The sequence below is a fragment of the Eucyclogobius newberryi genome, unplaced genomic scaffold (genome assembly GCF_026437365.1).
Source record: "Eucyclogobius newberryi isolate DKJ021-1_F unplaced genomic scaffold, fEucNew1.0.hap1 SCAF_13, whole genome shotgun sequence".
NCBI lineage: Eukaryota > Metazoa > Chordata > Actinopteri > Gobiiformes > Gobiidae > Eucyclogobius > Eucyclogobius newberryi.
The window spans coordinates 12,310,400-12,374,764 of record NW_027315757.1 but is presented as its reverse complement, the minus strand read 5'-3'; the positions used below and the strand labels follow the sequence as shown (position 1 = coordinate 12,374,764).

Genomic DNA, 64,365 nt, shown 5'->3' with positions numbered 1-64,365 from the left:
AAACAGAGGGAAGGGCATAGACCATGATCCTTTGCTCCAATTCAATGCAGAAACATGAAAACATAACTTGTTATTAAGCACTTTTCTATCTTAAGTCTTTGGAATATGACAGTAATTATCTGCACCAAAGGACTCATTTTAACAGGACAAAAAGGATAATTTCTACAATTGCGTTTCTCTCCATAACATCATATTAAAAATCAAAGCATGAAATTAATATTGTGATAATACTGTAGCATATTATTACATCCCTAATAAATCATGTACTGATGAACTGTATGATGAAAGTTACACAAGACAAACCATGAGTCAGATGTAAAGTGAGGTCCATAAACAGACACCACGTATTAATATAGGGCACAGGGCTTAGGCGGGGCACTATGTTATGTGTGAAAAGAGGACGAATCGTGACAAAGCTCAGGTGAAAGATGGCGCGTGAGAGGCCCCCCGAGAGATTAAACGGTGCTATTAGATAGATGTTCCCCATCAATCTGCTCCGTCCAGCGCTTCATAAACTCAATTAAAGTGCAGGCCTCCTGAGGACAACTCTCCCTTGCTCCAACTATCTGTCTAAATCTCACGCCGTGGCTCTCCTCTTATCTGATGTCAAATCTCCTGCTCTGAGACAAAAATGTGGTGCCCTCCTCCACACGGCAGATTTATTGAAACAGAGGAGGTAAAGACAGCCACTTAACTTTGTGACACACGCAATAAGCATTTTTACTGGCTGTATATTGAATAAAAAGAAAGTACTGTAACTACTATCCCATTGCAATATGCAACATGTGCACACCTTTTTAGACCATAAACTAACATAATTATAATGAATATATTTTTCTAACAATCTTGCCTATTTTTTCCTTTTTTAGTTTTGGTGAAGTTTGCTGTTACTTCCTGGTTGGTCTAAATTGTAGTTATGATTTGCCTAATAAAAAGGTTGTGGCTGCTCAAGCTTCACTATCTGAGGGGAAAAAACTGCACATGCACAATTAATAAAAATCCTTAATAGTTGTTGAATATATTATTTGACAAAATAAATGAAAATATTGTAATGATGGTAGGTGTTGATTAAACTCCAGTAGAAGTGTCAGCATTGAAAAAAGCCACCATTATTTTTCCGAGGAATGCATAAATTCCCCAATTGGAACTTTTCTCCACTTGATAACACTACTTACACAACTAATACAAACGTATTTACTGTTGGAACTGATCCCGTAGATCTTGCAGCAACAAAGGTTTAAACTGTCTGAAAAATGTGTCCCTTTGAATTACCAACATTGGTTACATGTATAGAATTTTTTGTTTTAATTCATCACAATTTCCTGCATTTTTATACTTTTTTCACAATGTTTCTACAAATTGCTACTTGATTGATGTAAAACTACGATAAATATTTACCATTTACCATCCCACCAAAGGGATAATTATACAAACCTGACATATATACTTTATGTGATTTTCCCCTCTTTATTTACTTTGACATGATGTGTGTGTTTGCGCGCTGAAGGTTTTACTCTGATCATGTTAACAGCGTGGTCTCCAAACTGCTGGTGTGCACCTTTGTATCGTTTTAAACACAATCTGCAGAAGTACTGTACCTCACCGTGGCTGCATCCATCTTCTGTGTCGTCTGACCACAGCTCCGCCCGTCACAGTGCAGCAGATCACCTGGGACAACACAGGCAACGGTGAGCGAGTTGCTACCAACCCATTTGAGATTTGCGATAGTGACAAAATATTGAGTCAATGCAGAAACAGAAACGTGCTAAAACATGACTTTGAATACATTAGTTGAGGTTTAATAATCATACAAATGTGAAATGTCAGTTAAATGAATCACAAAAGTGCAGAAATATGATATATGTATTTAATCAGCTTTTGTAGCATTTTATTATAAATTATACCTGACAAATTCATCTACTGTAGATTTCAATATATTTCCCGCCTCTACTCCACTTGACTTTGGATTGCATATACACACAAAAAAGTAGTCCCATTAAACATGAAGTATTGTCTCTTTGCTGTAAATAAGCCCAGAATCTTAAATCTGCAGATTTAACATCCTAAAACAAGCACACAAATGCAGCTATTGTTCCACATCCTTCTTCCAGACATTTCCTGTTCACAGTAGCGTCGTACATTTTAATGGCATTGGAATTAACAAAGCACCTTTGTTGAGATTCGCTAGACAGGCTCCTCATTTTAATCAAGTTCACTGGGTAATACATCTGTCCCGCGTGAGCGCCTGAATGAATTTATTACTCCTGCTTATTTCACTTAGTCGGCTCGCCTGCCCCCTGTGAGCTGCAAAATTCGATCCCCATCGCTTTCGGTTTAAATCAGCTGTCTTTGTGATTTGCTGAAAGAGCAACAACAAAGCCAAGGCGCTCGAACAGATGATCAGCATAATTTAGAAACAAAGCGGGCAGATTTCAAGAGGCTGCATTCATTAAACGCTTCTGAAAATGTAACAAAAAACCAAGACATCATTCACTGCTAAATGTTGTCTCAGTGAAAGTCCAAAAGAATCATGATTGCACAAATAAGGATTAATAATTGCTTTGGAAAATACTTAGTCCATTATTTACATTTCTTTGAATTGATATCAGGTTCTGTTTTTGATTTTGGCCTCTGCGTGCTCTCTTACCCTGTTCCTCGGTTTGTGTGGGTGGTTTAGTGGGCGTAGCTGTTATTTTGAGGTCAGGTTGACTGCTGCTCTCAGCTTAGCTTGGCTCCAATTAAAAGAATACCACTTGACAGTAACAGAATACAAAGTCAAAGGATGAGCTAGTGCACCATTTCCCAGCCAAGCGCTGCACCCGTTTTGCGTCCAAGTGAGAGTGTGCACTTTTCAACGGTGAGAAAGAAAAACAGAAAGTAGGCAGTGTAATTAGTCAAATTTGAATCAACCCGAGATGACGTAGTTTCAAATCGTCACTGAGATCCAGTTCGGGAAATAAAAGCATGTGATTGGAGAGGAGTTTCAGACTTTGGAGGATACACTTTTGACGACTGACTAAACTATAAGTCTCCTTCAAAAAATACTGTTGAATCATAGTTTCTATTTTATTATTATTATTCATTGTTTTTTTTGTCGCCCAAGCAAGTTCCTCGTTTGTGAATTTTGTTCACAGACAAAGGCAATACATTTTTTTGAGTTCTCTCCTCAGGATTCCCGCAGAGGTGGAGGGCTGGTCTCTGTGTTTGGATCCAGCTTTCAGTGTCGCAAACCTTATATCGATGAGTTCCAGTTTTGAACTCCAACTGTTTGAATTGTGTCTGGATAGCCCCATTTCTGTGTGCGCATCGATACATCACCCACCTAGGACATTTCAATTTGAATACACTACAGTGTCATAAAGTGTCATAAAAACTTCATACAAGAATTCTGTGATCTTTTGCTCTGGATAACTTTCATTTAGGACTCTTTTTAATCTGTTGAGATTTTAACATTCACAGTTGTTGCACTTCCAAACCTTTAGCTTAAACACCGACTCTTTTAATCACATTCAATAGGTGTTCCCAGCATGAAAAGGGTCATATTTTGGACCTGGTTTTGTCTCATGGCTTGGACGTGTCCATAGATGAAATTGTGGACAGGCGTATCTCGGATCATCTTTCCATCGTGTTTACAATAACACCGCCTGGTCACGCACAGCCCTGCGCTGTCGCATGCACTTGGCGCGTAATGAACTCCTCAACCCTGGCTCAATGTTACTCATTGTTTGCTTACTCGGACTTGCTTTGGTCTTCTTGCACCATAGTACGTGCAATGGTATTTTGAACTCCATCGCGCCCTTTGGCACTAAGAAGCTGAAACGTGTCTGTGAGCCATAGTTGAATGAGACCACATGTGTACTCAGATGCCAGTGCAGATACAAGTTGCACATGTCTCTACAGATGCTCAGGACTTCTTTAGCTGCCAATCAGCTGGCTGTTAAAACGCCTAAATGGTATTATATGTCTAACCTTGTGTCCACACATAGCAATAAGCCCCAAGTGCTTTTCAATGTATTGAATAACACCATTAACCCATGTGTGAATGTAGGCATGAATTATTCCACAATGTAGGGATCAGGTCTACTTTCTCTTTGATCTGACCTTGCTGCTGTTGCCGTGTGTCATGGAGCCTTGGAACAGTTTGAGCCTATAGCCCTCAGTGAACTGGCAAAGATAGTTAAGACGCTTAGACCCTTTTACTGTCCCACAGATTGCCTTCCGTCTAAACTACTCATCAAAAGTCTCTGATGTCCAATTGTATTCACTCTGTTTTCAAACATGCTGTTGGAAAAGGTTTTCTATCACCAACTTGCCTGTAAAGACGTTTCTGAAAAATGTCAGTGTTTAAGCAACAACATAGCACAGAAACTGCACTTTTACATGTAATGATCTTGACTTTATTCTGAAAATCCTGCTTCTGCTTTTTCTGCCCTTCTGCTTCTGTCCTCAGCTTCTGACACAGATGACCGCAAGATTCTGTTGTGTTGGTGTTAAAGGCCAAGCACTGGTTCAGATCATACTTGTCAGTACAAACCTTCTCTGTTCACCTCGCCTTTTAAACACAAACTGAGCTGAGTCATTATTTGTATTAACTTTTTTTTATTTTAATTACTATTTTAATTGCTTGTATACATGTATTAGCACATTGCTGTACAGCACTTTGGGCTTTTTAAGTTGTAAGGGTGCTTTACAAATAAACCTTGATATTGGTATTTTCTTATTACTAAACTGTCCAAATATTGTCGCTGCCTTTCTTTCTTTCTCTTTCTCTCTAGTTCTCTCTCCATTTCTTTGGCTCTGTTTCTTTTGCTCACTGCACTGTCAGTAGGATTGCTCGAGGCTAAACTCAGCTCATCTGTAAAGTCACAGGGCTGGGCTCACTGTAACAGGCTGGACTGAAAAAACCTCTCCCTGCACGCTCACATGTATGCATCTGTGTACTTTGGTTAGGTTTAGTACATTTAGATAGAAAGGATTTGCAAAGAGCTGGTACTCCATTTCTGTGTTTCTCAAGTCAATTGGACAAACATATTTATGAGCAAATAATGACAATTTCCTTAACATTTCCTCTGCCATGGCTGTCATCACAAGTGGGCAAAATTAAACAGCAAAACACACAAGGCTCTTTTAAATTAGCCTTTGCATCATCTTCAGGGAATTAAAGTCTGTCCAAATCTGAAGCTTTCGTGCTTTGCTCTGTCCATGGAGCTGATCTGCTGAATGTCAACATATTGCTGTATTTCATGTCAAAATTACTAATTTACTTTAATAGTAATATTATTAACAAAACACAGTCTAATTAGCAAACATAGTCTTCAGGTCAAAGTGTATGGATAGTTTATGATTGAAAACAGAAGTTTTCATTGTACTAGACTTGGTACATTGGACTATTTCTGCAGCTATTTGGGAGCAGGACCAACCGAATAGACTGTGGCATTGTCTGTGCTCAGTCTATTATTGGTCCTTATTGTAAACTTGTCCCAGAGGAGACCCTGTGTGCAGTGCAGATTTTACCTTAATAAGAGGTGCCAGTTGGCGGGGGCTCCCTTCTCTCTCCAAAAGCAAACACAAACTTCTAATGACTGTATCTAGACAAATTCTGCAAAGAGAAAAACAAATCTATTACATGTATTTCTCCATTTACTATAATTACTCTATATAATTACTCAATATATAAACTCAATAAACAACTTTTTGAAAAAAAGTCAAAATGCTAACAAGCCATGTCCTTATATCTCCTTTGTTGTTTTGTCCCTTGGGCCACTCCTCATTACAGTGAGGGAGCACCGTTGTGACAGTTGAGTTGTTTTTCCTGAAGTGATACAAACAGGTTCGAAAAAGGAGACTGGACTTGTGCTCTGACTCTTTATTGAATAGGACCCCGGATCGATCAGACTTTAGAAGTTTGTGAACAAAAGCAATTTCCTCAAATACAATTGCCAGGGAGCGTACCTGTTCCAACTGAAAAAATCTCTCGTGTAATTAGTGCTGGTGGCTTCTGTACTCACTCTTGGATCTAGAAATAGAACAGAAAAGTAATCAATACGAGTTTATAAGCTCAAGGTAGTACAAACAATATAACACACCACACTATGTCCAGATGGCCGACCCAAGGGCATTCTGGGGAAAGGCCGTGGATGCTCACCAGGCTAACAGAAGGTCATATGTCTGCGAGTATTTATTCATCTATGGATTTATGCACGGCCATGACTGTTAGAGGGGTCTGAGCGCCCCATAGACAGGCAGCACAAAATAGTGACCCGGGCCAGCTGCTCAGTGCGCTCAGCTGGAGGCCTGAGGGTGCACTGACAAGCCACACAGAGACTGCTAAGGAGAGAGGTGGACAGGGCAATCGCAGGAGGCAGGATAGTATTGTGGTAGATTGTTTGAAAGGTACCGTAAAGAAAGTTTGATACGCTATTTTGTATGTACGCACATCTATTCCAATTAACTGTTTTAGTCACATGAATGCCATTCTCGGTCTGGAACTCCTAACAAGCCTGCTATGGTAGGGCCATATTTTGTCCCAAATGAATGTGTCACTGGAAATAGGGGACAACACAACACAACACAACAGCATTAAAAATGTATGATTTTGTTCAGTGTGTTCTCTCTTATTTGTTTTAAAATAACAAGCTATAAGCTAAATTTGGCAATAATATCTATGTATGTATTTCTTACCGGACACATCAGCACATTCTCAGGAACCAGGGATGAATTCACAAGGCACCAGTAGCAACCACTTTCCTTGACTTGAAGAGCATCAGCTCCTCCGGAGTATCTTTGTCTTCAGGGACCAGAAGCGTCATCTGTAAAAGACAAGAAAACAAATTATGAAAAGATTATTGAACCAATATATCACAAACATCCTAACCCTAACTCTAAAAATGTATACTTGAGAACAGAACAGGGGTGTGAGGAGGCCCATGGGCCAGAACAGGGCTGGGACCACCAAAAACATGAGCCATGAGCTTTGGAGGCATCACTCCAAAGGGAGGAACAGCAAGATCCAGCACATCCCCAAAGGCACCAGGCTGAGGAGCTGCGGCTTGCATAACGTGACTATTTGGCAGCACACAATCACCAGAGAGGAAAGAGAAGAGGCTAAATTACATACCACTAATACAGTCAGGGAGCTGGGGAAAGCTAAAAAACTAATGCTAACTCATTAGCAAGGACCACGCAACTGCAACATATGCAAATAATTATTCAATGATGTGAGATGGACACTGGTAGATCAAACTGCTGACCAATGGCAGGGACATGAGACTCAGGGTGGGGGTTCCATCTTGGTAATCTGTCCAGCTTGTTCGGGACCCCCCCCCCTCTTAGAAGAGTGGATCTGAAGAAAGCATATTACAAGGAAAGGGAGGGTGGGTCAGGAGAAATCTCAGTTAACATATTGACTCCATCTCATTCATGTGCTTTTATTACACAATATTAGAAATAGTTTTTATTGTTCTAGCGTAAATAACTAAACAGTTGAACTGATAAGCTGGTGTCTGAAGTTCCTAAGCAATTAAGTTCTGGATATATTTCTCGATAAATCCCTTAGTATGGGACAATAAATGGTTTTGTATTGACATTTCATAAAACTACTTTCTTATCGTACTCAACCTCCATTCTACAAAATATAACTTAATAAAATGATTTAATAAAGTTATAAAAACCTGCGCAAAAATGTGTTAAACTTGCTATTATTGGCTAAGGACGTATTATTAGACATAATATAATACCTGCAGCAGGTGCGGCCGAATTCAATGTTCCCCATTTCTACTAAATCTAAAATTCTAAAATATTCACCAAACCTTCAACCCGAAACATTAGTAAATGCCTCTGGTGTACTCTCCGGGGAGTGGGATGAAGATGTGTGCTAGTTTGAAGCTCCGTGGTTTATAAGTGTAGCTAAAGTTGTTGTCATGTGTGTCGCACGCGGCCTGACTGGTCTCGTCACGTGGGCGGAGCTTACACAGTTAACAATTAATTTGTTTTTTATCAGACAAATAAAAGTATCTACAAATTAAATGAAAAGTTGTGGTATATTTCCGTAGATTTGCAATATTTGGGCAATAGTGATGTCAAGATTATTAGATTAATCGATAATCGTGATTTTTCAGGTCACAATCGTCAGAACCCAAAAAATATAATCATGACAATTTTTGAAGCAAAACTATGTATTTTTACCTACATGTAAAGATGTTTTATTATCTGGCTGTTTTTGTCACATTTAACTGTATCCTTCAGAAAGTTAAATTTTGTAAAGCTAGTTACAAATCTGAGGAACAGTAACATGTTTGGATACAGTCTCAATAATCGTGAATAATAGTTGTATTCTCTCTCAATAAGCGTAGCACTAAAACTTGATATCATGACATCTCTACTGAGAAATCAACCTACTGTGAAAAATCTTTACCTGGCCCAATTTCTATTCCGTTATTTAAAGTACCCTACATTTATTTGTGCATAATAACAATTGACTCCAGGAACCAGGTGAGGAGTAAGAAAGGATTTTACTGAGCACATTAACAGGCTTTGCCCTGTAGTCTATCTACCCATCACTTATTTATCTATTCACTAAAGTTACTTTTTGGAGTAACATTAAATTTGCAGCACTTGAATGTGTGGATGACTAAAATGCCTCAAAATAGTCTCATGTTTTCATGGTCATTTAACAATGCATTTCACTAAACTAACAGTTCAAGCTTCTATTGCAATACTGCAGTGACCTCTTTCCAGTGTTTTGAAGAGAGGCTCCTCCAAGCAGCAGAGGATGACTGTTACCTCTGTGTGGTACAGGGGCCAGAGGAGCCATATCTAGTCTAATGGAAGCATTAAGTGAAGAAAAAGGTTAACGGTTGTCACATGTCACATTATTCTTACAGTAACTTAGCTGATTCAGCAAGTTGGTGGTGAAGGGCAAGGACCAACTGTGTGCATTTATTATGGGCTATGGCAGCAGATGGAAAGGACCGGGCCACACATGTTCTTGCTTCTGTGTAAGAAAAATGCAAGATGTGAAATAAAAAAATAAGTTGCTCAAGATTGTTCAAGGAATGAATGACTTTGACAAGAGCAAAAGAAGAAAACCCTGTCTGTGTGTGTGTGGTGGTCAAATGATCAAGAACATGCAGTAACTGGGAGCTGGTTCGAAAGGAAAGCTGATTCAGTGTTTGTAGCCTACCAAGAGACACACTGCATATTAGCACACATTAAAATAAAAACACCAATAACTGGTAAAGACACCAGCAAATGGAACAGGATTCACTTAAGCAGGTCTAATGTATCCCTTTTAACAAGGGCTATGGAACAGCAACAGTGCCTCTATGTGGACATTCAGAAAACTGCATTACTATAATATAATACATATTTGTTTGATTATATAATTGATTTATTTTTAATTAATTTGTTTTACAATTTGTTTCAATATTTGGTCTTGGTGGATTATTGTAAGAAGAAGAACTGTTGTCATTTATTTTTATCTGCTCATTTGTTTTCAGTGTTCTGCAGCGCATGCCAAATAGGTTTAGCTAAATTAAAATCAATACAATAAAACACTCAATAGTTTGCAGTCAATGGCTTTATAGAGTTTTACCAAAATAAAAACAATCACACAAAGATACAAACAATAAATAACATCTACGGTCAAATATATTACTAAAAGAATAGGAAAGGTTTAAATGGTTGTGCAGGTATACATTTCAGGGGTCAAGTAGGTTGTTAGCATGTGTGTTAACAGAACGGCAACATCACAAGGCAAATTTCACATCACCTGAGCTTTGACAATGTACTCAATGCAGTTTAGACACAATTGTACATTCATTGTTCTTGTGTGGATGATGGTGTGGTGCCAGGTGCAGTCATTGCAGGAGACTTACTGGCAAAAGGAAATGCTGGCTTTTATTACGCTGTAAGCTCTCGTTTGTCTTTTTACAATATGTATCCGGTAATCCCTCTCATTGTTTAAGCTGTAAAGGCTTTGGAGGTTGAGTGAAAAGTGTATTTAAATGTCAAATGCTTTTCATGGTGTGCTGTTTTTTGGAGTGTTAGAAAGGGGATTTTATAAACATATGATATTATATTCCAAAATGATGGTTAATAACATGTATGTGCACTGTAATTTGTGTGTGTGTGTGTGTGTGTGTGTGTGTGTGTGTGTGTGTGTGTGTGTGTGTGTGCGTGCGTGCGTGTGTGTGTGTGTTTAACATGCGCATTGTACTGTAAAAATAAGTTAATACATAAAAAATAATTTACATTTAAAACTGATACATTTTCATAGATTTGCATTGATAAATAGAAATAGCTTCATACACACTGATATATCTGTGTTGGCCAACTTCATAGCACTGTAGCCAAGAATGAAATGAAGGCACAGAAGAGTTTAGGTCTGGAACACACTCTGGTGGCTATTGGAAAACAAACAGTAATCGTTGTGCACCAATATTGACGACTTTTATTTAAGTCATTATTTAGATTATAAAATTGGCAAAAGTGGTCAGAATAAATTAGACAACAACAACAGAAAACATATTCTTACGCGATGTGAATATATTACAATATAATAATACATTATATTAATAGCATGCTGTGTGTCATGTGATTGGCTACCATACAGTGCTTTAAAGAACTGCACAAAAGTGCTAAAGTGTTGTAAAAGATGGGTTAGCAATAGAAGAAAATTCCCAATGGTCCCATCTCCCATTAATCTGCATCTTTGAAATGTTATACATCACATAGTTTTATGTTCATTTCCACTGTATTCAGCAGCACTATAGCTGGGTAGAAAATTAGACATTAAGATGTGAATTTGTAAAAGTCTTACAAACTTTTGGGTACACAAAATGGATGTGTGAATGTGAATGATTTGTGTGCCTAGTTGGCTGTTAACTGCTGATGAAAAAGTGATCAGCCGAACAGTAAAATACTACAATGAATTACTGTACATATACTAACTGGCTACACTGGAAGTAACCTTGAGAACTCTTGGCTCTGCTGCACCTGTCTTGTCAGACGTTTCTTCTTTCATTGATGACATTTCCTCCAGGAGGGGCAATATGAATGGAATCCAGAATAGGTCGCAGCATCTGGCCAAATGGTCTATGGAGAAATGAGATCAAAGAATGTATTAATATTTTATCTTCATCCAGTCTTTTTTAGGTCCTAGCCTGTTTTATTGCAGTGGAGGGTTTGGGGCGACTGGAGTAATAGTCATACAATAAAGCAGTCTATACTCACGTGGAAAGCACTTCTGATGGGAGGTCAGTGATGTAAGAGGGTATTGTCCTGCCTGTCAGGAACTGTGAAACTTCATTTGTAAAGGTGTTGCAGTTGTGCTCAAAAAGGCGATATTTGTCACCCCTAAAACACAAATTAGTAAAACAAATAAAAACAATAAAAGAAATGATTCGGTTTACTGACATCACAACTTTCTACAATGCCCATAATTCAAAACGGAGCTAGAACCTGGTCAGAATTCTATGGAGGAATTTGCTTTTTAACTGTCAGATTTCAGATGGATCCACCTGGTTTATGGTTCATATCTCTGCAATTAATGGGCCTATCCATATTAAACTCTATAAGCAGACTATGAAAACACGAGACAAAAAATCAAATTGAATCGAATCGAAATAATAATTTTACATTTTTTAATTTTTACATTTCTTAAATTGGGAAAACCTAATTATCTATTCAGTCTTAATTCTGGCCCCACCCCCATTGAACGAGTGTATACAATCAAACGGAAATACAAATACTCGAGCGTCGAGCAGAGGAGACCATTTAGAAAAACTTCATTTGGACAGTCTGCTTTTTCAGTCTGTGCCGCACACTCCTGGAATCTGGTCCCACAGAACTGAAGAACATGACATCATTCATAGCTTTAGCAGAAGTGTGAAACAGTGGCTCTTGGACAATCGGACATGTGAACATAACGTGAACATCTCTTACAGATGTCTTGTTGGGGAGATTGTGATTATTATTTGTCGATTGTCATGTCTCTCTTCATTCTTTTCTTCATATTCTGTTTATCTAAAGTATTGAATTTCACTGATCCTCATTGTAATTGAGTATTTTGTGCCTGTTACATGTTCTGTTTTCTGTCTCCATCAACCTGCCAATGGGACTACAGATGAACATAGCTTGCATGGCTAACTCAGGCACATTCACATGTTGAACTAACACATGTTCATTAATGTGCACTGCCCCATATTAAATAACATATACATAAATGAAAATAGGCACACATTTTAATGTCGGTGCATAAATAAACAAAAGTTAAATAATTATTCGCAATAGCCTCAAAGAGTGGTGTCGTTATTCATCTCCAAAGACCAGATATTGTTGTTAATTAGTTCACTATTAACTATGAATTAATAGTGAATTTCTATTTTTGAATATTTCTTTCAAAAACAGTGAATCTCTTAGGCCCTTGCCCATCATCTGAAATTATGACATGATCAAATTCTAAATCATGAATGCAACCTATAGAAAGGTAAATATTATAATAATAAACATAGCATAATAAAACACCTGTATGTGCCTTCTCCCAACGAGGAAAGATAATCCATGAAGATTTCCTCTGACACTTCTGTTTCTCCAAGCTCTACAATCGTATCCGGTGGACCCAACATGGTCCCACCCTGTACACACAAGCATAGAAATAAATAGTCCAGAAGTCTCTTTTTTGTATGTGTATATTGTGAACTGAATCATGATCAAATAGCTTCCACATGACTAGGATGTGGTAAGTATGTGTGCTAAATGGTCTATGTTCATGTGCAATTACTGTCGTGATCACATGCAATGGTATTTATTTATTTATTTTATCTTTATTATTTTTCCCCTCCATCCCTTGTTGGGAAATGGGAGGTTTTGTCTATTGGAGTTTTTGTTTATAAAAGATCTTCTATTGAGAGTGTTTTTCAAACTTCCTATAAGTGATCTGTTCTTTTCCTCTGTATCTACCTCTGTATCTACCTGCATTGCAACAATGAAATTTCCCCATGTGTGGACAATAAAGGATTATCTTATCTTATGAACCTTATTATTGAAAGCAACATTTTAATGTTATAGTAAGAAAAGGCCATATTGTGAAAACCTCTAAAACCTAAATTTCACCAATCATACCGGTGAGCAGCTGGAGATTCCCTCTCCACCATAGAAAAACTCATCACCATATGCCACTATAGCAGTATGCCTGGAAGACAAAAAATGTGCATTATTGATCCAAGCCAGTCAGAACACAACCAGCACCTTCTTTATGAGCCACAATACTGATGCTCACAGAGAAAACTACGTGAAAATGTCTAGAGAACTACTCACCATATACCATCGAGTTGCTTTCCTGAAATATACAGGAATACAAAGTTTAATTGTCTATTTTTTGGTAATTTTCTTGCAAATGAATAATGCTCAAGGAGGACACTCAAAACCGTAATTATTGAAACGCAACAACCCAATACACCCAGATCATCTAGAATGTACCAGGCTCAGCAGCTGTTATTGTCGTTATTACTTTCTTATCTCAGAGGCTACCGCATCGGAGAAATGAGCAACTCACCTAACATGATGGGACTCAGACTGCGAGCCATTCCCCGTGATAAATCATAAATATATAACTGGACATTGTATCTTGTCGGAGTTTTGTCCATGATGTGTAATAACTACTATATAGCGGGTTTTATCCGTGGTTAGCTTTAGTAGGACAGCTGACCGCTCGCTCTGATGATCGAATTCACAACACAGCGCATTTCCGGTATAAATCCTTCAAAATAATACACACAAACGCGCCACCGACATGACCATCGACGACACCATCCATTGAAATTCAACTTTTATTTTTTAGAATTTGGATATTTTCTTGTTTTTGGTACGCGGTATGATTTCGACTTGACAAACATAGAACCGTTATGTAGTACTCTGCTGCTCATGATAAGAGATTAGCGCACATGTAAATATATGATCTACATACATATACAAAAACAGCAAGCTGTAGGTCTATTTAAGATCCGTGTAACTTAATTCGAAAATAAAATCTACTTCAACAAACACCAAAGAGGAAGAAGAATCAAAATCAGAAAAGGTTTATTTATTTATTGTCAATAAACAGAATTCACAAACATAAGAACTTAATTTGGTGATATGGTGCAACATTAAAGGCGTAATGGACAATTTTTCGGCGATTTGAGAACTCAGGCGGAAGTGCCCATGCGCACTCCATCGTGCGGACTGATATAACACACACGTGCGTTTGTTTATTAGCACGACGGATCACATCGCATCACTCGTCTCCATAGATTTCCGTCTCTTATGAGTCACCTCGAACAGTCTTTCTTCGTCTTCATTTTGTCCCATACACTGAGGGAACTATATTATGATAGATCCATGCGCGTAGACACGCGGAAATGTGCTGCTCTCATGGGAACGAGCCGCACGCGGCTGCAGGTGAGCAGTAGGTGCGTTCTATGATTGATACGTGGCAGGACTAATCAGCAGTCCACGCCACGAAGAAATGAGACTCAGATTTGGGCCAAAAAAATTGTCCATTCAACCTTTAACGAACTCCTAGGGCGTTTTGCCCACAACCTCAAAATTGGTGTACATCCTCTAAACAAGTAGGGCATCTAAAGTTATTTAAATTTTTGGGATCACTTTTACGGTCTTCGTGCAGCGCAGCCGCAAAGTTGGACAACTTATTTTGGGATATTGCAAATCTAAAAATTGCTCCCATTTTAACAAAACGAGTCAGATTAGGACCAAATTTTAATAAGTTGTTAAACTTTCAAGTTTGAACCAGTTTATGGTGAAAACATTGAAACGGGCGCGATAGCGCCCTCTACAGTGACCTTTAAATAAAAATTTATGGACAAAGATTTGTTTTACCACAATGTTCAAAACTTTGCCCAAAATTCAATTTTGGCCTCCCGATCAAAAAGCCAATCAGACATAAGCACTATTTTTTACGGCGTAGCCGTAGCAATGACAGAAACCCCCCATGTTATCCCTATGGGAAAAACGCAAAATCTCTAAAATTACCACATTTTTACACTTCATTCTTTAACGAACTCCTCCGTGGGCAATAGCCCGATCAAGCTCATATTTGGGGAAAATCATCTACACAAGAGGGACATCAAAAGTTATTCAATTTTTTATTCCTTACTTATTAAGTGTTACGGTCTCTGTGCGGCGAAGCCACACACTTTTCCCAGAATTTGGACTATTTGGCCTTCAGAGTGGCCTATAAACAATAGAGTTTGTCCAAATTACATGACATTTTGCACAAAATTCTAATTTGCCATCCCGATCATAAAAGTATGGGAGCCAAAGTCATATTTTGTACGGCGTAGCCGTAGCGATGACAGAAACATCCTGTGTTATCCCTATGGGAAAATCGCAAAATCATCTACACAAGCGGGGCATCAAAAGTTATCCATAATTTTATTCTATGTGTTATGGCCTCTGTGTATATGCCGTCACAAATGGGAAAAACGCAAAATCTCTGAAATGTTCACATTTACGCTTCACACTTTAACGAACTCCTCCGTGGGCGATAGCCCGATCAAGCTTAACTTTGGGAAGTATCATCTACACAAGCGGGGCATCAAAAGTTATCCATATTTTTATTCTGTGTCACGGTCTCTGTGCGGCGGAACCGCAAATTTGACCGACAATTGTGTTAATTTGCATTGGCCATGTACAATAAGATAATATAAGACAATCCTTTAGTGTCCACACATGGGGAAATTTCGTACACATGGGGAATGTGTCGCTGTCTTAGTTCTTAGACACACACAATGAGGGCGCGTTAGCGCCATCTCTGTAAAATTCAGAGAGCAGAGTCGGAAGGCCGGCGGCCCCGTTGGACGCCGCTTGCGGCTTTAATTTTGCTATTGATTTAGATTTTCGGCTCAGGAAGAAGCCCTTTTCAAAGACCCTCAATTGTAAGATTTTATTTTTGGACTGAATAATGAACTTTTGGGTCCATAAAAAATGTTTCTAATCCAAAACACATTGGAGGATCATCAATGCAATTCTGTAGGAATGGGCCTTGACCTGGGAATATCTGAAATCAATATGTTTTTTTCTTTGAAATCACATTCTCCAGCATTCCACAGAATTGTTGTACATCACACTCACTGGTACGAACAGCTCAAGTCAAGGATTCAAGAGGGAGTAAACGGGACTAAACTAGGACTAAACCCGGGAGTAATACAGGACTAAAATCAGAACAAAATTACAGAAATTACAAAACAGTATAAGAAATAAAAGAGAGTAAATGAAATCCTTTCAGTCATGCACAGCTAAACAAAACTGTTTTTATCTTAGATTTGAACATTGTCAGAGTAGAACCTGTCTTACATCTTCAGCGCGTTTTTTTACCGTGATAATTTAAATGTGGAACTATATTCTCAGCCTGATAGCGCGATAAATCTACGCTTGAATCAGTCCGCCTCTGACTCAGCCAATCAGGTGAGACATTACAACAACAACAAACATGGCGGCTCCCTTGGAGCGCCATGTTGTCTCTCGAGCCGATAGAAAACGCAAGAAAAATACGTATTATACATTCATCACACACATATCATCGGTAGAAAAAGAACACACACAGCCACTGACTATTGTCCGTTGGAGGAAGCTGGTGACTTGTGCTCGTAAGTGGATAGAAATCGACGGAATAGACCGCGCGTTAGCGGCAGCTGTTTGTGTACACGTTTATTAGGGATCATCTCAAAATGGGTTGAAGCTGAAAAGACGTAATTTTTTTCGTCTCTCTCTGGACCCCCTCCCCCCCTCAAAAGACGAAAGACTGGCTTCACATAAAATGTTAACGCGTTGATAAAACGATAGTAGCTTGATACACCCTGCTCACCTTTAGTTTATATTTAGAAGTTATGAACTCTCCAAATAATGTCACCTGTTGCGCATGTTTGTTTACTCAATCCACATGGTCCAGGGCGCGCCAGCGCGGGGCGCGGGGAGCGGGGCGGGTGCTCTCTCGCGCTGGCCGGGGAGCGGGGCAGGTGCTCCCTCACACAGGCCACTGCGCGCCGTGATCACAACGCAACGCACGGGCCGCGGTGCGCCGTTCTCCCCCCTACGCACTCCCCGTGCTCCGCGCCTCTCCCGCTGGCCTAATGCTCGTTGCTGAGGGAGTTTTTTAGCATTTCAAAACAATTACTGCCACAACGATGTATTGAAGCTTCAAAGCAACAAAAAGATGAAATGTAGGTTCAATAAATTCAATAAATTCATAATTGGGCTTGTCCATCTCGTTGAATTGTAATTACTGCAAGATACTTTTAAAAACGGTTGAATCAAAGTAAATTTCTGTTTGTAGCCTGCTATTATATTAAAATCACTGCATTTACTTGCTTTATACAGGTTTCCTAAAGTCTGGGAGTATGAAGATGCATATACAGCATTCTGTGACACTGTCATCCAGGCACGACTGATTGAAAACCAAGAAATCCTCAGAATGAAGAAGCTCTTGTCCCTGTTCCAGAAGGCCGTGGCTGCAGAGCCGCTGCGCGGTCAAATGGCCCAGCAGTTTCAGGAACCGCGGCACTGCCATATAGCCTCATGGCTAACCCTAACCTTAACCCTAGACCTGACCCTAACCTTAATCCTAACCCTAACCTTAACCCGGCGCGGTCTAAAACGGCGCGGTCAAATAGCGCAGCAGTTTCAGGAGCCGCGGCACAAAATAACATGGCAGTTTCGGCCGCGCGCCGCGGCTCTGTAGACACTCCCGTTCCAGAAACTCATCAGAAAACACCCTGGTCGTGGAAGTTACCGGTAATTAAATTCTTCTTATTGTTTGTGAAAGAAATAAATAAAAGATCAGATAAACATCACAGCTCTGTTTATTCATGAAATGTCATTCAAGATGAAACCAATCCTGTTTCAGGAGTCCACATATATGTACGAGGCACTAGGGATCTCTTATTACTGATCAGTCATTGATCTGAGCCTGAGTGTTAGAGCAATAATGGAATTAATTAAGAAAAGTATTTTTGTTTAAGTATAAATAAGTATTAAATTAATGTAATTGCTAATTCCTAAATTCCTAATTTTCTAATTATTAACAAAGCCTAATTCTTAAGTTAAATGTATAATTTATGTCATGCTTCAGTATGGAGCGGGAGAGGGCGGGGCCAGAGAAGTAGGCCAAACTTAATTGGTAAAAGGGGAACAGGTGAGACGGGTCGAGATGGAAGTCAGAGGGTGACCGACACGGTCTTTGACCGCGCATATCCGGGCATATCCCGCACATCCCCGCACATCCGCACAGCGCAGAACATCGTGCATCTTTTTGATTGTGCAAAATAAAAGAAATAAACGCACCACGGACTACGTGAGTTTTTGTTCGTGAGGATTTTTGTGTGAGTCAAGAAACGGACACCCAAAGGATGGCTCCTAAGCAGTTTTTAGCGAAGATTGACTAGAAGCCAATATAAAGTCAAAGACCTGGTAAAGTCAAAGACACGGGAACGCTGGAATCCGGAGCAAAGACGCAACGGGGCGTGGCACACGTTTGGAATTATGAATGGATCAGAGACGCCGCTGGATGAGCGCGCGAGGCTCGCGCCGTGTGAGTATCAATAGCGCAATTGTGGCTTTGGACATTTGAACAATCTCGCGCTTTCTGACCAAAGGCACGGATTGTAAATGAAACGGAAAATATTCTTGGAAAAAGTTGGAACAATCACTAAAGTTGTGCAAACGGATCTGGACAAATGAATGAAACGGAGGAACGTGGAAATGAGGAGGAAATGGCTCAAAACAATAACGGAGAAATGGAAAATGACCTCAAAAGACTCAGTGCCAGTCGCAGAGGAAGGCTGGGCGCATGTACAAGACGAATGAATGAAATTAAAGCGCTTCTTTCTAATCCTCTCAATACAAACTATGTCACAAATATTTTTGAACATTTTAAAGTGGCATTGAGGGAGTTTAAAGCATGTCATGAAGCAGTGCAAAGACTATTACCTCCAGAAATACAAGAAAATGAAACAATTGATTGGTATGAGCCTAAAATTGAAATCTTTAATTCTTTTATGATGGAAGTTGACTCATGGATTATGAGTCCAGACCAACAAGTAGAACCAAAGGACAGTGCATCAAATGTGTCTTTTCGATCAAGAGGAAGCTCAAATTCTGGAAAATCACAGAGCTCCAGTGCCTCTAGAGAGCGCCTGAAACTAGCCTCTGAAAAGGCTGCTATGGAAGCTCGGTTGGCTGTGCTAACTGAAAAACATGCAATGGAAGCTGAGAAGGCCAAAATCAACGCTAAACTTGAGACAATGGAGCTGGCAGCTAATATCGCTGCATCTGATGCCATGTTAAAGGTTTTGGACAATTGCACTCAAGGTGCTGAAAATGCAATGTTACACAAAGCACTGAGTGAGAGCGAACGCAAACATGATCAATATATCACAAGCATCAAAGAACACAATGTGTCGATGGGCATTTCTGAGGGCTCATCTGTTAATTATCCTGACATTGCTACGATACCCAAAACTCCACTTCAACACGTTATAAATCAACTACCGGATGGAGGGAAATCTAGAAATCCCAAGTTCAACCCCACTCCACCTGTACATGTGAGAGCCACACCTGGGAGAGAAAGTGACTCTGAAAGTGACTCGAGCACAGGTTCTGAAGCATTACTTTCCAGAGAGCTGCTCTCTGTTATTCAAAAACAAAATGACATCACCAGTCTCCTAATGTCACAGCAGCAACAGTCCTCACTCCCCTCAAGACAAATTCAAGTGTTTGATGGAAATCCTTTGCATTTTCAAACATTTATAAGAGCATTTAAGTTTGGCATTGAGAATAAAACAAAAAATGATGATGACAGACTCTATTATTTGGAACAATATACAAGTGGCCAAGCAAAAGAGCTTGTAAGGAGCTGTTTTCATATGGATATAACGCTGGGATATAAAGAAGCACAAAAACTCTTTAAAAGACATTTTGGAGATGAAATCAAAATAGCAAATGCATACATGGAAAAGGCTCTTAACTGGAACAATATCAGACCAGAGGATGGAACTGCATTGCATGAATATGCACTTTATCTGAGAGGATGTTGTAACACAATGAAACAGTTGAAGGCAATTCAAGAATTGAATCTAACATCGAATCTCAAGCTGATTCTGTCAAAACTGCCATATAAACTCAAAGAAAAGTGGAGAACAGTGGCACATGAGCTCGTAGAGAAAAATAAAACCTGAGCAGGATTTTCTGACCTGGTGGCATTTATTGAAAAACAAGCTAGTATTTTACTAGACCCTCTCTTTGGTGAAATCCAGGATGTCTCCAGAAAAACCTATCAAAAACCCACTGTGGCAATAGACTCAAGACCTCAGCTGCGTCCACAGAGAAATAAGAGCAGCAGTTTTGTCATGACCATAAACGACTGTAAAGCTGTGTGTTGTATTTGTGGAAAAGCAAATCATTCTCTGGATCAGTGTGAAAACCTTAAAGCACAGAAACATGATGTAAAAGTACAACTGCTTAAAAACAATGGAATTTGCTTTGGTTGCTTAAACAAGGGACATGTGAGTAAATTATGTAAAAGAAGAATGACTTGTGAATACTGTCAAGGCAGACATCCAAGTGTGCTACATATACACCGCTCAATGGACAGTTCAAATCTGCAACAGAAACAATCGGTCAGTGGCACATTATTTTCAATGGAAAAGAGAAAGAGTTGTGATACTGGGGCTGGAAGTGACTAAACTGTCGATAGTGCCTGTACAGCTAAAAGCGGCAAAAGGAGACAAGACAATCGTGACATACGCTTTCCTTGACCCTGGAAGTACAGCCACATTCTGCACAGAAAACATCATGAGACAACTTAATATCAACGGGAAGAAGACACAAGTTTTGTTGCAAACAATGGGACAAAGAAAGCCAGTTGACAGCTATGAAATAAGTGGTTTACAAGTTAGTGATGTAGATGGAAATAACTTTATCGACCTGGAAAAAACGTACACTCAGACAAATATTCCAGTGACGAAACGAAACATATTCACGCAAACTGACATCGACAAATGGCCTTATCTGAAGGAAATACAAATCAAACAAATTGATGCGGACGTGGAACTCCTGATTGGAGTAGATGTGCCAAAGGCAATGGAACCATGGCAGATTATAAATAGTCATGGTAACGGCCCCTATGCTGTAAGAACTTTACTTGGATGGGTGGTGAATGGGCCACTCAATTCTGCAGCTGTGGACCGACATGGTAGACCTGTGGCATCAGTAAACCGCATTTCAATTGAAAACTTGGAGACTATTTTGAGGCAACAATATAGTCATGACTTTCCTGAAAAAGAATATGAAGAAAGGCCCCAAATGTCAGTGGAGGACACGAAGTTCATGAATATGATGACACAAGACGCCACATGGAAAGATGATCACTATTACTTACCATTGCCACTCCGCAACAGAGACACTGTCATGCCTAATAACTCTCATCTTGCTGAACAAAGAGCTCAATATCTGGCCAAAAAGTTCAAACACTAACAGTTTTGCAGAGGAATACATATAATTTATGGATGACATCATAACTAAAGGTTATGCTGAAAAGGTGCCATCAAAGGAGCTGCACATACAAAAGGGCAAAGTGTGGTACATCCCCCATCATGGTGTGTATCACAGGCGGAAAAAGACTCTCCGAGTTGTGTTTGATTGTACGTCATCGTTTCAAGGCACGTCCCTCAATAAAGAGCTGCTGCAGGGACCTGATTTGACAAACTCACTACTTGGTGTGCTGCTAAGATTCCGTCAAGAACAAGTCGCAGTAATGGCAGATATTGAAGGAATGTTTCACCAGGTGAGAGTGAATGAAGAGGATTCAAATTTTCTGAGATTTCTATGGTGGCCAAATGGAGATGTGAGCCAACCCTTGCAGCAATACAGAATGAAAGTTCATCTATTTGGCGCCATCTCTTCACCAAGCTGCGCCAATTTTGCACTGAAAAAGACAGCAGATGATAACAAGCAAAGTTTCACAGCTACAGCAGTTGACACAATCAAATCAAACTTCTATGTGGATGACTGCCTCAAATCTGTCCCAACAGAAAAGGAAGCCATTCATCTAGTCAAAGAGTTGAGTGAGCTATGCGCCAAAGGTGGATTCAAACTGACTAAATGGGTCAGCAATAGTCGTTCTGTTCTGTTTTCTATTCCAGAAGAAAATCAAGCTAAACAGATTAAAGCACTTGACTTGGACAGAGACAAACTACCAGTGGAAAGAGCCTTGGGCATGACATGGAATATAGAGAGTGACACCTTTTGGGTTTCAGATTTCAGTCAAAACTAAATCACTAACCAGAAGAGCAATTCTCTCTACTGTAAGTTCTGTCTATGATCCCTTGGGCCTGGTAGCACCATTCGTGTTGAAAGCAAAACTTATTCTACAAACACTCTGTCAGCTGAAATGTGGATGGGATACAATAATTCCCGATGAACTGTCACAACGTTATGAAAGATGGTTGTTTGAACTGGAACAACTAAAACATTTTCAAATAAATCGATGCCTAAACCCAGAAGACTTTGGCAAACCAGTGACCGCTCAATTACATCACTTCTCTGATGCAAGCGAACAAGGGTACGGCACTGCAAGCTACCTGAGAGTCACCAACAGCTCAGGACACCTTCATGTGGCTTTAATTTTGGGAAAAGCAAGAGTAACACCTCTAAAGAAAATTACTATCCCCAGACTGGAGCTCACAGCTGCCACTCTTGCTGTCCGTGTGGATCGCATGTTAAAAGCAGAGCTAAAAATGGACTTAAAAGAATCCGTTTACTGGACAGACAGTCAGTCTGTTTTGAAATACATTCGAAACCAGTCAAGAAGATTTCAAACTTTTGTTGCAAACCGTATTGCCGTTATCCAGGCATTGTCTTTTGTGGACCAGTGGAGATATGTGGATTCAAGGCAAAACCCTGCAGATGATGCCTCACGTGGTTTGAGCATTGAGGCTTTCCTAAAATCCAAAAGATGGATAAAAGGACCAGCTTTCTTAGAACAAAATGAAAAACAATGGCCACCTATTCCGGAGGCAATGAAATATCCTGTTTCAAATGAGGACCCCGAGGTCAAAAAGGATGTCTTTGTGAACACTGTCAATGTTGCACAAATAAGTCCCACCAGCAAACTAATGGAGTATTTTTCGGATTGGAATAAACTCAAAAGAAGTGTTGCATGGATCCTGAAGTTTAAGGGACTGTTACTGAAAAGGACAAAAAGAAAAAAGGAAAATTTGAAAGAAAATGAGAATAAGTTGACAGTGAAAGATGTTGAATATGCTGAACAATGTATTATTGCATATGAACAAAGACAACATTACAAACAGGAAATTGACCTTATTGAACGGAAAAAATACAGCCCTAAGAACAGTTCAATCTACAAGATGGACCCCAGGCTGGACCACGAGGGACTGTTGAGAGTTGGTGGCAGGATCAACAAACTGTCTATGCCCATAGAAATAAAAAATCCTATCATTTTGCCTAAAAGGTCCCACATCTCTAAACTGATCCTCAAAGCCATCCATGAGCAAATTGGTCATACCGGTCGAAACCATATGTTGTCAAAATTACATCAAAAATACTGGATGTCCTCTGCTAATGCTGCCGCACGCAACATCATCAGAACCTGTGTTTATTGCCGGCGAATGCAGTCTGCGGCTGGAGAGCAGAAGATGGCAGATCTTCCAGAAGATCGAGTATTGCCTAACATGCCACCATTCAGCACAGTTGGTGTGGACTATTTTGGACCATTTGAAACAAAACGGGGTCGAGCTACTGTGAAAAGATGGGGTGTAATCTTCACTTGTTTAAACACTCGAGCAGTGCATTTGGAAGTAGCCAGCAGCCTGGACACGAGCTCATGTATAAATGCAGTCCGAAGATTTATATGTCGCAGAGGAACTGTATCAAGTATCAGATCAGACCAAGGCACAAACCTCGTTGGTGCAGATAAAGAACTTAAAAGATCACTGGAAGAGTTAAATCACAACAAGATTAGTGAAACACTCCTAAACAAAGGCATAAACTGGATATTCAACCCTGCAGGAGGAGCCCACCATGGAGGTGTATGGGAGAGACTTATCCGAACTCTGAAAAGGATATTGTGCTCTATAATGAAGGAACAAGTCATTGATGATGAGGCCCTACAAACAATGCTCTGCGAGGTGGAAGCAATAATGAATGACAGGCCCATCACAACAGTAACAGATGACAAAAATGATGTGGAACCATTAACACCAAACCATCTCCTGCTGCTTAAAACAAAGCCCGTTCTGCCTCCAGGATTATTTGACAAAGATGACATATACTCTAGGAAAAGATGGAGACAAGTGCAGTACCTCGCTGACCTTTTTTGGAGAAGATGGGTCAGAGAATATCTCCCAATAATGCAACAAAGAAACAAATGGAACAAAGTCAAAAGAAATCTACAACCAGGTGATGTTGTTGTTATCGTGGATCACACGGCTCCCAGGAATTCATGGATCCTGGGACGGGTCCTGCAAACAACGCCTGGAAGTAAAGGATTAGTGCGAAATGCTCTTATTAAAACTAAGACTGGTATTCTGCAGTGTCCTGTGACCAAACTATGCTTGGTATTGGAGAATGAAGATTAATGAACATTGAACCTGCCTCAGAACTAACTGACTGGACCCAAACTTTCTTATTTAAAACAAAGGAAAACCTAAGTCTTAATTGAGTATTAGATTTAAATATTAGTATAACATTATGCATTGTTGTGTTATATTTGTAATTGCTAGGCCAGCAATTAGGGGCTGGAGATGTTAGAGCAATAATGGAATTAATTAAGAAAAGTATTTTTGTTTAAGTATAAATAAGTATTAAATTAATGTAATTGCTAATTCCTAAATTCCTAATTTTCTAATTATTAACAAAGCCTAATTCTTAAGTTAAATGTATAATTTATGTCATGCTTCAGTATGGAGCGGGAGAGGGCGGGGCCAGAGAAGTAGGCCAAACTTAATTGGTAAAAGGGGAACAGGTGAGACGGGTCGAGATGGAAGTCAGAGGGTGACCGACACGGTCTTTGACCGCGCATATCCGGGCATATCCCGCACATCCCCGCACATCCGCACAGCGCAGAACATCGTGCATCTTTTTGATTGTGCAAAATAAAAGAAATAAACGCACCACGGACTACGTGAGTTTTTGTTCGTGAGGATTTTTGTGTGAGTCAAGAAACGGACACCCAAAGGATGGCTCCTAAGCAGTTTTTAGCGAAGATTGACTAGAAGCCAATATAAAGTTATGAGTTATCCAATGTGGCTTGACATTTCTATCCACCGATACTTATGAATTTCTATTCCATGTCTAATTTTTACAGATCCGATCTTCTGAAGAAGAGATTACAGCGAGTCACGTTAATAAACAAACGCACGTGTGTGTTGAATCAGTCCGCACGGGGGAGTACACTTCCACCTGAGTTCTCAAATGGCCGAAAAATTGTCCGTTACGCCTTTAAGGCTCCATCTCCTGTAAATGTGTAGATTGTGAAAATGTGGATTCTACACCTGAATCTTCCCTCCAGTCCTCGGAAAACATTGACAAAATGCCAGACTCTGAATCAGATGAAAGTGATTTAGATTACTGATGTTGTTTCCCTGGTGCCTCAATGTAATGGCCTCATGTTAATGTTGTACGTTTAGTTATCAGTCATACTTATATCATTCCTCTGTTTATATGTATATCCTATTCTGCAGAAAGTTTGTCTTATACTCAGTATATTTCAGAGAGACTTTACTGAGATAGAAAGATACACTGTTAATTAGCCTCTTTATCACAATGTAAGTGCTGCTATTATGATTGTAGTTATTAATTATTGTTCATATTGTACATACATATAATGATTTCTTAAAATTATGATTTTGCTTGCTATTCACTTTTACCAATAGCCTCTTTAAATAGGTAACTGGTGTGGAAAGGGTTAAAATAGTACTTTTAGATTATGTTTTTATAGTGTAGTATGAATCAAGAATAGAGAATTTGTAATTGTTTTAATAGCATTCAGTTGAATACTGAATGTGGAGTAAGAGTTTTCAAGTGTGTAATGATAACATACAGATTTTTTTTTAAACTTACGTTTGCACATAAACTAAAGCACCCAGAGTCTCACCACTTTACAACCTCCAAGAAAGTAGTTATGTCTCTGAGAATCTGAATTTCTCAAGTAATCAATCAAAGAATGAAAAAATAAGAAGGTATGAAGATGGGTGTATGCCCCAATTTGTCACATATGGGTAAACTGGCTACTTTCAGGGCCGGCCCAGCCTATAAGCGAACTAAGCAGCCGCGTAGGGCCCCGAGGCGTTAATAGGGCCCCCAATCTGGCAACCCGTTTTATGCGAAGTGCAAGCGCAGCGTGCGCCACTAGTAGCGCTGCTGGCGCGGCAACGCACACAGCGGTAACATGACACACAAACTGCATTTATTTGTAATGACAATCTGGCAACCGAGACACCAAACCTGCGCTGATTGGGCGCGAGCAGAACGAGAGCAAAACATAAACACAACAGAACGTGGTCCCTGCGTGGTCCTCATGTCCAGAGGAATATATCCCCCCGATGCCGAAAAACGAAAGAAGAAACTTCTTGAAGATCTAAAGAAACTGCAAACTCAACAACACTCTCCAGGTATTGAACTTATCTTACAAAGAGACGGTTAATGCTGCTGTTTGAAACAACACGATTCTGTCACGTTAGTTCGCTCAGGCTGGAGGCGACGAGAGCTCTGCCCCGCGCATTATATGTGTCTGAATGAAAAGATAATAAGCTTCACATTTACACCAGCCCGGTAGTGTTAGCTGCAGGTGAGGCCGGTGAGGGGCGTCTATGCCCCGGGTCACTAAGAGGCGGAGATCCGGTCCGGACGAGCGCCGTCTCGTCCAAAACCTCTGATGTGAGACTTTGGAGTGAACAGTGTGCGGCTCCTGTCCCGGGCCCCGTGGGCCCCTGTCCCGGGCCCCTGTCCCGGGCCCCTGTGCAGCCTCAGTCAGAGATGAGCGGTTTGAGTTTCCGCTCTCTCTCTCACATCACCATGTGTGAGATCAATCGTGACTCGTGATGTCTGTTTTACTTTGACTTCTTAAAGTGTTGTTGTTGTTGTTGTTGTTGTTGTTGTTGTTGTTGTTTATGGCGGTTGGCATCCAAGTGTTGCATTACCGCCAGACTTTATTCCTCAGACTTTGTCGTAGTCCTCAGACTCTACTTTATTCCTCAGACTTTGTCGTAGTCCTCAGACTCTGTTCTTAAAGTGCAATGAGAGGAACGTAAAGGTTTATGCACGTGAGGTCCATCAGCCAATCACATCGCAGCATTGTTTCATGTCCAGTGTGTGATGTTCTGATCAGAACAAACATTTATATTGTAATTCACTTTTAATAGAGCAATAAAACATTTCAATTTATTTAAAAAGCATCATTAGACTATTTGTTATAAATTATAATAAACTGATAGTGAAAAATAACCAGACATATTATAATTACGTCTGTTAAAGAATAATACTATATATTTTTATATAAATGTGGCAAAGTTGCAGAAACACAGTCTCTTCACTATAGCGAGGTTTGGACCTTCACTTCTCGTTCTGTTCATTCTCTGGGAATAACATGTTTGCACTGTTTTATCAGTGTTAATTGTTAATCAAGCAATGCTTATGCCATTTGTTTAATTTAATATAACTTGTTTTGTCACTTTGGCAAGAAGGAACAGTTGGGAGCTGTAAAAGATAAATTAGTAAGGATAACTATTACTTTTACATTTTCAGTTAAAATGAATCAATTTGATCATAATTATTTTCATAGCCAATATTGTATTGAGTAATTAAGTACACTAATGTATTAATAACTGGCTTTGGTCATTTTCTCCTGGCACAGTTTCATCACATCATCATTTTATAGCATTACAACCTCAACATTTTACTCTTATTTTAGCCGGCTGGACCACATTAAAATGCAACAGAATACACGAAAAAGGTCTGAAAATCTCTGGGGGAGGGCCCCCAGACCCCCCCCTGTTCATTAAATTAAACTGCTAATGTGCTAATGTGGCTGTCGACCCTTAACGCCCACAAATACGCCCAAAAACATATCTGGGATGTGTGTTATTTGTACAGGGAGTAGAGGTGATGTCAGCGGAATACCAAGTTGCATTGTGGGATTTAAGTTAGCAATATTTGAGCTGTTGAGGTGCTGAGAATAAACTAACTGGCAAACGGATGCCCTGGAGTTTTGGTGCGCTTTGTTAGCGTTGAAGAAAGTTCCCATATGTGAATTGTTTACTGACAATGGCAAAAAACTGATTCTGATGACGTGGTGAGGGGCCCCCAATTTTTTTTTCGCTTAGGGCCCCCTGAAGGCTTGGAGGTATGAAGATGGGTGTATGCCCCAATTTGTCACATATTTGGGTAAACTGGCTACTTTGGCACCTATTTTCTCAAATACTGGAAGAAATCATGCAGAGAACTGTTTAACCCAGCTCAAGTATATATATTTGAGATTGGAAAACCACTTTTGAAAAGTAGTTCTGGTGTTGTGGAGCGAAATTCATAATGTAGCCACTTTCTGAGTCACAGCCTCTGGCCTATCTCCCTCCGTGGCCTTGTAAATGATACTTTCTTTTCAGGAAATGGGCAGCGAGTTCAGTTCGATTCAAGACGCATTTGATTCAACACCTCTCTTAAGTTCTTAACTTCTTTTAAATTCTAATCCGACAATTCGACTTTTTATTAGATTGATATATTATACTCCATGTCGACCGCGTGGGGCGCGTGGTGCGCTGTGAGCGCGTTCCTGTTCGTGTTCTTAAAGGTACGTGAAAGAACTCAATTCACAAACATGAAACTAAATGCGCCTTATAGACCTGGTTTAAACCCGGTTTAGACCTGGTTTAGACCCGGTTTAGACCTGGTTTAGACCCGCTTTGAACGGGTTTGGATAAGTTGACAGTTTAGAACTACATACAAGTTTGCATTAGATGTTTAAGTGTTTCCTGACCTTTAAAACGATGTATTCTGTGTGTGTTGATTACAAGACAAGACACTGCGGTTAGCAGAACCTTTGCTGTTTTTGCAAAAAGCGATATGTTTTACGCACACGCCATCATACTCACGAGCGCAGCTCCATCACACGCGCGGGTGAGGTGTGGGTGTCAATAGTCTGAAGGTTTATGTCCGCGCAGCGGGCACTCGCGTGCCTTTGTCCTGGCTTTTTGGCTTTTTAGACTTTTCTAGTGTTAAAGCACTTATTTAAGTATTTTCGGTAACCGACTTGTTTCTGTGCATAGCCTGAACTCCTTATCGTATTATTAATGCATTCATGTATATTGTTTTAGATGATAAATATGTGGATTAATGTTAGACCTGACTCCTTGTCCTTTTAAGAATTTCTGATGACAGCCTCAACTCAGGGGTCTCGCTACGTACATAACATGATACATGTAAAGACATGTGCACTTTGTTTTAGGCTCGACTAGATTCATAAGCTCATTTTTCCGTGATTATGTGTCAGATTGTAATAGTTTTGGTTTAGTCCTGGTTTAGTCCTGGTTTAGTCCTGGTTTAGACCTGGTTTAGACCTGGTGAAGTCCTGGTTTAGTCCTGGTTTAGACCTGCTTTAGTCCTGGTTTAGACCTGGTTTAGACCTGGTTTAGTACTGGTTTAGACCTGCTTTAGTCCTGGTTTAGACCTGGTTTAGTCCTGGTTTAGTCCTGGTTTCAGGGGTGCTACTGTGTCCAGTGCATGGATCTATTATATCTGGATAAGGTGTGGCTCGCCGCAGCATGTCGCCCCCCAGTGGCCACTCCTTGGTACTGCAGCCAAAGAAATCTCGCGGCCCAGAAAGCTTTTGTTCCCTAGAGCGCCATGTCACGACAAACTGCTTGTGTTCGGCTGAAAGAGCACCTAGAGCAATTCTTACCTATTTTTGGGTAATTGACTTTTTCTAATTTTAAGATTCTTCAGTTGTCTTTAAAACGCATTTTAAGCTGTTAGCTTCGGCTACGCTCTAGCGCGCCGCTCTAGCCCAGCTCGTGCGCTGATTGGTCAAAGTGGTGACCGTCTGGACCAATCAGTGCGTGTAGGTGACGTAAACAGGCCGAGATGCCTTGAAAGGCGTAAAACTATGGATCCATGAGTTTAATATTGAACAAATCATGGAACTAATGACCACCACGGATCTGAGGGCCGTGGGTCTGAGGGCCATGGGTCTGAGGGCCGTGGGTCTGAGGGCCGCGGGTCTGAGGGCCGCGGGTCTTAGGGCCATGGGTCTGAGGGCCGCGGGTCTGAGGGGCCGCGGATCTGAGGGCCGCAGATCTGAGGGCCCGTGGTTCTGAGGGCCGCAGATCTGAGGGCCGTGGGTCTGAGGCCCGCGGGTCTGAGGGCCGTGGGTCCGAGGGCCGTGGATCTACTACTCAGAAGCGATGTCTTGAAATTTGAAAAAACTAAAGAACGTAATAAATGCTATGGAAATGGAATGTTTTACCAGTTATAAACTAATCGATGTTACGTTTCGTGTCCATCAGTGTGTTATCTGTATTACACAGACAAGCACCAAAAATACTAACTTAATCATGACTTTCAGCATGTTTTGTGATTGATAAACATCTGAATACATTTGACTTGTTGTAGAATGATTGACATTTAGCAGGTAAAAAATCCATAATTAAAGAAATCATTTTTAGATCATACATTCCATGTTTGTAATAAGAATCAGAATTATTTCCATTGTCAGTGGAAAAGTTTACAAACTAGACATTTTTTATGGTTTTATAATAACACTAAAATATTCAGCCATGACAATAAATAGATTTTGGTAAATACATATACAAAATGTACAGTTTAGCACGTATATAACATAATATAATTAAATTGACCTATAAAAACAAAATTGCCATAATGAATAAATGTTCTGATGTAAAAGTAAAGAAGCAGCACAACAGCTTTCGACCATGAGCTGAGCTCATATTTTAATAGATCCATGAGTGAAAACGACTTGATTTTATGATGACGCAGTGGCAGTCGCTCTCTGCCCCTCCCGTGCTTCGCTCTCTCTCCTCCCCTCGTGTTCGGGTCGACTTTTTCCGGTTCAAAATCATTCCGTTTTCTTTAAACCAGTTGTTTAATATTTGGCTTTATCTTACACTGGTCTCTAGTAACTCTCTCTGATTGGTCAGCACGATCACATGGTACGCAAACCTACGTAACTTCCGGGCTGCGTTGCTGGAGAGCTAAAGGCTAACTGGCGACAGTTAGCCTTTAGCTCTTCGGACACCGCAGCCCAGAAGTGACGTAGGTCTGCGTCTGGTTAGCATACCATGTGATCGTACTGACCAATCAGAGAGAGTTACTAGAGCAGCGCAGAGCACAGTGTGAGATAAAGCGAAATATTAAACAACTGCTTTTAAGAAACTTTTTCACTGACAATGGAAATAATTCTGGTCCTTATTAAGTAAATGGATTAAGTCCGTATTTAGGTTTCTTGTCTGTGTAATACAGACAACACACTGATAGACACGAAACGTAACATCCATTAGTTTATACTTGGCAAAACATTCCATTTCCATAGCATTTATTACGTGATTTAGTTTTTCAGGCAGAAACATTTCAAGATATCGCTTCTGAGTCGTAGATCCGCGGCCCTCAGGTCCGTGGTGGTCATTAGTTCCATGATTTGTTCAGTTATTAAACTCATAGATTCATAGTTTTACGCCCGTAGCTTATTCGTGGCATTCGGGCTATTTCAAGGCATCTCGGCCCGTTTGCTTTACCTACACGCGCTCTGATTGGTCTAGATGGTCACGAGCTGGGCTAGAGCGGCGCGCTAGAGCGTAGACGAAGCTAACAGCTTCAAATGCATTTTAAAGACAACTGAAGAAAAAGTCCATGACCCATAAATAGGTAAGAATTGCCACTATATTCGACTTTTTTGAAAGCTCTAGGTGCTTTTTCAGCCGAACACGAGCAGTTTTTCGTGACAATGCACTCTAGGGAAAAAAAGCTTTCTGGGCGCACGATTTCTTTGGCTGCAGTACCAAGGAGTGGCCACTGGGGGAGTCTGCGACATGCTGCGGCGAGCCACACCATGTCCAGATTATAATAGATCCACGGCGCCACTGGGCAGCTCCCATTGACTTGAATGGGCGGCCATCTTGGCTGCTGGGGCTTGGGTTTGAGTTTCTTTCACGAGGTCAAAGGTCGGACTTCTGCCACCGGCGCCGCGGTTTCACTTTTCACACGTTTAAGTGAAATAATGCGACGTTTAAACAGGGATTTTACCTTTTACATTTAACAACACTAACTCTTTTGTATGAATGTCACAATATCAAATGTCAGTGTGATGAATTAACATCACAAAATGACCCTTATTCATGAAATATACTAAACGAAAATACAACAATATTGATGGACACTTAGACACAATGATTTCAGCTATATTCAACACATTTAATTTGTTGTGATTATGAAACTTGAACTTGAATCTAGTGCAGAATTTTGAAACATCCAAACATATTCATATTTCATTTTGGCCTAATATAGTAAACTAAAACTAACTATTATTAGTCTATATTGTAAAGCTGTGTCTCGTTTTGTCATAAAAACTGTACAAAAGTGTCTAAATGTGAATGGTCTTAAAGGCTATAGAAGAAAAGTGTGTTTTTGATGTTTTATTATGTTTTTATGATGGTGTTTTGTCCAGTAAAATCACACACAACATAAAATCATTTAGTGAAAAGATCCCGGCCTGTGTTGAGACCTGGTCTAGACCTCAGATGACCTTTAGTCATACTTTAGTTCTTAGTTTGACCCAGTTTCTCCTTTTACTTCAACACGTGAACATTCGTCAATCAAATGCATCACAATTGAAATATGCCGTTTGAAAATGGGTTTTCATGAATACTTGAATACTTTAAGAGTGATACTTTCTCTGATGACACGTCTCCCAAATCCAGGAACTTTAGAGCATTCGTGATGTTTGTAGCGACTCTTTCACATATTTCAGATATGACAAACACATTCAAGGCCAAACTCGGTAGGAACATGATCAGTTTCATACTTTGCATCATTTTGATCAGATAAAACTGAACATGAATTATTGTTTCAAAATGTGTTCGTCATCTCCAAAGGGCAAAACTCTGTATCTCAATCTCTCTATTTCACAAAACTAAAATAATAATGGTAAATTGCGGCTCTAGTTTTGTCCTTTGTGGCATTTAAACTGTAAAATATTGTTAAATGTAATGTTTGAAATGTGAAAAACATCAACTTTAAGACTTTTAACTGAGCATCATTTAAAAACACACAATTATGGACTGAAAGTGAACGTTCTGGACGAGCTGTTTTCTAACAAAGGACGAGCTGTTTTCACTGCAATTCAGCACAATTTTCCACTTTATTCACCGATTATTCTAAATAGATACATTTTCTGAAAAGACGTACTGAACAAAAATATAAAACACTGACAGAAGATTAAAAAGAGCTAAAATGATGATTAAAATCGACTGAAAGTCGAGTCACGTCAGGTTTGTTTGAATCAAAGCTCCTGAGACAAAAGGCTAAATAAGGATTTATCAGTCGATGGAGTCTTCAAACTTTTATCAGTCCAATTATTATTTTAATTAGGATCATAACTTATCAATAAAATGACACAAATGTCCTTTTTTATTATTTTCACTTCAGGTGAATCCGCCCCAAACTGCACTCTAAAACTAAACTCCAAACGCACTGGAATTCATGAAAAAATACAACATTTTATGTTAGAGATATAAAAGTTCAATTCGCTCCATCTCGTCTCTTTTCTGCTCTTGTCCCGCCCTTAAATCTAAATAAAATAGTCGACTTATACTTTCATAGTAAATGAATCATGTAAAGGTGTGTTTTTACATTTATTAGATTAATAATGTATTTAAAAAGTCCATCAAATACAATTCAAATAATACTAAAATAATAGTAAATTGCAGTTCTTTTGCAGCATTCAAACAGTAAAATATTGTTATATTTTAAATGTGAAGTTTCCCATATTATGACTCTGACCTCTAATGTTCATGACATTATCTCACTGTGTATTTTGCCATCACAGTGAATATTTGTGTATTTTGTAATTGTTACATCTTCACATTTAGACATGGGAAACTGGTTCATGCAAAACACGGTTCTGATGTTTACAGTGTGTGTGTTTTGTAAAATGTGTTAGTTCTTCCTCACAGTTTTGCTGCTTCCACATGAATGTTTTTTTGATCTGAGTTGCAGTGATATTTCCATATTGATCTCAAACTAAAGGTCTAAAGTGTTTGTTCTCTTGCAGACCTCGTGCTCGCTCTCCACAGAAGCTCCATCATGTTCTCCTGGTTTCTCCTCTGACTCCTTCCTCTTCAGAGTCGACAGAAGGCGGCTCCACTCCGGCATGAGGCTCGGCAAAGGTACAACTCCTTTATCCTGCCGCTCTTTTCCCAAAGGGTTCAGCTCCTTTGTGGAAGGTGTATAAATAAATGTTAAATAAATGTTCGGTCAGAATATGTTCAAATATTTACTTATATGATTTCACTTTATTTAGTTTTGAACATCTGGTAAAAGACGAAAGTTCTGTTTTGTCACGATACAAACATTTGAAACTGGATTTTGAAACCAAGAAATGTAGATATAAACTCTTTGCTTTTTAAATATTGTCCATTATTGTTTGCTAAAGCCAAATTGAAATAGCACAAGAATAATTGAAACACTTTATCGCTCGTGTCGATCCTGAACGTTTTGTTTCTGTTCCAGTGGAGTTCAGCGACTGCTCGGATCGAAGGAGGTTCGTGTTCCACAGCGAAGACTCTCGATTCTCCGTTCAGAGCGACGGAGCGCTCACGGTGAGACAAACGCACACGTTACACCTGTGTGACTAAAACTATAGCTTTCATTAGTGTTTGGGACATTCACCATGAAGAGAGTCAGATGCTTTTATGTCAATCCAACAGAAATGTGCAAAAACATGTTCAAACTGTATAATTGAGGACAAATGTGAAATGTCTGTAGAATAAATCAGGAAAATGCAGAAATGTGTGACTGTCGAGATGATTCTGTTCATTAACAATATCGTATCCTTGAGTTATGTCGTTCCCATTTAATCTGTTGTCTAGAAAAGTAACAAAAGTGTTCCCATCTGTTTATCTAATGTTGACATTAATTTATCAATCAGAAGGTTTGATCATTAACGATGAGCTCAAAAAGAGGCAGAAGCGTCTCGTTACTGTCCAAAACTGTGATATTTATCGAACAAAACTCAACTCGACAAACTCTACAAAAGACTTGTTGTTTTCAGTTGTCACGGTTACTCAGATGAACCTTTAACTTCATCTGGTGCTTTTGTTCCCGTCTCGCTCGCATGTCCAGGTGAAGCGACACGTGTCTCTGCACGACGGCCACAGACACTTCTCTGTCCACTCCTGGGACTCCAACGGGAACAAGTTCACCGCCCTGGTCCGAGTGCAGCACCAGGAGCGTCACCACGGCAACCAGAACGGAGACGGGCATCCCCAGGGAAACCACGAGAAGCACCACACCCACGGACAAACGGAGGTAGATCTGTGTTTCTTTTCTTCTTTGTCAAATGAATTCCTCCTCCTCAACTTTTGGTGGAGCGCTGCCCCCTACTGGCATTTATTCAGTAGTTTGTGTATATTTCTTTTCTACTCTTTTTCCTTTTGACAAACGTCTTTCCGTGTTTGTCTTTCTGTTCAGACTCCGCCCGTTGCTCAGGTTCCTGTTCAAGACGTTGCCAGTCGCCAGAAACGAGAAGCTGCAAGAAACGTAAGAAACCAGGATCATCTGGGCCGGGACTTTGTTTGTTTGGTTAAAGGCGTAATGGACGATTTTTCGGTGCTTTGAGAACTCAGGTGGAAGTGCGCATGCGCACTCCTCCGTTTGGACCGATACAACACACACGTGCGTTTGTTTATTAGCGCGACGGATCGCATCGCATCTCTCGTCTCCCGTAGATTTCCGTCTTCTTCTGAGCGAGCTCAAACAGTCTTTCTCCGTCTTCATTTTTTCCTGTACACTGAGGGAACTATATTATGATAGATCCATGCGCTTAGACACGCGGAAAAGTGCTGCTCTCATGGGGACGAGCCACACGTGGCTGCAGGTGAGCGGTAGGTGCGTTTTATGATTGATACGTGGCAGGACTAATCGGCCGTCCACGCCACGAGGAAATGAGACTCAGATTTGTGCCAAAAAAATCGTCCATTCAACCTTTAAAAACGTGTTTCAGATGGAGGAGGAGGTGGTGGTGCGAGGTGGAGCGACTAAAGGTCTGAAGAGGACAATGAAGGGGTGGAGTTTCAACTTCAACTTCCCTGAAAATGACAGTGGGCCTTTCCCGAAGGTGACTCAGGTGAGAAACTGTACACGGATGGCTCAAAACGGCTGCCATTTTGGATAAAGCCGAACATTCATTACAATTAAAAGAATGGATCATATTTTGATCATCGTGACTATACAGACTCTAAGACACAATCAAAAACACCTTTTTTATATCAAAGACACTTTTCAAAATGTCAAAAGATAATAAACCATTTCTGATTTTCATTAATTATACACTTTATTTGTGAATATTCTCCATCTAGAAACCTTCAGTCTCCATATTTCGCCCAGTATTGTCGTCTTTATTTAGTTAAAAATGCATTTAAAAAGTCTCAATGTACAACAGAAACCACTAAAACTGTTGTTAGTTGCAGTCCTAAGAGCAATAACTCTCTTTCATTTGTATTGCACATTTATATAAAGTGATTCACAATAAGCAAATACAATGTACAAGACGAGAACGAACAAATAAATAAACTATAACATTTATTACATGAAGTGGGACTTTCATAACGATTCATGGCAAATTGTTGCGTAACATCTAAAACCAGGTGAAATGTTCCATTCTCGGGTTCGGGGCGGCGTCAGGTGAACAGTTTTGTTCATCAACGCCAGTCGCCATTTTTATGAAACTACAGTGGAACGTAATGTGTAGAAATGAACTTAAATGGCACGAAAACACCAGGAACGGCCCCAAAGCTGAAGACGGCTTCTTTCAGGTCCATATTCCACTCTCAAGTCTTATCATTGTGTCAAATGTAGACGTGGGTAATATATCGACCTTTAGATCATATTCTGTTTAGTTTGGAGCCTTCAAACTTGTGATGCGTTAGAATCGAGTACAGCATTGTAAGTTTCCTGTGGGGCTGCAGGGCCCTAACCATGGGGGCCTGACCTCGGGGGCCACAGATGGGGTCACATATATTTGCATAGACCACACCCCTTTTACTCCAGTCCACTCCCATGTGTTTTTAGATCCGTTTCAACCATGACACAGCTCATGTGATTCACTACAGCATCACGGGCCCCGGGGCCGACCAGCCTCCTGAGGGACTCTTCACTATGAACAAGACCTCTGGGATCCTTTATGTGATGGAGGCTCTGGACAGAGAAGCCACTGGCCACTACACTGTGAGTTCTCTAGTACAGGGGTCACTACTAATCAGTTCATTATATTGTATATCAAATAGTCTAATGATGGTTTTAAAATAAATTGAAATGTTTTGTTGCTCAATTTAAAAGTAGATTTTAGGTATAATAAGCAATGTTTCTAAGTACAAAGTGAACAAGAGGGAGGACCAAAAGCACCCCTGCTTCGTTAAGTGTATACATCATTCTGTTAATAAATCCTGTCTGATCATTGTGAATCAGTCAAAAATGTCTTTCATAAGCTCTATTTAAATACATAAAACATGTCAAATGACTCAAAGTGTTGCATTCATTCTGTGGTTTTCATATTTTCTGAAATTCTGAGGTTAATCCCAGTTTCTCTAGTGAAATTACATTATGTTCCACTCAAACCTTTCCTGAAGTACAGACTTTAGAATGTTTTTTGGAAATGGCACATGTGGAAGAGTTCACTTTCCTTTCATGTTTAGTATTAACACTTTGTCCTTTTCTCAGCTCATGGTTCATGCTGTTATTGAAGGCTTCGGTCAGGCTGAAGATCACACAGTGATTAAAATCATTGTGATCGACATGAACGACAACCGGCCGGTCTTCACCAAGGACACGTACTTTGGCAAAGTGGCAGAGTCGTCACCTCTCAGTACATACTTCACATACTCCCTCTGTTCATTATGCACCTTTATGTAACGCACACGCAGCTCATTAAAATCCACACAACACACAACACTCCAAATGATACTAAGGCACACCAAGTCTAAATAATCCTCCCATTTACTCCAGAGTTGGTCAAATTGGTCCATTTTCCATAAAGTCAGTGATGTCGGTCCAGTTTGTGTCATCTATTGTTTGTGACTGCGTTTTCCCTGTTCCCAGCAATATATTCCAAAGGTAGCCATTGATTGTGTCCATGATCGGAGTTTTGAGGCCCAAATGCATAGTTCTGAAATTGTGATTGACGTGGGTCCAGTTTTCATATTCTACAAGAATAATGACTGTTGGGATCTGCTGCCTGTCCGGTCTATGGCTTTTTCTGTGTGCGGGTTTTACATCCAAATACTGATCCGTCTGGTCCAATTCACTGGTCTTTATTTACTTGTATACCTTTTTTTTCTTTTCTTTTTTTTAAAAATAAAAGCCTATCCCTAACCCTAGAAAAAAAATAGCAATAAAATGAAATAAATAAACTTAAAATTCAAATACAATTTAAATACAATTTAAATAAAAATATTATTAAATTAAAAAACATACAATTAAAATAAACATAAAATATAAATAAATACAAATAGATACATACATTTTAGTATGCATTTTCTTTTTTAGATCATAACATCCTGCAGGTGACAGCGACCGACGCAGATGAGGAGGGGACTCCTAACGCTCTTATTCAATACAAAATCCTTGACCAGGAGCCAAAGACTCCCTCACCCGACATGTTCACCATCAACCCCGTCAACGGCTTCATCCGAGTGAACGCTCAAGGCCTGGACAAAGAGGTGTGTGTTTCAATCTAAAGGACCCACTCGCTTTACTCTGCCGCGGCTGCCCTGTGGCTGTGGCCTCAAGTCTGTGGATCTGGTCTGTTACAGAAGAACCCAAAGTACACTCTGGAGATCCAGGCGGCGGACATGGAAGGAAATGGACTCACCGGGAAAACTAAAGTCATTCTGACCGTAACCGACAGCAACAACAACGCCCCGGCCTACGAGCAAACGCAGGTGAGGGCGGAGTTTAGACTTGGTTCAGTCCTGGTTTGTGTTTTTGGTTCGGTCCTGGTTTTATTCTCTCCGTTTCTTCAGTACACGGCCACAGTCGATGAGAATAAGAAAGACGCTATGGTGGTGAAGATGCTGGTGACGGACAAGGACGACGCCCACACTCCGGCCTGGAACGCCAAATTCACTATCGTCAACGGCGACGTAAATGGGCTGTTCTCCGTGGAAACCGGCCCCAACAAACAGGAGGGAATCATCTCCACTGCCAAGGTACAAAAGACTCATATTGTGGCGATGGTAATCGTTCTGTGGATTGTACAAACAAAAAGGCCAAAATAATAAAGAATAAATGGTGGATTTCATCAATATTTCCCTCTAGAAGACTTCAGACTGAACAATATTCCAACCTCATACTCGTATAAAGAAGAGGGGCATAACATTTTAACCAACCTCAAATATGCATGTGTGGACATGTGTTAGTTAGTTTTCCGGGTGTAAGCCCGGTGGCGTTGTTGGTTTTATTTTCTTTATTTTTATTTAATGTAAATTAGTTTAAAACATTTATAGTACCACCCGAATGCCACATATAGGAATATAATCTGGTGCGTGTAGCAAGGGCGTCATTGGCTCCGTTTGATCAGGACGCCAACATTTTATATTGTGCTACATTTTTCAAAAACAAAAAAGGAGAAAATCCCCCAAGAAAACCAAAACACACACATAAAAATGTTTGAATCCTTAAGAGCTGCTTCTTCATTTTGAGCAGTTTTGGACAAACATGTCAGACTTTAACAATGACATTTACTCAGCACTACTTCCTGTATTAAAAAAAATCCAACCTCTTTGATGGGATAGTACCTGTGGTGATTTATCATCATTTACACAGGAAATAATAATTGGCTAAACATGAAATGTTCACTTTAATGACACTTAAAAAGACCTGATGTGTGATGTCATATTCTAAGTGGCAGTGATGGGTAAATCAAAATGTGGGTTACACATTCAGACACTGTGTTGGTGTAATTAAATGAAATAACAGCCTATTGTACCATAAATGCTGTAATATAAGTGAGTCGAAATAAACACTACTGAGTGGCTCAGATCCACAAACATGGCCACATTAGCATGTCAGAGGAAAGCTAGCTTTTTCACTCGTCTATAGAATTCACGCTCCCTTGTCAGGAGTTGACTTTTGTCCCTCTACTGGCTGCACCTCCATACACGCCGTAGTCATTTAACGCTTTTTAACACTTTTCTTACGTTCTAAAACATGAGATGCTAAAGTAGTGTCATTGGAGTATTTTTAAAGACGATCGATACAAAGCATCAGATTTGTCTTTTCCTGACTTAAATAAACCTGTGCCTCGCTCCGTCCCAGGGCCTGGACTACGAGAAGAACCAGACTCACACTCTGCTGGTCGCCGTGGAGAATGAGGAGCCATTCGCCATCAAGCTGCCCACCGCCACGGCAACCGTCGTTGTCACAGTTGCGGATGTAAACGAAGCGCCCATCTTCGAACCCACCGTAAAGCAAGTCTCCAAACGCGAGGACCTGGATTTGGAATCTGAGGTGGTCCAGTACACGGCCTATGACCCCGACACGGCCCGCAACCAGAAAGTCATGTGAGTGTCCCGGGAAGGCATTTTGAAGGCGTCTCGGGAGGCGTCTCGGGAGGGTTTGTGGGAGGCGTCTCGGGAGGGGTTGTGGGAGGGGTTTACGGGAGGCGTCTCGGGAGGGGTTGTGGGAGGGGTTGTGGGAGGGGTTTACGGGAGGCGTCTCGGGAGGGGTTGTGGGAGGCGTCTCGGGAGGGTTTGTGGGAGGCGTCTCGGGAGGGGTTGTGGGAGGGGTTTACGGGAGGCGTCTCGGGAGGGGTTGTGGGAGGGTTTGTGGGAGGCGTCTCGGGAGGGGTTGTGGGAGGGGTTTACGGGAGGCGTCTCAGGTGATCCCTCATGTTTGTGTCTCAGGTATCGTATCGTGAGCGACCCGGCCGGCTGGCTCAACGTGTCCAAAGACACTGGACTGGTCACAGTGAAGTCGCCGATGGACCGAGAGTCTGTGTTTGTGAAGAACAAGATTTATACTGCTCTGATCGGCGCCTATGACAACGGTACAAACCAGGCTAATAATCACTCCTTCTGCAGCTTTTACAGCATCGTCACGGCAGCTTCAACAACAACCACAATATCGTCATGACAACATCAATAATATCATGGGCTTTATATTACAAGCTTCTCTAGACCATGATCTTTGTACATTTGATAATGTTACTATCATACCGAATACCGATACCGTATTTTCCAGAATATAAGTTGCACCAGCCAAAAAATGCATAATAGAGAAGAAAAAAACATATATAAGTCGAATTTTTGGGGGAAATTTCCTTGATAAAATCCAAGACCAAGAACAGACATTTCATCTTGAGATGCACTTTAAAATAATAACAGATGAGAGAACATGGTGAATAGGTGTACGTATGCTAACGCTAACACCTTCAGCTACATGACGCACAGACAGAACTGTGGTAAGTGTCTGGTATGTTAACGTAACATAATAACAGTTATTCAGATAAATATAGCATAAAGAACATGCTAACACGTTTACCAAAGCATCAGTTTTACCCCAAATCACTAAATCCATTGAATTCTTCTTCCTTTGTGTCACTTCTAAACAACTCCACAAACTCCGGAGGTAGAGGAAGTGCAGATTCTTCTTCTGCATCGCTTAGAGCCTAGAGCGCCCTCTTGTAGTTGTCAGTTTGAAAATAACGAATAATATCACATATAAGTTGCTCTGGAGTATAAGTCTTACCCCGGCCAAAACTATGAAAAAAGGTGCGATTTATAGTCCGGAAAATACAGTATTTGATCATCTTCTAATCCTGTTTTCCTTGATGTGAACTGGAGCGTTTCTGGATAAAGTCTTAAGTTGTTGTCCCTCCTCCCCTTCTCTCCAGACGAGGTTCCGGCCACAGGAACAGGAACTCTGCAGATAAAGCTGGAGGACGTGAACGACAACGCCCCGTCCGTCGATGACCGCGACATCAAGGTCAGCACAAACAGATTATTATTTCATAACCCTCGGCCAAGAGAGTAAGTCTGTGATTTCGGGTATTGAATTGTGAATTTAAAGACATTTCCTTTACAACCTTGATTGGTGCGCAGGTGATGCAGATTTGAATCCACGCATAAAATATGGCTTTCTGTTCATTTGTGGCGTATTTGATCAAATTGAAATGGTTTCTGTCTCGGCATTTCCTCAGAAATGAAGCCCGTCTGACTCGGCCGTTCTAAATGTGTATGTGGGTGTAATCCCTCATTCGTCCAGGAGGGGTCCATTGTAGAAAAATATTCAGTTGTTTCATCTGGACATTTTGACTCTCATCCAGGAGTCATTCTGCGAATCAGGAGCGGGAACTCAGATATTTATCCTACTCTGGGTAAGCCCTGCCCACCGGGAGGGACCTCCTGATGAAAAGGTGTTATTGGCATCAACTAAACTAAACCTCTTTGTTTTCTATCATACGAGTCTCTTTGTTTAGTCCTTAAAGGGCTTTCAGCCTCTATTGTCCCTGACTAAATGTGCTTGTTTGCACGTAGCAGCTTCAGTTGCTCTGAAGTGTTGATTGTGTTTCCTGTGTGTTTCCTGTGTGTCGTCTCTGCTCAGGTGTGTAACCAAGAACCAGCGCCTCACTTGCTGAGCATCACCGACAAAGACGGGCCGGGCTTTTCTGCCCCATTCAGAGTCGAACTGCAAGGATCGTCCACGGCCAACTGGGCCGCACACATGACTGACAGCAGTGAGTGACACGCAACACGCAACACACAACACACAACACACGCATGAACAACAGCAGTGCAATAAACTTGTAATAGTCTGATGAACCCGTTCCTCCTCAGAGACTGGGATTGTCCTGCTCCTGACCACAGACCTGGACCCGGGCTTCTACGACGTGCAGCTGCAGGTGTATGATGCTGAGGGTGAGAACCAAGTGTCCACGGTCAAGGCCCAGGTCTGCTCCTGCAAAGGTCCAGACGTGATGTGTGAAGCTGCAGGAGGACCACCTCTGCTCATCATCCTGGGGGTGCTGGTTGGGCTCATGCTCCTGTTCAGTGAGTTCACTTTACACTCATCCATGTTCTACCACCAGGGACTTTGGGCTTGAGGCGGGTTCACCCTGGACAGGGGCCGGTGTTGGATGAACAAGGCGGAGCTAATGATCTACATTACTATATATTATTATATTATATATCCTGCTTTAGGATCGTCCGTGACATAAAGTGAACTTTGACATGACAGTTCAGATGGTTCAGGGTTACTGCGGCTTCACTTTAGTGTTAGTTTCAGTGATGGTTCTGATCCATATTTACCTGACTTTTGGTTTCAGTGATGATTCTGCTGCCGCTGCTCTCTGCTCGACGCAAACGAGAGTATCAGATAGAACCTGTGCTTCAAGAAGACGAGGCGGGAGGCAAGGAGTCCGACGACATGAGTATCGAGTAAATGAGAACCATCTGCAAAATATACTCAGTCAAAAAGTGATTGAATTCCATTTTTTTATCTTGATTTGTGCTTTTTTAAGAATGTAATAGTTTCCAGTGACAGGTAAAAAGAGTTTGACTTTCAGAGTTACTGTTTAGATGAGATATTGAGCTGAAATGCCTTTATTTTTTACTCTAAAATGGTCCGGTTCTTGCTCTTTTTTTCTCCTGAATAATCACTTATTATAAACGGGACGGTGTTTTAACTTCAGACATCACATTTACTGTTCTGAATGTGGTGGTTTTATTTTATGTCGCCGCTTTTGAACGCTGTCCGGATTTTTTATTCTTTCTATATCAAGTTATTATAAGACTGTGAATGAGTGTTTTTTTATCTGCAAATAAAAAGTGATGGTTATTATTTGAGAGGTGTTTGTTACTTTTATTCGTCATGGAAACGCGCCACAAAAAAAACACATTTTTGAGGGAAATTAATTTGATAAAAAGGAGGAGGAAAAAAATTAACATGATGCAATGAAAACTTTTATGGCAATTATGTACTAAAGAATACAGTACAAACTCTTCTTTATACTCCGCCTGTCGCAGTAACACATTTTGAAGTGGTTTGTAACTATGAGTAACATATTTAACTTACTCAACCTTCTACAGCTCAAATATATAACAAACATAATGACTACACCATTTTTGTAAAGGAAATGTACACCCAATGATCCCCACAATATTGTTGAATTATTCATTTTCTGGACAAAAGTTAGAAGTCGTGGCTAATTCCTGCTCCGCTTGACCTTCTCTGGTCATAGACACATCTGACTTCATACAAACATGAGCATCTTAGTCTGTCTCTGCTCATTTCTGCATCTTTATCTTATTCTAAAATGATCGCGTGCACTAACAACGGAGGAGGGAAAATCACAATACAAATGCGCCTCAAAGACAGCTGCGCTACGCAAAAACAAAAGCAAAATGTCTTCTTTGAAACTGTTAATCATGCCCGAGTGCTGTGGGAACCAAAGTGCAAACCGAAAGGAATACTTGGGGAGCAATCAAACATCCGCAGCCTAATCTCCAAAAGAGACCAGATTTCTGTTCTCCTCAGGGATTCCAACTTGGACTACCTCTGCTTAACTGAATCCTGGCTTCATAGTAATATACCAGACAATATGATAGACATCAAGGGATATCGATGCTTCAGAAAAGATTGAAACCTTGGGAAGGGTGGAGGAGTATTGATTTATATCAAAGATAAATTTAAATGTGATCCAGTTGAACTAAACACACCTCTTGAATGTCTAGCCCTGAAAATAATTTTGTCACCAACAATGAATTTTAATATTGCTGTCCTGTACAATCCCCCTTCTCATAATGTGTCCTTTTATGATGAATTAAGTCATGTAGTTAAACAACTAGAGATATACAGAGAAACTATATTGTTTGGTGATTATAACATCAACTGGTTTGACAAAGGCTCTAAACTCAAACTAAAAACAATAATGACAAAATGTAACTACCAACAAATGATTGAAGGACCCACTAGGATCACCAGACAGACTAAGACGTTAATTGACATGGCTTTTACAAACAAACCTGATTGTATGACAAAGACCACAACATGACTCTGACTGTTAGAAAACTGACTAAAAAAAGACTGCAATACTTTGGTAAATCAAATAACAATGACAGTGACATAAAACTAGTCATACCCAAATCTAAAACTCCACAGTTCGAAAGAGAATTAAAAAATGGGAGCGGTTGGGAGCAGATAATTGCGGTGGAGGACGTGGATGAATGTTGCATTTCTATGACGACGGCTATCACAAAACTAGCCGACAAATTTACAAAACAAATAAAATGCAAACAAAAAGATGGAACTCTCCCATGGATAAATAATGAAATAAGAAAACTTATAAAGAAGCGAGATTTTGTCTTGAGGAAATTCTTACACTCTAAACTTAATACTGATCACTTAGCCTTCAAAAGTTTAAGAAATAAAGTTGTTCAAGAATTGAGAAAAGCACAGGCTTCATATTACACTAATCTCATAGGCAATGCAAAGGGTAACACTAGGTCCCTCTGGAAGCCAGTGGCGGTTGGTGGTACAAATTATAGGGGGAGCTATTTGACATGACCGTGTTTTTGTTTTTTTTTAAATGTCCAAAATTGAAATTTTTAACATTGACTATGGATACATATTTTAAATACACATTTACAACTGAATTAATTAAGTAAACACACTTCATTTCCACTTTTGTTAATGATAATACAATGACTTTGAGGCAGATTCCATTTGTGAGAAAATACATTTGACATAAAAATTACATTTTACACTTAATAAAATGAAAAGAGCAAATCAAACATCTCAATGATACTGTCACTTATAATGCAGAGTAGCAATTACTACATTAAGAGGAAATAAAAACACAAACAATTGTTGGTGTTTCATAAAACAGCTTCTAAGTGGCATTAGTTACCCTGAACTACATGTGTAACATTTAACATTTTTATATTTAATCATCACAGCCATTATTGCTTTATGGAAAGTTGTTATTTATGGCTTTCTTTAATGGGTTTTCTAATAAGAAAAGCATATTTTTATCAATAGAAGTTAAGCAATACTTAATGCTTAGCGTTAGCCTTATGCAAGTAATAAACTAAAATAAAACGGCGTGTTTGTTGTCATGGTAACGGAGTTTGACAGATCACACGTCTCGGCTCGGATTGATACGAAATCAGCCGCTTTCAACACGAATAAAGCTGCAAACAGTTGAGCAGCTCATTCTGAGTCGTTTTGCTATTTTCCTATGGAGAAAACCATGGTGACGTAGTCCCTTTTGATTGTGATTTGATTGGCTAAAAATCCCCATTGCTTTTCTATGGGGCTCTGGGGCGCTTTTCAAACCGCTCCACGGCTACGTAGAAAAGTGACGCAGGCTGCGCCAGGCCGCAGAGCACGCGGCGCGCAAACAAGTATAAATCTATATCTATTTATATATATATATATATATATATATATATATATATATATATATATGGATATATATTATTATTTTACACATTTACACTAATAAGAATATAAGATAATGTAACAAGGATATTGAACTATTGGCTATTGGCATGAGGCCATATTATCTTCCCACATGTGATTTTGATCGCAGTCTATGTGGCCCCGTCTGCCAATGCTGAAAATGCTTGTGAAGCACTGCTCTCCTGCACTTGTAGGCTGCAAACACAGCATCCACAGGCTCTCTTCCTCGTCTCTGGTGACTTTAACCACGCTTCTCCCTCTTCTGTTCTACCAACATACACCCAGTATGTTACCTGCCCCACCAGGAACAATAGAACATTGGACTTGTTTTTTGCCAACACCAAGGAGGCTTATTCTTCTTCCCCCTTCCCTCCCCTGGGCAGCTCGGACAAACAACCTTGTACATCTGAGGCCTGTGTATGAACCCATCGTGCGCAGGCCGCCTGTGTTGTCCCGTGAGGTGAGGATGTGGTCTGCTGAGAGCGAGGAGGCTCTGAGGGACTGCTTCAGCACCACTGTCTGGACTGAGCTTTATGACCCACATGGAGAGGACATCAACACCATCACAGAGTGCATCACGGACTACATCAACTTCTGTTTTGAGAACATTGTTCCCTCCCGGACGGTGCAGTGTTTTCCAAACAACAAGCCATGGATTAACCGTGAACTGAAGGCTCTGCTGAAGGAGAAGAAGAGAGCCTTCAGGCCAGGGAACAAGGAGGAGCTGAGGACTGTGCAGAAGGAGCTGAGGAGGAAGATCAGGCAGGCTGGGGCCGGCTACAAGAGGAGGATGGAGGAGCAGCTGCAGCAAAAGAACATTCAGGGAGTGTGGAGGAGCCTGAAAACCATCTCGGGCTTCAAAATCCCCCCTGCCCAGACAGAGGGAGATCTACAGTGGGTGAATGATTTAAATGCTCACTTCTTGAGGTTTGATCGGTCACCCGCCCCTCCCCCTGCACAGCTGCATGCTCCCTCTTCCACAGCTGGACAATGCCCTGCATCTGTTCCTCTTCGCTTATCTGCCCCGGACCATCAGCTCCCCACTTCGCCTGGACTCACCCATCCCCCCAGCACACGGTCCCCCTGCCAACCACTGACTGTCACAGCAGCACAGGTGAGGAGTGAGCTGAAGAGGATTAAAGTGAGGAAGGCAGCAGGACCTGATGGCATCAGCCCCAGGCTCCTTAAGTCCTGCGCAGATGAACTGTGTGGAGTTGTGGAGCATGTCTTCAACATGAGCCTGAAGCTGAGGGTGGTACCACAGGTCTGGAAGACCTCCTGTCTGGTACCTGTGCCTAAGACACCGCGCCCCAAAGACCTCAACAGCTTCAGGCCAGTGGCTCTCACGTCCCACCTGATGAAGACACTGGAGCGGCTAGTCCTGGACCACCTCCGCTCCACCGTGAGCTCAGCCATGGACCCGCTGCAGTTTGCATATCGGTCTGGCATCGGAGTGGAGGACGCCGTCATCTTCCTGCTGCACCGCTCTCTCTCTCACCTGGAAAAACTGTTAGTACTGAACACTCGCAATACTGACCTAACCTAATACTGATGTGCAATTCTGTCATATGTGCAATTGCTGTTGGAATTCATGTGCAATTCATGTGCAATTACTGTGAAATTCATGTGCAATCTATGTGCTGTCGTGACACATATTCATGTGCAATTACTGTCGGGATCACATGCAATGGTATTTATGTATTTATTTATTTGTCTATGGGAGTTTTTATTTATTTATAGGAGATCTTCTACTGAAAGTGTTTTTCAGACTTCCTATAAGTGATCTGTTCTTCTGTATCTACCTCTGTATCTACCTGCGTTGCACCAATGAAATTTCCCCATGTGGGACAATAAAGGAATATCTTAGATATTTTTGGAATAAATTATATCGTTTTTAGACACACAAAAAATTGACGTAGTTGGCAGATTGACAGGGGGGGCGGCGCCTCAGCGCCCTTAATGGATCAGCTGCTGCTGCTGGAAGCACTTAAATACACTCACTAATATAACATCTAGGCCCAAAGGAATTAGCGAACTCATCATTAATGGAAAGAGCACTAATGACAGCGCAGCTATGAGTGAAGGACTTAATTCTTATTTTGTGCAATCAGTAGTAGAACTAACAAAAGATTTTAAAGAAACTGTAGGCAAGACTGAACCATCTCTCATGCCTCCTGCTGATTCTTTTTTGTATAAAGGAGAGAAATGAGAGTGAAGTTATTAAAATACTGTTAAACTCCAAATCTGTAAATGAGGCGTTGGGAAGGAGACCCAATCTTGTGACCTCTGAAGGACTATAATTTCTGGATATATATTTCCCCAATCTTCCCAGGTTGTCCGGCCAGAACAAAGGAGGACGTCAGCTTTGCTTATCACTCTTTATTTTGCTTAATGTTTGAGGTTTGATGTGTGGTTTGATGTTTGGGGTTAGGTTTCTACAATACAGAAGTACAGTGAATAATGGATATTAAAACACAATAATTCAATAGTAGAAAAAGCTTCAGTTGTAGTCATCTGGACTCAGTTAGAAAAAATAACAATAATTCAATGAATATGGACAGATAAACATAGAATATATAGACAGTAAAGGTGTCAATAGTAAGCTACGTTAAAACAAGTTCAAATGGGAAATAAACAGTATACAAGCAGCAACATTCACAACAACACAACAGAGCAATGATCTCCAGCCATTTTCTCGCCAAAAACTATAAATTCCGAGCGTCCTTGAACGCATCACCACTAGCGCCAGCGTGCTGCGGAGTGATGCTGGCCTATGGGCCGTGAACGCATCGTCGGCGCAGATTACACGGCCGAGATGGAGCCGGATTAATAAAACAAACTAACTACAGGTAATGACTAATAATAGCACAGTTAAAACAGACAAAGACGAAGCATTAAGAGGGATAACTCACATTCTCAAGGACCAAACACACAGGAAAAGCACACGACGAACGGGAAGCAGACGGAGGCACCTTGTGCCATATGAAGGGGGAAAAACAACACAACAACTTTGCTAAACGCACAGAAGTCCCGTCAGGTGCTGAACTATGATTGGTGGAGAGTAAGAAGACGTGATTGGCTGGACTATAGCTGGAGATCAGATTACAAATAGTAAATAGAAACGTAAAGGAATAGCACTAATAATAAACTAATAACTAAATCGGAGTGACTAACTAAATGATGGACAAATCAAACACTATATTTACATGCAAACACTAGACCCTTCTTAACAAAATCCAATGACATCTATAATATGAATTGTCATTTTCTAAAATGTTACAGTAGCGCACTAGCTAAACCGCTGACACACCTTACTAATTTGTCAATACAAAATTGTAAGTTTCGCTCAGGCTGGAAAAAAGCAGTGATTGTGTCAATATTCAAATCAGGAAGCCCAGATGTGATGGTCAACTATTGGCCAATATCAATTCTACCCATATTATCTAAAGGTATTGAGAAAGTCATAGCAACACAACTGAATGATCACTTGAAGGCCAAACAGCTCCTCCACCCGCAGCAGTTTGGTTTTAGATCTGGATATTCAACCGAAATGGCAAACTGCTGCTTTATTGAAAACATAAAAAGGGCCCTGGACAGGGGTCAGGTGGTAGGAGCGGTATTTCTCGATCTCAAAAAAGCCTTTGAAACGGTCAATCACCACCTACTTTTATGTAAAATGTCATCTTTTAACATCTCTCCTGAGGCAGTGGGTTAGTTTGCCTCATTTCTTCAGGGTAGGGAACAGTGTGTTAAGGTGGCTGGGAACAAATCTTCATCCCTCAACATCAGAATGGGCCTACCTCAGGGCTCCATATTGGGACCGCTACTGTTTAGTCTCTTGATAAACGACCTGCCTTTGATCTGCCCAAGTGTCCGCTGCCAACTTTATGCGGATGATGCCGTTTTTTATGCACCCGCCAAGACAGCAGGCGGGTGCATAAATCTTGTCTGCATGCATGGCTGAGGTTAGTCAGTGGCTCACTCAAAATAATTTGGTTCTAAATCTCACAAAGACAGTTGCTATGTGTTTTTCCATTAAAAATAATAATAATTTGGACAATACATTTCAAATCAATCTTCAAACTGAAAAAATACAGTTGGTTGATGAATTCAAATATCTTGGGCTGGTACTAGACCCCCAACTCAAATTTGACTAACACATCAAGAAAATATCCGAAACAATCCAAAGAAATTTAAATTGTTTCAAACTAATCAGACACTACATCCCAAACCAAGCGGCCCTGCTGTACATGCTACATGCTACATGCTATTCTCTCACATCTCATACTGCATGACATCATGGGCCCAGGCAGCTCCCTCAGCCACAAAGAAAATTGGTTCACTTTACAACCAAGCTATAACAATTATGGATAGAAAACCTGTCCGATTTCATCACTGCCACATTCTCAAGAATTATAATTTATCAAGTTTTGAAAGCTTCAGTAACCTGTGTTTTCTTAAATTATGTTTCAAATGTATCAATAACTTGGCCCCTGAACCGGTCAGTACATTTATACAGAGACTAAACAGCAGCAGAGTTACAAGAGGCTCCTCAAACCAGAACTGTCAAATCCCACAGTGCAGGACGTCATCTGGACCATCATCCTTCTCTTTTAAGAGCGGTAAACTCTGGAATTCACTACCCCCTGAAATAAAGTGCATCTCGGAAGCAAATATGTTCACCTCCAGACTGAAGGGCTGAAAGAAAATCAAAACTGTCCCCACCTGTAAGTGTTATGAATGTATATGAGTGACATGCATGAGTGAAGAAGAATGAGTTGTGTAGATGTGTATTTTATCACTGATTTGTTTGAATGGAAATGTGTTATAATGCCTTTTATATCTGTGGGTGGATTTAGAGAAGCCCAACTAGGGACAGAAGTTGAAAATTAGCTCTGGCCATGAACTTTGTGTGCATCACATCGGCTGCAAGCTTTGTTTGTAACTATGTATAATGCATTGTCCCTGTCAAATAAATAAATAAAAGAAATCTACAAGCGGTTCACTTTTGATAAGTTGTGATAAAATGTGAATATATGATTATATTTCTGTGATGTATTTTATCTGCAAAATAATGATATATTATCTGCATCATTAGTCTAAGAGAAAAACAGCATGTGACACTGTATTTGTGAAGGTGTCGCAAAGATGGGCCAAATAATGTCTGCCCAAGGGAGGGGGTGTAACACCCCAGGGGAGAATGGGTAAAACATTCACCAAGGCTTATCTCAAGGAAAATACCAGCTGTTGTAAAAGACAAGTGCCTTGATGTGAAGCTGACCAATGAGAAATGTGACCCGCCTATTCCATAATATCTAATAAAACCAACCTGCATGAGAAAAAACAGTGTGAGACGCAAGAGGGTCACCAGGCTGCTTACAACAGCCTGCGTGACCCCTCCCGGCATTTTCTCCATGCATGCCATACAAACGTCTGATATTTCTGTGTCGTTTCATATTCTAAGTTGAATTGTGTTCTCTGTGTGTTAAGGAATAGCATTGGTGTATGTCTCATTCCATGACATAAGTGGAGCGGACTCGAGTCTGTGCGTAACAGAAGATCAAAGAAGATCTCTTTGAAGAGGCGTCTACATGTGTTGATTAAATGGAGCTGACGTGGATTGGTGGAGGATCAGAGGAAAGATGAAGGAGCAAAAGGTTACAGGTCACAGGTCACAGATCAGCTGACCACTTATCATTGTATCAAACAAAAAGAATCCTTGTGTGGCAAAGCATTGAAAATAGAAGATGTGGTGAGGTGGTGGCTCATGGTGAGGTGGTGGCTCATGGTGAGGTGGTGGCTCATGGTGAGGTGGTAGCTCATGATGAGGTGGTGGCTCAAGATGAGATGGTGGCTCATGGTGAGGTGGTGGCTCATGATGAGGTGGAGGCTCATGATGAGGTGGTGGCTCATGGTGAGGTGGTGGCCTGTGGTGAGGTGGTGGCTCATGGTGAGGTGGTGGCTCAAGATGAAGTGGTGGCTCATGATGAGGTGGTGGCTCGTGGTGAGGTGGTGGCCCGTGGTGAGGTGGTGGCTCATGGTGTGGTGGTGGCTCAAGATGAGGTGGTGGCTCATGATGAGGTGGTGGCTCATGGTGAGGTGGTGGCTCATGATGAGGTGGTGGCTCAAGATGAGATGGTGGCTCATGATGAGGTGGTGGCTCATGATGAGGTGGTGGCTCATGATGAGGTAGTGGCTCATGATGAGGTGGTGGCTCAAGATGAGATGGTGGCTCATGATGAGGTGGGAGGTGGTGGCTCAAGATGAGATGGTGGGTCATGATGAGGTGGTGGCTCGTGATGAGGTGGTGGCTCATGATGAGGTGGTGGCTCATGGTGAGGTGGTGGCCCGTGGTGAGGTGGTGGCTCATGGTGAGGTGGTGGCTCAAGATGAGGTGGTGGCTCATGATGAGGTGGTGGCTCATGGATAAGTGGTGGCTCAAGATGAGGTGGTGGCTCATGGTGAGGTGGTGGCTCATGGTGAGGTGGTGGCTCAAGATGAGGTGGTGGCTCAAGATGAGGTGGTGACTCAAGATGAAGTGGTGGCTCATGGTGAGGTGGTGGCTCAAGATGAGGTGGTGGCTCAAGATGAGGTGGTGGCTCATGGTGACCTGCCGTATCAGAGGTGCGAGGATCTCCTCAGCTCAGAACCTGATCCCAGACATGGATGAACTTGGATGAGACACAAAGTATCTGGCTCTGAACATCATAGAACAGAAAACAGTGCTTTGAAACATTTTCAGTTTGTGAAGCAGTTTAATTTTATTTATATATTTACTCTTGCTGCTACAGGACATCTTAGTTTTCTTTGAAGTATATTACATTTGGTTGTTGCTTGCCTGAAGAAAATGTTTTCACTTGAAATTGCTCAAGCAAATGCTGTGAGACTTTATTTATTTATTTATTGTTTAAATTGTGTTTATTTCGTAATTCATGTATTAGTAGTAATATATAGGCTCCAATTTCAATATAAGCAAAAAGCTTGTGTTATTAAGTTTTCAATACACGTTGAACCTGCTGACTTTTTTAATTTGGCCCACTGTGTATTAGAATTTGACACCTCTGACATAGGTCAGCCTCCCCTAGGTGCTACTTTTATTATTCCTGGTGTATCTCCATTTTACTCTAAGCCTCCTGTCTACCTGGATTTCCTCACGCTTGGACACAGTTGTGAAACCGCTGAAGTTCTGAGTTTTGTGGAGCAAGCAGAGAACTTTTTGGAGATGTGCCCTCTCTCCAGCCCAGAACTTATAGGGACGTTGTTGTCCGTTTTGAAAGGCCCTGCCCTCAGCTGGTGGAAAGTGACAAAGAATCAGGTGAAAGATTGGGGTTCCTTCAAAGAGGCCTTCATGAACGCTTTCCTTTCCGCGGACTATATGGCAGAGGTTGAGGAAAAACTGTGGGACCTGGTACAGCAACTGGACCAACGATTGCGTGACCAACGATCATAGACTTTGCCTATTATTACCAAGCGTTGTGTCTGAAGTGGACATCAGATATGGCTGAAGAGGATATTGTAAGACGCATACTTAACAATATAAATCCAAAAGATGCTGGTTGTTTGAAAGGCATCTGTTCGGACAGTTGCAGAACTTGTCAGAGTTGGTTCAATGGTGGAAAGGGACTGCACTGGTGCTAAAGGATACTGGCAGAAGGTTCACAACTCCTCTGACAGAACGGCCGCGGGGGCAACAGTCTAAGCAGGGACTCCCAGACTTCCTCCTCCCCAGACACTTCATCCAACTCCTCCGGGGGGACCCCAAGCGTTCCCAGGCCAGCCGAGAGACATAGTCCCTCCAACGTGTCCTGGGTCTTCACCGATTCGCCTGTCAATCTCACGTTCCATCCTTAACTCACTCGTGAACAAGACCCCAAGATACTTGAACTCCTCCACTTGGGGCAAGGACTCTCCACCAGCCGGAGAGGGCAAGGACTCCCTACCCATCTGGAGAGGGCAAGCCACCTTCCGGTTGAGAACCACGGCCTCGGATTTGGAGGTGCTGATTCTCATCCCAGACTCAAACCGTCCTAGTGCATGTTGTAGGTCCGGGTTTGATGGAGCCATCAGGACAACATCGTCTGCAAACAGCAGAGATGAGATCCTGTGGTCCCCAACCTGGACACCCTCCGACCCCTGACTGCGCCTAGAAATTCTGTCCATAAAAACCATGAACAGAACCGGTGACAAAGGGCAGCCCTGGCAGAGTCCAACATGCGCTGGGAACAGGTCTGACTTACTGCCGGCAATGCAAACACAGCTCCAGCTCCGGTCATACAGGGTCCGGACAGCCCTGAGCAAAGGGCCCCAGACCCGTACTCCCAGGGCACCCCCCAAAGGACACCCCGAGGGACACGGTCGAAAGCCTTCTCCAGATCCACAAAGCACATGTGAACTGATTGGGCAAACTCCCATGAATCCTCGAGCACCCGATGGAGAGTACAGGGCTAGAACAAAAACCTCTGCTCCTCTTGAATCCGAGGTTCGACTATTGGTCGAATTCTCCTCTCCAGTACCTTGAAATAGACCTTACCCGGGAGGCTGAAGAGTGTGATCCCTCTGTAGTTGGAACGTACCCTCCGGTCCCCCTTCTTGAACAGAGGGACACTCACCTGCCAGTCCAGAGGCACTGTCCCCGACCGCCACGCAATGTTGCAGAGACAGTTCAGCTAAGACAGTCCCACAACATCCAGAGACTTTAGGTACTCAGGGCAGATCTCATCCACCCTCGGAGCCCTGCCACTGAGGATTTTGCCACTTCAGCTTGGGTGATGGACGAGTCAGCCTCCGAGTCCTCAGTCTCTGCACTCATGAAAATGGGTTTAAGGAGGTCCTCAAAGCATTCCTTCCACCGTCCGACGACATCCCCAGTCGAGGTCAGCAGGTCTCCTCCCGCCCTGTTGGTGAAGCACTGCTTCCCCCTCCTGAGGCGCCGGATGGTTTGCCATCAATCGGCGGTCGGCCCCAAGGAGGACCGATAGTCCTCCTCCATGGCCTCCCCGAACTCCTCCCAGCCCCGGGTTTTTGACTCTGCGACAGCACAAGCTACGGTCTTCGTGGCCTGCCAATATTTGTCAATGACCTCAGCAGACCTACGAGCCAGAGTGGCCTGATAGGCCTCCTTCTTCAGCCTGATGTCATCCCTTACTTCCGGTGTCCACCACCGGGTTCGAGGGTTGCCGCCGCAACAGGCACCGGCGACCTCGCGACCACAGCACCGAGCAGCCGCATTGACAATGGAGGTTGAGAACATGGTTCACTCAGACTCAATGTCCCCAGCTTCTCCCGGGATATGGAAGAAGCTCTCCTGAAGGTGTGAGTTGAAAACCCTACTGACAGAGGTCTCCGCAAGACGTTCCCAACAGACTCACAATGCGCTTGGGTCTGCCAAGTCTGTCCAGCTTCCTCTCTGCCAGCGGATCAGACTCACCACCAGGTAGTGATCAGTTGACAACTCTGCCCCTCTCTTCACCCGAGTGTCCAAGACATGGCCGGAGGTCAGATGAGACAATAACAAAGTTGATCATTGACCTCCGGCCTAGGGTGTCCTGGTGCCACGTGCACTGATGGACACCCTTGTGCTTGAACATGGTGTTCGTTATGGACAATCCGTGGCTAGTACAGAAGTCCAATAACTGAACACCGCTCGGGTTCAGATCGGGGAAGGCATTCTTCCCGATCGGGGAAGCCATTCTTTCCGATCACCCATCTCCAGGTGTCACAGTCATTACCCACGTGGGCGTTGAAGTCCCCCAGTAGAACAACGGAGTCCCTGGTCGGTGCACTGTCCAGTACCCCTCCCAACTGCTCCAAGAAGGCCGGGTACTCTGCACTGCTGTTCGGCCAATAGGCAGACACAACAGTGAGAGACCTGTCCCCCACCCGAAGGCGAAGGGACGCAACCCTCTCGTCCACCGGGGTAAACTCCAACACGTGGCGGCTGAGCTGAGGGGCTATAAGCCCACACCAGCCCGCCGCCTCTCCCCGCGGGCAACACAAGAGAAGTGGAGCGTACAGCCCCTCTCAAGGAGATGGTTCCAGAGCCTAAACTGTGCGTGGAGGTGAGGCCGACTATATCTAGTCGATATTGCTCAACCTCCCGCGCAAGCTCAGGCTCCTCCCCCCCAGCAAGGTGACATTCCATGTCCCCAGAGTTAGCTTATGTGTCCGGAGATTTAGTCGTCGAGGCCCCTGCCGTCAACTGCCGCCCAGATCTCTCTGCACCGGCCCCTTATGAATCCTCCTGCGGGTGGTGGGCCCACAGGAGGACGGCCCCACGTCGCTCGTTCGGACTGTGCCCGACGGGGCCACCAAGTGCACGCCGTCAAGTACCGACCCCAAGCCTGGCTCCAGGATGGGGCCCTGGTGACTCCAATCTGGGTGACATAACTAACCCTTGTTGTTGTACATCATAATGGGCTTCTGAACCGCTCTTTGTCTGACCCGTAACCTAGGACCTGTTTACCTTGGGAGACCCTACCAGGGGCTTAAAAGCCCCCGACAACATAACTCCTGGGATCATTCGGGCGCTCAAACCCCTCCACCACGTTAAGGTGTCGGTTCAAAGAGGGGCGAATGAAACATAAGATTCTAAAATAAATGTGCATTTAAATTAAAGTGCTTTTTTTACATTACAACAGCCAGTCAGTGATGATAAAACTAAGTAGTAAAGTGTTCATTGGGTACATGTGCTATGGCGGAAGGCCATTGTGACAGAGTGGCTCCGTCCCTAACTGTGTGGTCCCGGAGGAGAGCACGTGAAGTTGCACGCCTGTTTCCTTGTTGTGCGCGCCACGCCAAATGATCATCGCAAATACACATTCTTGAACCCGTTTGACATACTTCCTGCAGCGCGTTTGCAGCATCTAAGAGTGCACACTTAGCTGCGTCAGTTTAGCAATGCAAAACACGCCAAGTCAACTCACACACGTACCTGCGCGCTGTGTCTTCTCCTCTCCTCCCATTGCGTTCTGGCCAAACCCGGGCACATCCGCGTTTGGGTTTAAATGCATCAGTCCCACGGGCTTAGGTGATCATGTGAGCCACAGACAATTTACACACATAATTATCTTTGTTCCGCCGCCCCTGCATTGCTTCAAGTGTCAGCGCTTTGGTCATGTAGCAGCGGTCTGCAGAGGGAAGCAAAGATGTGGTAAATGTGCAGGAGATCACGAGTATGGGAAGTGTGACGAAGGAGCAAAACTGAAGTGCTGTAACTGTGGGGAAGAACATAGCTCTGCCTACGGGGGATGCAGGTTTAGCAAAAGGGCTGCTGAGGTGCAGAAAATTAAAGACTCTCAAGGCATAACGTGGATGCAGTCAAGAAAGTCAAGTGAAGAAATACAGTGAGAGAAGCCAGTGCTGCTCCCAGCCAGAACCAAGTAATGAGGTTCCAAGTGTGAAGGTTCCAAGTGTGAAGGTTCCAGAATTAAGGAGAATACCTTGGTTGTGGATAGAGAGGATTTTGTGCTCTTTATGGTGGATGTTATAAACTGTGCTGCTCAAACTCAAAGCAGAACTGAAAGGATCAGGATCATTGCTAAACCTGCAGGAAGATTCCTCTGAACAAAAGAGCTTGAATGGCAGAAATAGAAAACAGGCTAAAGGCGCTAAACTGGAGTCAGAGTGTTGGGGGTCTGCTTTTGGAGAATCAGAGTGATCAGAGTAAGAAATGGAGGAGGGGGCGTCGCTGATCTCCTGTCCACTGTAGATGCACAATGACAACAACGGAAGTAACAAAGTCTAAAGAATAAAGTCTAAAGAATAAAGCCTAAAGAATAAAGCCTAAAGAATAAAGTCATAAAAAATAATTAAGTCCAAAGAATAAAGCCTAAAGAATAAGGCCTAAAGAATGAAGTTTAAAGAAGAAGAATAAAGTCTAAAGAATAAAGTCTGACGGTAATATAACACATACCAGCCGGGACCAACACTATAGAATGAAGCCTAAAGAATAAAGCTGTACGGTGGAAGCACCGAACGTCAAAGAAGGAGAGGAAGATGAAGAAGAGTCTCCCTGGAATAAAGCCGGTTGTTGTTGTTGTTGTTGTTGTTGTTGTTGTTGTTGTTGTTGTTTTATGGCGGTTGGCATCCAAGTGTTGCATTACCGCCAGACTTTATTCCTCAGACTTTTCGTAGTCCTCAGACTCGTCGTAGTCCGTAAAAGTACTCCTTCCATTGCTTTGGTGTTACAAAGCCCATGAGGTCATGATATGTCTTTGTGACTAGAATAGTTGTTGTTGTTGTTGTTGTTGTTGTTGTTGTTTTATGGCGGTTGGCATCCAAGTGTTGCATTACCGCCAGACTTTATTCCTCAGACTTTGTCGTAGTTGTTGTTGTTGTTGTTGCTCTACGGCGGCTGGCATCCAAGTGCTGCACCACCGCCAGACTCCACTCCTCAGACCTTGTCGTAGTCCTCAGACTCTGTCGTAGTCCGTTGTTGTTGTTGTTGTTGTTGTTTTATGGCGGTTGACATCCGAGTGTTGCATTACCGCCAGACTTTATTCCTTAGACTTTGTCGTAGTCCTAAAAGTTCTTCTTCCAGTGCCTTGACTTCCAGTGCTTTGTCCTCAGACTCTGTCGTAGTCCGTAAAAGTACTCCTTCCATTGCTTTGGTGTTAAAAAGTCTACGTTGTTGTTGTTGTTGTTGTTGTTTTATGGCGGTTGGCATCCGAGTGTTGCATTACCGCCAGACTTTATTCCTCAGACGTTTCGTAGTCCTCAGACTCTGTCGTAGTCCGTAAAAGTACTCCTCCCATCGCTTTGGCGTTACAAAGCCCATGAGGTCATGATGTGTTTTTGTGACTAGAATAGTTGTTGTGTCAGAGACCAACCGGCTTTATTCCAGGGAGACTCTTCTTCACCTTCCTCGCCCTCTTTGACGTTCGGTGCTTTGGAAGTACAAAGCCCATGAGATCATGGGACGTCTTTGTTGTTTTACAAAGCCCATGAGGTCATGGGACGTCTTTGTCGTTTTATCCTTTAGAAGTCCTTCTTCCATCACTTTGGCGTTTCTAGGCCCATGAAGTCCAAGCGCGTTAGAACATCCTCTTGCTCCTCATCCTCGGCTCAGTCTCCACCACCCCCCACCTCTATAAACGTTTACCCAGCCCTGTGCTACATAAGTAAGCAACCACAGCCTGACACAAACCCTGTGACTGGATCGCCAGAACGTTCCGCAGATTGAACTCCCGCCCATTATTCCGAAACCACAAGGCCAACCCGGCCCTTTCCCTATCATAAGCCTCACAGCAAATCAGCACATGCTCGACAGTCTCTGGCACCCGACAGTGACGACCGACCGGCTTTATTCCAGGGAGACTCTTCTTCATCTTCCTCTCCTTCTTTGACGTTCGGTGCTTCCACCGTACAGCTTTATTCTTCAGGCTTCATTCTATAGGCTTTAATATGTCCACTGATGTCGCCGCTTGGTAGCCGTGCGTCTACGAGACTGGGCTAGGACATAAAGCCGGTTGGTCTCTGAAACAACAACAACTATTCTAGTCACAAAGACAAATCATGACCTCATGGGCTTTGTAACACCAAAGCAATGGAAGGAGTACTTTTACGGACTACGACAGAGTCTGAGGGCAAAGCACTGGAAGTCAAGGCACTGGAAGAAGAACTTTTAGGACTACGAAAAAGTCTAAGGAATAAAGTCTGGCGGTAATGCAACACTCGGATGTCAACCGCCATAAAACAACAACAACAACAACACCAAAGCAATGGAAGGAGTTCTTTTACGGACTACGACAGTCTGAGGACTACGAAAAGTCTGAGGAATAAAGTCTGGCGGTAATGCAACAATTGGATGCCAACCGCCATAAAACAACAACAACAACAACAACAACAACAACAACAACAACAACAACAACCAACTGGGACCAGCTGCCATAAAACACCAAAGAAGAAGAAGAACAACGACAGAAAAGGATAATTTGACTGTTTTATTGGAGGATTACGCCATAAAACACCAAAAAAGAAGATGACTCCGATGGGGACGGCCACGTTTGCAGCATTGGGCGCTTTGCTCGTCATGTTACAGGTGAGATTTGTTTGTTTTAACCGGACGCTTCCTGTTGAATTCTTCTTTAGTCAATAAAATAATAAAAACATTAAAAGTTAAACTTGGCGTATTGTAATTGTCCGGTAACAGGTGCTAAAGTCGATATCGATCATGGTTCAAGTGTTTAAGCAGCTTTTGTTTGTATTTCATGTGTTTAGAACGATTTGAAGTGACACCAAGGGGCTTTTACTTGTCTTTAAAATGAATAGTTTAAGCTAAATGCACTTTGATAGCACCATTTTCGGCCCTTGTCGTGTGTTCCAACGGCTTTTGTTGGTGTTTTCACATGTTTAGAACGACTCAAAGTGACATTTTGGGGCTCGACTTATTAAACGTGCTCGTAAATCGAGTTAAAAGTCGATACAATGCTTAGTTTGCGCTAAAAATGCTTGTGAAATCACTTTTGGGTTGAACTGGGGCGTCGTCTTCCGCCTTTCGTCGCGCCGCTGATGACGTCATGACGCAGCGGCGGCAGGTGTTGCGTGTGCAGTGACGCACAGGTGGGTTTCGGCGCTGCTGACCCCGAAAATGGCAGCGATTAAAGGCGGTTTCTGTGCGGTTTGGTCGGACTTCTGCCACCGGCGCCGGGGGTTCACTTTTCACACGTTTAAGTGAACTAATGCAACGTTTAAACGGGGATTTTACCTGGATTCTTTTACATTTAACAACACTAACTCTTTTGTATGAATGTCACAATATCAAATGTCAGTGTGATGAATTAACATCACAAAATGACCCTTATTCATGAAATATACTAAACGAAAAAACAGCAATATTGATGGACACTTAGACACAATGATTTCAGCTATATTCAACACATTTAATTTGTTGTGATATTAAAACTTAAATTATGTAGTGCAGAATTTTTAAACATCCAAACACATTAATATTTCATTTTGGCCTAATATAGTAAACTAAAACTAACTATTATTAGTCGATATTGTAAAGATGTGTCTCGTTTTGTCATAAAAACTGTAAAGTGTCTATACGTGAATGGTCTTAAAAGCTGTTCTTTTCAGAGTCTGATGGCTGCTTTTGTCCCTGTTGAAGAGGTTCACAGCCGCCTGAAACGCCAAACTGTAAGAAGCGCGTTAAATACACACATTTTGAATCGTTTTTTTGTTTGTTTTGTTTAACATGTTTTAACGTGTTTCAGATGGAGGAGGAGGTGGTGCGAGGTGGAGCGACTAAAGGTCTGAAGGGGACAATGATGGGGTGGAGTAACCCCGACATCAACTTCCCTGAAAATGACAGAGGGCCTTTCCCGAAGAAAATGACTCAGGTGAGAAACTGTGCACGGACGGCTCAAAACGGCTGCCATTTTGGATAAAGCCGAACATTCATTACTATTAAGAGAATGGATCATATTTTGATCATCGTGACTATACAGACTCTAAGACACAATCGAAAACACCTTTTTTATATCAAAGACACTTTTCAAAATGTCAAAAGATAATAAACCATTTCTAATTTTCATTAATTATACACTTTATTTGTGAACATTCTCCATCTAGAAACCTTCAGTCTCCATATTTCGCCCAGTATTGTCGTCTTTATTTAGTTAAAAATGCATTTAAAAAGTCTCAATGTACAACAGAAACCACTAAAACTGTTGTTAGTTGCAGTCCTAAGAGCAATAACTCTCTTTCATTTGTATTGCACATTTATATAAAGTGATTCACAATAAGCAAATACAATGCACAAGACGAGAACGAACAAATAAATAAACTATAACCTTTATTACATGAAGTGGGACTTTCATAACGATTCATGGCAAATAGTTTGGAGCCTTCAAACTTGTGATGCGTTAGAATCGACTACAGCATTGCAAGTTTCCTGTGGGGCTGCAGGGCCCTAACCATGGGGGCTTGACCTCGGGGGCCACAGATGGGGTCACATATATTTGGATGGACCACACCCCTTTTACTCCAGTCCACTCCCATGTGTTTTTAGATCCGTTTCAACCATGACACAGCTCATGTGATTCACTACAGCATCACGGGCCCCGGGGCCGACCAGCCTCCTGAGGGACTCTTCACTATGAACAAGACCTCTGGGATCCTTTATGTGATGGAGGCTCTGGACAGAGAAGCCACTGGCCACTACACTGTGAGTTCTCTAGTACAGGGGTCACTACTAATCAGTTCATTATATTGTATATCAAATAGTCTAATGATGGTTTTAAAATAAATTGAAATGTTTTGTTGCTCAATTTAAAAGTAGATTTTAGGTATAATAAGCAATGTTTCTAAGTACAAAGTGAACAAGAGGGAGGACCAAAAGCACCCCTGCTTCGTTAAGTGTATACATCATTCTGTTAATAAATCCTGTCTGATCATTGTGAATCAGTCAAAAATGTCTTTCATAAGCTCTATTTAAATACATAAAACATGTCAAATGACTCAAAGTGTTGCATTCATTCTGTGGTTTTCATATTTTCTGAAATTCTGAGGTTAATCCCAGTTTCTCTAGTGAAATTACATTATGTTCCACTCAAACCTTTCCTGAAGTACAGACTTTAGAATGTTTTTTTGGAAATGGCACATGTGGAAGAGTTCACTTTCCTTTCATGTTTAGTATTAACACTTTGTCCTTTTCTCAGCTCATGGTTCATGCTGTTATTGAAGGCTTCGGTCAGGCTGAAGATCACACAGTGATTAAAATCATTGTGATCGACATGAACGACAACCGGCCGGTCTTCACCAAGGACACGTACTTTGGCAAAGTGGCAGAGTCGTCACCTCTCAGTACATACTTCACATACTCCCTCTGTTCATTATGCACCTTTATGTAACGCACACGCAGCTCATTAAAATCCACACAACACACAACACTCCAAATGATACTAAGGCACACCAAGTCTAAATAATCCTCCCATTTACTCCAGAGTTGGTCAAATTGGTCCATTTTCCATAAAGTCAGTGATGTCGGTCCAGTTTGTGTCATCTATTGTTTGTGACTGCGTTTTCCCTGTTCCCAGCAATATATTCCAAAGGTAGCCATTGATTGTGTCCATGATCGGAGTTTTGAGGCCCAAATGCATAGTTCTGAAATTGTGATTGACGTGGGTCCAGTTTTCATATTTTACAAGAATAATGACTGTTGGGATCTGCTGCCTGTCCGGTCTATGGCTTTTTCTGTGTGCGGGTTTTACATCCAAATACTGATCCGTCTGGTCCAATTCACTGGTCTTTATTTACTTGTATACCTTTTTTTAAATTTATTTTTTATAAAAGCCTATCCCTAACCCTAAGAAAAAAATACAATGAAAATAGAATAGAATAAATAAACTTAAAATTAGAATAAACTTAAAATAAACTTATAATTAAATTAAAAAAAACATACAATTCAAATAAACTATAAATGAATACAAATAGATACATACGTTTTAGTATGCATTTTCTTTTTTAGATCATAACATCCTGCAGGTGACAGCGACCGACGCAGATGAGGAGGGGACTCCTAACGCTCTTATTCAATACAAAATCCTTGACCAGGAGCCAAAGACTCCCTCACCCGACATGTTCACCATCAACCCCGTCAACGGCTTCATC

The 64,365-nt window shown here is 41.6% G+C and overlaps 3 protein-coding genes across 3 annotated transcripts in view; 2 read left to right on the top strand and 1 right to left on the bottom strand.

The window, feature by feature from the left end:
* Positions 1 to 9,570: 9,570 nt before the first annotated feature.
* Positions 9,571 to 13,746, bottom strand: LOC140358012 (desumoylating isopeptidase 1-like). Its single transcript, XM_072442641.1, has 6 exons — positions 13,556 to 13,746; positions 13,318 to 13,339; positions 13,123 to 13,192; positions 12,526 to 12,635; positions 11,233 to 11,355; positions 9,571 to 11,094 (listed from the first exon to the last, which is right to left on the bottom strand). The coding sequence occupies exons 1-6, from the start codon at positions 13,644 to 13,646 to the stop codon at positions 11,004 to 11,006; spliced, it is 507 nt and encodes a 168-aa protein (XP_072298742.1). The 5' UTR covers positions 13,647 to 13,746; the 3' UTR covers positions 9,571 to 11,003.
* A 5,330-nt stretch (positions 13,747 to 19,076) lies between these two features.
* LOC140357772 (B-cadherin-like) lies at positions 19,077 to 43,731 on the top strand. Its single transcript, XM_072442290.1, has 19 exons — positions 19,077 to 19,365; positions 22,086 to 22,159; positions 22,905 to 23,524; positions 34,324 to 34,463; positions 34,807 to 34,895; positions 35,419 to 35,604; positions 35,767 to 35,835; positions 36,311 to 36,421; positions 37,366 to 37,521; positions 38,014 to 38,158; positions 38,839 to 39,011; positions 39,105 to 39,233; positions 39,315 to 39,500; positions 40,609 to 40,853; positions 41,196 to 41,338; positions 42,185 to 42,276; positions 42,895 to 43,027; positions 43,128 to 43,340; positions 43,616 to 43,731. Exons 1-19 carry the CDS (start codon positions 19,077 to 19,079, stop codon positions 43,729 to 43,731), a joined length of 3,309 nt encoding a protein of 1,102 aa, XP_072298391.1.
* Positions 43,732 to 60,730: 16,999 nt separating this feature from the next.
* LOC140357805 (B-cadherin-like) overlaps positions 60,731 to 64,365 on the top strand; it is a 10,124-nt gene continuing 6,489 nt past the window's right edge. The window contains exons 1-6 of the mRNA XM_072442318.1: positions 60,731 to 60,790; positions 61,831 to 61,890; positions 61,968 to 62,093; positions 62,765 to 62,920; positions 63,414 to 63,558; positions 64,223 to 64,365. The exon at positions 64,223 to 64,365 is cut by the window's right edge and continues 30 nt beyond it. Of these exons, the coding sequence (XP_072298419.1) occupies positions 60,731 to 60,790; positions 61,831 to 61,890; positions 61,968 to 62,093; positions 62,765 to 62,920; positions 63,414 to 63,558; positions 64,223 to 64,365 (690 nt within the window). The remainder of the gene's footprint in view (positions 60,791 to 61,830; positions 61,891 to 61,967; positions 62,094 to 62,764; positions 62,921 to 63,413; positions 63,559 to 64,222) is intronic.

Coding starts and splice junctions, on each gene's coding strand:
- LOC140357772 (XM_072442290.1), top strand. CDS start 19,077: ATGAGTCCAGACCAACAAGTAGAACCAAAGGACAGTGCATCAAATGTG. Junction 38,159..38,838: donor GGCAGAGTCGTCACCTCTCA/GTACATACTTCA, acceptor TTTCTTTTTTAG/ATCATAACATCCTGCAGGTG. Junction 43,341..43,615: donor TGGGCTCATGCTCCTGTTCA/GTGAGTTCACTT, acceptor TTTTGGTTTCAG/TGATGATTCTGCTGCCGCTG.
- LOC140358012 (XM_072442641.1), bottom strand. CDS start 13,646: ATGGACAAAACTCCGACAAGATACAATGTCCAGTTATATATTTATGAT. Junction 13,193..13,317: donor AAGCAACTCGATGGTATATG/GTGAGTAGTTCT, acceptor TTTGTCTTCCAG/GCATACTGCTATAGTGGCAT. Junction 11,095..11,232: donor CCATCAGAAGTGCTTTCCAC/GTGAGTATAGAC, acceptor ATTTCTCCATAG/ACCATTTGGCCAGATGCTGC.